General features: G+C 39.7%; 3 protein-coding genes across 5 annotated transcripts in view; 2 read left to right on the top strand and 1 right to left on the bottom strand.

Moving 5' to 3' along the window:
- Window positions 1-15,307: 15,307 nt before the first annotated feature.
- Window positions 15,308-49,514, top strand: SHMT1 (serine hydroxymethyltransferase 1). 2 transcript variants are annotated; one of them, XM_044661798.1, is made up of 11 exons: window positions 15,308-15,417; window positions 19,685-19,830; window positions 21,296-21,411; window positions 22,019-22,179; window positions 23,406-23,487; window positions 33,027-33,239; window positions 35,005-35,121; window positions 40,304-40,426; window positions 42,408-42,524; window positions 46,272-46,382; window positions 48,342-49,514. In XM_044661798.1, the coding sequence occupies exons 1-11, from the start codon at window positions 15,322-15,324 to the stop codon at window positions 48,512-48,514; spliced, it is 1,455 nt and encodes a 484-aa protein (XP_044517733.1). In that variant the 5' UTR covers window positions 15,308-15,321; the 3' UTR covers window positions 48,515-49,514. The 2 variants fall into 2 exon arrangements, with proteins under 2 accessions (XP_044517733.1, XP_044517740.1); XM_044661805.1 differs by lacking the exon at window positions 35,005-35,121.
- Window positions 49,515-54,348: 4,834 nt separating this feature from the next.
- On the bottom strand, window positions 54,349-59,052 carry SMCR8 (SMCR8-C9orf72 complex subunit). Its single transcript, XM_044657582.1, has 2 exons — window positions 56,684-59,052; window positions 54,349-54,802 (listed from the first exon to the last, which is right to left on the bottom strand). Exons 1-2 carry the CDS (start codon window positions 59,050-59,052, stop codon window positions 54,349-54,351), a joined length of 2,823 nt encoding a protein of 940 aa, XP_044513517.1.
- A 1,438-nt stretch (window positions 59,053-60,490) lies between these two features.
- Window positions 60,491-71,518, top strand: part of TOP3A (DNA topoisomerase III alpha) — a 47,785-nt gene continuing 36,757 nt past the window's right edge. The window contains exons 1-7 of one of the 2 annotated variants that reach the window (XM_044661786.1): window positions 60,491-60,613; window positions 64,974-65,033; window positions 65,571-65,644; window positions 69,026-69,101; window positions 69,745-69,853; window positions 70,831-70,974; window positions 71,251-71,421. In XM_044661786.1, coding sequence (XP_044517721.1) covers window positions 60,509-60,613; window positions 64,974-65,033; window positions 65,571-65,644; window positions 69,026-69,101; window positions 69,745-69,853; window positions 70,831-70,974; window positions 71,251-71,421 — 739 coding nt within the window. In that variant the 5' untranslated portion in view covers window positions 60,491-60,508. Of the gene's footprint in view, window positions 60,614-64,973; window positions 65,034-65,570; window positions 65,645-69,025; window positions 69,102-69,744; window positions 69,854-70,830; window positions 70,975-71,250; window positions 71,422-71,518 lie in introns of those variants that run through there. The other variant, XM_044661778.1, reaches the window with a different exon arrangement.

Below are 71,518 nucleotides of genomic sequence, written 5' to 3'. Positions count from 1 at the left end.
AAGGTAGGAGTAAAAAGAGGCAGTAGTTTATTCACCTTCTGGTAAGATCGCAGTTCAATGATCAGCTAAGAAGTCTCAACTGACTAGACAGCAAACAGGCAAAATATGCAAGTTCCCAACACAAGGCTCCTCCCCTGTCAGAACCCCACCTCCACCCCCACCCCAGGCTTTGACCTACCAATTCCGGTGAGGTAAGGGGACCAACCCAGCTGTTCATTGCCCTTTTGTCCTTCATCAGTCTCCCTCCTAAGCTTTTTCCGGAGTCCCCAATCAACAAAAGGTAACCAACTAACCTTTGTCTCATTCTGAGAATAGCACCCTCAATTCTGGGGGAAACCTTGGATACACACACACACACACACACACACACACACACACACACACACACACACACACACACACAGAGTCCCATGTGTGTTTTAAAATTCTCTCAATGGAAATAAGCATCTTTGCTACAGAGCTGTATGCTTGTTTGGTTTTAAGGGTGACATGGGGAATATTGCTCAGCAGTCTCCCAATTAGTCTAATGAGACTAAATCAGGAATTGAAATATATTGCCAACCTTAAATACAGAACCACTAAAGTAGTTACAGAAGAGCATATCTTTAATCAGGACAAAGGAAACAATACTTTTATGGCCACCACAGAACAAAGCTCTGAGACTCTGGGAACACTTTATCTCCAGGAAAAACCAATAATGGGAATTCCCACTAAAGTATAGAACTGAGGGCCATATATATGTACATATATAAAAGGAGCTTTAGAGGATACTGGATAAGAAGAACAATTGGCTGACCACAATAAGCAGAAATAACTAGAGGCTAGAATAGCTATACAATAAGAGAAACTAAGACAAAAAGGGTACTTAAGATTTCATTATCTAGGGTGATCAATGGATACATAAGGATTTATTGTTCATTCTTTGGAAAAATCTACTAATCCTATCTAGGGTGATCCAGAAGTGCTTGAGGGTTTCATAAAACTAGGTTTTATGTCAATGTTTCCTGTAGTTGTTAATGCATGTCTGTATATGTATTCGATTATGTAGGTATACTTGTGTCCTGTTTATTGCTTATCTTTTTTTTATTATATTTCCTAACTTATACATTGTATCGTCCCCCTCCACTCCCTTCTAGAGAGCTACTCTTTAGAATAAAGTGTGAAAGGAATGACTCACCTACTCAAAAGAAACTTTAACTCAGTATTAATGTGGTAAAGGCTCTTTTATTTCATTTTCCTCAAGAATGGGTGCTTAGGGGCTAGTTTTACAGGTGCTAAAGCTGGCAAGTACAAAGAATGAGAGCACACAGGTTCTCTTATTTATTTATTTTTAAAAGCAGAAATAGCTTATTTGAGCACACTAAGTTATTGGAAAAACACAGTTGAAAGGATTCAGAGGAATGAAACATTGGATCTCATAGATTAAAATTCTATAGTGGAAGTCAATCAAAAAAAGCATGGACTTCTCAGCTGTGTGACCCTGGGCAAGTCACTTGACCCCCATTGCCTACCACTCTTCTGCCTTGGAGCCAATACACTGTATTGACTCCAAGACTGAAGGTAAGGGTTTAAAAAAAAAAAAAAGCATGGAAAATTCTCAAGAATGAAATTCTGAAAACTTTAAAACACTTGTTAAAATTGAAATTTAATTAATTTAGAAGATTTTTTCCATGGTTACATGATTCATGTTCTCTCCCTTCCCTCCAACCCAGCCCCCCATCCCAGCCCCCTGCTCCGGGTAGCCAACACGTGATCCCACTGGGTTTTACATGTATCATTGATCAAGACCTATTTCCATATTATTGACAATTGCACTAGAGTGATTAGAGTCTACATTCCCCCATCATATTCCCATCAACCCATGTGTTCAAGCAGTTTTCTTTTCTTCTGTTTCTACTCCCATAGTTCTTCCTCTGAATGTGGATAGCGTTCTTTCTCATAAGTTCCACAGAATTGTTCTGGATCATTGCATTGCTGCAAGTAGAGAAGTCCATTACATTCAACTGTACCAGAGTGTATCAGTCTCTGTGTATAATATGCTCCCTTTTATTAATGGGAAGCAGTCCCTCTCCTTGTTCACCATTGGTTGGTTCCTAAGAGTTATAATCTAGTCACAAGAACCAGCTGATCAGAATACAGTTTACAACTCTGATCATTCACATTAAAGGAACTTAAACTAGGAACATGAAATTTAAATCAATTTTCATTTCTTTTTACTCCATTATATGGGCTTATGAGAGGAGTCCACCATCTTGTCAGGACCTCATAAGTGTAAAAAGAAAAAGTTCTGCAGAACTAACCAACATTATAACTATATATAAAAATATTATATATTGTTTATATGTATAAACAAAAATATAATAATAAATATAAATAATTACATCGATACATATATCACAAATAAATGAATGAATGAATGAATGAATGAATGAATAAATAAATGAAAAGTATAAATAAAGTCCCAGTCTTATGTTTTCCCACCTTTTCAAACAACCTGGGATTGGGGAGGTGAATGCTGTTGTGGGGTGAAATGGTGAACTCTGGGTTCTGAAAGGATACCTTTTGCAAGAATGCAAGACTCCGAAACTTAGCTTAAAAGTAAAAAGAGATTTGTTAGTAATGTAGAATTTTGGCCAGCAAGACAACATGAGTGGAACAACCCTGGGAGGTTGCTCCCAGAATGCTTCAGTTCTGGGGATTTTATATTCTTTACAACAGTGAGGATGTGATGTTATGTCATAGTGTGGGGTGATTCTAGAGTGGTAACAGTCAGGTATTCATTCAGTGGGGTGTTTGGTCATCTGACCAGGGTCTGCCTGAAGACCCTCATAATTTAGGGAACAGATGGATGCCTGAGATACAGCCCAATGGTATCAAGGTGTAGCCTGGAGGTGCATCTCTATATCCATCTCAATCTGAAGGACAATCCAAAGATGATAATAATCTCAAGGTCTTATAGAAGTTATCAGATGTTCTTGGGTTAGGAGTCACAAGGACAGAAAGGAGCAAGGGAATTTCCTTGTTTACGGTTTGCCTGGGTTTAGGGGGTACAATGCCCATGTCAAATGCCATCTGATATAATATTATTATCCCCATTTGACAGGGAGGAAACTGAGATTCAAGATGTTTTGAAACTTGCCCATAATTGACCAAGTAGTTCAGGTCAAAACTGAGATATGAATCCTACGTCTCTTGATTCTACCTTTAACTTTCTACAATACCATGTTTCTTCCCTGCCAAATAGGGCAAGCAGGTGCTAAAAACATCCTAGATTTGGGGGGCAGTAGTTCATAAACTTGCCACTGGATGGAGTCTGAGAATTTGAAACTGACCCTGCATATGCATTTGCTTTAATGTTGATACAATAGTGTGCCAGGGAGGCAATGACACATCTTGGTTCTCCCAAATTATAGGCACAAGAGATGAGAAATGTCCAGAGATAAGTCATGGGATAGCTATTAAGCTTAAGCTGGCTGGGGGGCAGCTAGGTGTCTTGGTGGACTGATCGTCAGTCCTAGAAACAGGAGCTCCTGGGTTCAAATGTGATCTCAGATACTTCCTACTTGTGTGTCCCTGGGCAAATCATTTAAACACCATTGACTAGCACTGTTCTTCTGCCTTAGAACAAATACACAGTATTGATCTTAAGAGGGAAGGTAAAGATTTAAAAAAAGAAAATGAGCTGGCTATCTGGAAAAGAGATTTATCTCCAGGTGAATAGAGTACTGGACTTGGAGTCAGGACAACCTGAGTACAAATGTGGTCTCAGTTTTTAACTAGTTGTATGACCCTGGGCAAGTTACTTAACTAGTCTCAGTTTCTTTATCTGTAAAATGGAAAAAAATAATAGCATCTACTTCCCAGGGTTAGTGTGAAAAATGCAAAACAGTTTACAAAATATACTCATACACATATATTTATAACACTATTAGGTAAAGCAGTTTTATTTTCTATGCATGTATACATATATGTATATGTAATACAGATGTATATTATATGTATGGTACATCTATATAATCTCTCTCCCTTCCTCCTCTCTCTCTCTTCCTCTTCTCTTTCTCTCTTTGTCTCTCTCTCCAACTCTCTTTACCTTACCTTTCAAAGCTCACAAGGTAGAAGCCATCCCAGGTATTCATTCACTCAAGAGCCAGGAGTAAGAAACAATAGGGAAAGAAGAAATAGCAGTGTCATACACTCAAGGCCACAGGTCAGTCTGGGTTGGGGCTAGCAGCAGTTCTTGCCTCATTTGCCACTAAGAAAGAGAGCTATAGTGTGTCGTGTTTATGTCCCCATGCAAGAAGAGAACAAGAAACAGTCACAAGATACTTTCCAGGATGGGGTCCTTTATTACATGTATACACTTCCAGAAATAGAATTAAAACCCCATGCAGGGATTGAAAGCAGGCAGCATTTGGCCAGTACTTGCCCAGCACTTGCCCTGAGGGCTGGGCCCCCACTGTCAATTCAAGCTAAGAAGAATACCTTATTTGATTTGCCTAGCTCTTTATCTGTAGTCAAGATCTGACAAATGGGGTTGCATCCCAATCTGCTCTTTTTCCAATAAATTTATTTCATTAAGCATGCTGTGACACAATTTATTTATATTGATTATATCAGATTTATTGGCTAGCAAGCATCATACTGATAATGTGACATAGGTCTCCATGGCTCTCCAGAGATGACCCAAGCTGGGCCACTCTGCTCAACAAATAGATTTATTTTTTATTTTTTTTCTATTGCTTTTATTTTTTTAAAATAATTTTTATTTTTTAGAAAAGTTATCATGGTTACATGATTCATGTTCTTACTTTCCCCTTCATCCTCCCCCCACCTCCTACCCCCCATAGCCGATCGCATTTCCACTGGTTTTAACATGTGCTATTGATCAAGACCTATTTCCAAATTGTTGATAGTAGCATTGGTGTGGTGGTTTCCAGTCTACATCCCCAATCATGTCTGCCTCAACCCATGTGTCCAACCAAGCAGTTGCTTTTCTTTTGTGTTTCCACTCCTGTAGTTCATCCTCCGAATGTGGATAGTGTTCTTTTTCATAAATCCCTCAGAATTGTCCTGGGTCATTGCATTGCTGCTAGTACTGAAGTACATTACATTCTATTTTACCACAGTGTATTGGTCTCTGTGACAAATAGATTTTTTAAAAAATCTTTTTAAATTTGTATTTTTTAGAAAATTGTTTTCATGGTTACATGATTCATGTTATTCCTCCTTATTATCCCTTCCACCACCACCCCCCAACTTTAAGTGTTAAAATTAATGGTTTGGCTACGTATATGAAAATTATAAATCTTTTATTTATAAAAGAGGTAGAAAGAATGAAAAGTACAAAAGGGTAGGAAAGACATTAACCTATTTAACTAAATATCGTTCCAGTGCTTGGCTCAGCCAGGACTTGTTAACCTTCAATCAGAATTAAACTATCTCCAGAAGACAGGAAGGGAAAACCAATGAAAACCAAGACAATGACTAGAGCTGAAGGTGACTCCTGAGGCCTACTTTCTTCTTTGAGCAGACCTTCTTCTTGAAACCGACTTTCTTCTGGGAGTAACTCTCTTCTTGGAGTTCACTCTCTACTAGCCTCCTTCACTAGATTACTTCACCAGCCTGCCTCCTCAGGGATTTTTATGGCTTTTATGGTGGTTTCCTGTCCCTGCCCCTTTTCAGAGGAGCCAATCACAGTTTCCAAGTTGTCAGAGTTCTCACCTTTGGAACCACACCTTTCTGAGTGTGTGAATTCTTAAGCTTCTGGCTTATTCTCACTTAGCATCAAGTAAGGTGTGAACTTACTAAGTGGCTTTCAAGCTTCTCCCACCTAGTTCAAGCTTGTGTTGATTCAAAGTTATTGCCAACAAAAGTGTTAACTAAGCAGAGAGAACAAAGGATTCCCTTTTCACAAGTGTGAATTCAAAGAGAACCAAGAATTTTCTTTTACAACCACCCCCAGCCGATGTACATTTCCACTGATTTCTTCATGTGTCATCAATCAATCCATATTATTGATAATTGCACTAGGGTGGTTGTTTAGAGTCTACATCCCAAAACATGTCTGCATCAACCCATGCTTTGCAGTTGTTTTTCTTCTGTGTTTCCACTCCTGTAGTTCTTCCTCTGAATGTGGGTAGCATTCTTTTCTATAAATCCCTCAGAATTGTCCTGGATCATTGCAATGCTGCTAGTATAGGAAGCTGTGACACAATTTAAACTATTTCTCACACTCACAAATTACATTACTGGCTATCATTTTAGTTTTTGTATATTGAGTTGCAGGGTTTGGAATATTTTGTTTCTCACATTATTAGTTATAAAATTCTGAAAATCATTCAAATTGATTTAATAATTTAAAATATCATTTAAATGATTTTTTTCACTGCTATCTGTGGTGAAGCTAATTCTTCATAAGACCAAATTGTTTTGTTCAGGCATTATCAGTTGTGTCCAACTCTTCATGACCTACTTTGAGGTTTTCTTGGTAAAGATACTAGAGAAGTTGGCCATTTCCTATTCTAGCTCATTTGATAGGTGAGGAAACTGAGGCAAATAGGGTTCCAGAGACATAGCTAATAATTAATTGTCTGAAGTCAGATTTGAATTTGGGTCTTCCTGACTCCAGGCCTAGGGCTCTATCCACTGTGCCACCCACTTGCTCCTAAGGCCAAGTAGATGTCTAATAAATCAAAATAATTAAAAATTCTTTCATTGAATAATATGGAAATGTTTTGCATGATAATACATGTAGAACCCAGGTTGAATTGTTTGTCAGGTCTGGGAGGGGGAAGGGAAGAAGAGAGGGAGGCATGGATCATATAACTTTGGAAAACTTATGTGGAAATTTTTTATTAAAAATTTTTTTAAATAAAGAAATAAATTCTTTCATTACGTAAGTCTGATAAGAAATATAAGATCATGTATTGAATTATATTTTCTAATAACATATTTCTAGGAAGATCATTCAGTTTATTTTTATGAAATGGAATGTTTTAAAACTTAACTGACTTTGGGGCAGCTGGGTAGCTCAGTGGAGTGAGAGTCAGGCCTAGAGACAGGAGGTCCTAGGTTCAAACCCGGCCTCAGCCACTTCCCAGCTGTGTGACCCTGGGCAAGTCACTTGACCCCCATTGCCCACCCTTACCACTCTTCCACCTATGAGACAATACACCGAAGTACAAGGGTTTAAAAAAAAATGTTAAAAAAAAAACTTAACTGACTTAATAATCAACTTGAGATTAGTGATTTCTAGTAACAATCTTTAAAATTTCCAAAGCTTTTATGGTGCATTTAATTGATTTGTGTACTTTTTGAATATTAGCTGATCTTAAAAGCAAAGCTGTTGAAAGTAACAAATTTTTTTTTTCAAGATAGTCAATCATTAAAGCAAAGGCTTAGAAGAAATTAAAGTTAGCTAATCTCTTTGGCAAACCAGGAGAACAATGTGCATATAATGCAGAATGAGTGTCAAATAGTACTAACAGTTCATAAACTACACTACAAGCCCATCTCAATTCTCTTACTTGACTTTATTGAACTTATTAAAAGTGGTCAAGTAAGAGAATTGAGAATAAGTTCAATTATTGAACTTATTAAAAGTGGTCAAGCAAAAACTTTAGCTTTAGCAAAAACTTCCTGTTTAGTTTTTCATAGATTGCTGACAAGTAGGACAACTTTTATCCAGAAATATTTTAAAATTAGTTTCTTTTCAGATATTGCATTGTCAAATGATAATTGCAATCAACAATTTAAACAATGCCAAATCATTTTAGTTGAATTGTCTAGGAAAATTTGTAGCTATTACAAACCTTTCCCTTAGACAAAAATAAAGTTTGCTTTCAAACATTCATCATTAAAGACATAATTAGTTAAAGTAAGCGGTAATCTATTGAAAATACAATCTACTTTGGTTGGCACTAATTTTTTTAAATTGACAAATAACATTCTTGGTACAGGAGGAACTGATTGAATTTCACACCGGTGATGTTTTAACATCTGGCTTGCAAAATTCCCCCAAATTTAACCATTGGCTATACAGTTCAATTGCATTTGGCTTTTATTTTTATTTAAAACCCTTCTATTTTGGAACTAGTAGAACCAGAAGAAATAAGAACTTGATTCCGGCGGCAGCAGTGGAAATTGAAAGGAGAATGCTCATTTGAGAAATAATTTAAGAGCCGAACTTGGCCCGTTGGAGTATAAAAATAATGAGAGCTAATTTTTCAAAAATCTGGTTTGAAATAGGGGCTGCTTCAACATAGGACTAGCATGACAGCAACATCTGGTACTCTCTCACTTTGGCGTGGCCAGACGGAACGGCGCCAAATAAGAGCCCAATCATCTCCCTTACTTTGCAAAACTTTTCCCAAGTGCCCTCTTGTCTGCCGGGTAGGGTCCGCCCACCACAGCCATGTCGGCCAGAAGGGTCTAGGGGAGCCTAGAAGGGGCGGAGATTGGTGGAGGGAACCTAACCACGTGAAATAGACTTTCCTTTCTTTACAAACCTGGCGCTCCCGTGCCCTCTCCGGGGCTGATGTGGCTCCGCCCGCCCATCATTCCTGCCAATAGCATATTGAGGGGGCAGAGCTCGGTGGAGCTGAGCCAAATGAGGTAGAAACCTCCTAATGCCCTCTCCTTGGCTGACTGGCTCTGCCCACAGCTATCATTCCTACCAATAGCATCTGGAGTGGGCGGGGCTCGATGGTAGGACTGGTGGCGCCAAAAGGAAATCACCAGTACTGAAAACTAGCTGCTTCTGGCCTTCTCTGGTATTGGGTTCGCTCCGCCCACTACAGCCATTTCCACCTATCGCGTCTGGCAGAACAGAAAAGGGGGAGGAGCAAAGCTTGTTTCCTCGTGCCTTCTCGGCCTGCTTTCGCCTTGGGCTGAAGAAGAACGTGCTGGAGTCTTCTGCAAACACTGATTGGTGTCAAGGTAAAGCACTGGGGATAGGATTGGGGCTATTCCTGCTGGGCGCACCGCGGAGTTCTAGTCTCGCTAAAGGCTGGGGAGTTGCGTCACGTGTTCTCTGCTCGCTCTAATCTCTGGGAGGCCTTTGGGGGTCCCGGGGTCCTCGGTGAACTGGGGTGTTGCTTTGGAGACCAGCAGCTAACGGGCAAACTGTGGGAGAGGGCAGGGGTCTCAAAGGCATCTCCAACCCCCCCCCACCCGCTGAGATTCCCCCCGAGATTCCCCGCCGCTCGCAGTATCCAGCATAGCAAGAGGACCCCCCCCACACACACCTCCTTCTGTTCTGTGTGGCGGGAACTGCAGGGTCTGCACCCAATGCCTGACCTGCACGCCCCAATCATAGTTAAATTCGAATCCTAGGATTCTTCCCATCTCTCAAGTTTGGTACGAGGTGCTTCCCAACCAGAAATGATTAGGGCGGGAGTTCATCACCTGGGGTCTCTGAACTTGGATTTTTCGTTGTTGTTCGTATTGATATACCATATTTCACCAGAATCAGGTTTTGTTGTAATTGAGGGCATTTTATTTTGTGCATTTATGAGAATTAGATTCACCAAAAGAGTAAGCGAAGATTTTCTCCCCCCAACCTGACCTCCAAAAAAATGACCTCTAGGGATTTTTATTTTAGAAATTAGAGAAGTAGAAGAGGTAGAACCTGGTGCTTCTTTGCACATCTGGCATCTGGTGGGACAGGAAACACAGGTTCGGGCGCTCGGCTGCGAGTCTTCCTCACTGAGAATCAGATCGGTTTAGAGCGAGCTGATTTCCGCCTTTTCTCCCCTCAAGCCAAGGCCTAGTATATTAGGCTAAAAATGCCGTGTGCCTAGGAAGATAACGGGCTGCTAGGTAATATATTGGATAGAGATGCAAGCCAGGCCTGGGGTCTGGAGGACCTGGGTTTCAACCTTAAGACATTTCATTTCCTAATGTATGACCCTGGGCAAGTCACTTAACCACAGTTGCTTATTAGTCCTTACTGCTCTTTGACTCAATTCCTACTTTTTTAAAAGGGTGTTGATGAATAATAATTTTGGGTTCTTGAAAGGTGTCATGATTTCTTTGTGTCCTTTGCTTATCGGAAAGTTGGAGGACGATTTGGGTGAAGGCCAATTATGTACTTTTTTTTTTTTTAAGCTGTGGGGGAGGTTTATGCCTGCAAATTCTGCAATTCTGATCTTTTTCCGCTCCCCTTCCTCTCCCCGGACATTCAAATTCTGAGACTTCTAGTGCTTAAATCGCCTTTCAGAGTGGAATAATTCCCTCGGGGAAGAAACTCCATCCCCTCCCCCCCTTCCTACTCCACTCTCTACTTGGCTCTGTTCTGCACATAGTAGATTACTATGTCACACCAGGATTTAGAGCTAGAAGTGATCTTAAAGATCATTTAGATTAATTCACTCTGGAGCTACTAAGGTTACACTGGAAGTGACAAACGTTAGTTTGAATCCACATCTTTTATTTAACTAAAAGATCTCCAAATTTGCTTTGTCTTCTCCCTATTTTTATGCAAATGGTTTTGGTCCCCTGCCTCCCCCTTCCTCTTTCTACCTATGCAAATTGAATTTGATATTTTACTGAGAGGCTGATCTTTGGGTTTTAATTTTTGTAAGGCAGCTTTTTTCCCCTGGAGCTCTACAGAAGTAATTGATTCAAAGTATTTGCCCTGAATACTTGTATAAGACATTAACTAGAGGCCCAATTCTTTTTTTCCTTTATTTTATTTTATTTTAAAAAAATTTTTCCCTCTTCCCTTTCCCGCTCCTGTGGCTGACAAGCAATTCCATTGGGTTATACATATATTATTTCTCAAATCCTATTTCTGTATTATTCATTTTTGTAAGTGAATAATCTTTTAAAACCAAAACCCCAAATCATATACCCATATAAACAAGTAATAAATCATATGTTTCCTTCTGGATTTCTATTGCCAGTTTTTTCTATCGATGTGGATAGCATTCGCTGTTTTAAATCTCTCAGAATTGTCCTGGATCATTGTATTGCTGTCAGTAGCAAAATCAGTTACCTTTGATCATCCTACAGTGTTTCACTTTATGTGTACAGTGTTCTCCTAGTCCTGTTCATTCAACTCCGTATCAGTTCATGGAGGTCTTTCCAGTTCTTATAGAAATGAAGCAGTTTATTATTCCTTATGGCACAATAGCATTCTATCACCATCATATACCACAATTTGTTCAGCCATTCTCCAATCGAGGGATAGACGTCCCCTCATTTTCCAGTTGTTGTTTTTTGCCACCACAAAAAGTGCAACTATAAATAATTTTGTACAAACAGGTCCTTTCCCTTTTTTATCTCTTTGGGGTACTACCTTCCTAATGGTATAGCTGGATCAAAGGGCATGCATTCTATTAAATCCCTTTGGGCATAATTCCCAATTGCCTTCCAGAACGGTTAGATCAGTTCACAATTCCACCAGCAAAGCATTAGTGTCCCAATTTTGTTGAGAGCCAATTTCTCTTTTTTTAATTTTAATTTTTTTTTTTTTTTTAGAATATTTTCCCTTGGTTACGTGATTCATGTTCTTTCCCTCCCCCCCCTCCTGGAGCTGACAAACAATTTTGAGGTCAAATTCTTAAACTTTTCAGGGGATGAAGTCTGGGGTTTCACAGTAGGTCAGTAGCAGAGGTCCAGAGTCTAGCTCCTAACTCTTGGATGATATCTAGTAGATACCTCTAGTCCTTGTGCTTTCCTTGAATGAGTAGGGTGTGAATTAATCAGTAGTTAAAAGGATGTGAGTAGTTAATTCTTGGAAGGAATTTAAGAGGACAGCCAGGTGGCACTGTCAATAGAGTGCTGTACCAAGAGTTAGGAAGACTCATTTTCCTTAGTTCAAGTATGACCTTAAGACATTTAGTAGCTGTGTGACTGGGCAAGTCACTTAACCCTGTTTGCCCCAATTTCCTCATCTGGAAGATGATCTGGAGAAGGAAATGGCAAACCACTCCCAGTCTTTGTCAAGAAAATCCCAAAGAGATTCATGGAGAATCAGACACAATTAAATAACTACAAAGGATCTTGAAAATTTCTGGGTTTGATTAGATGGGGAAAAAGATGTCATTGCTAAATTAAGTTGATGAACAACTGCTTTAAAGTTTTAAGAGTTTGCCTAGAATAAATTTTTTGCTTCAAGTCATATAGCCAGTCAGTGTTAGAGGCACGACAACCTCAAAACAAAACACAACACAGAACTACCAAAGTAATTATAATGATAATGGCCTTTCACAGGGGTAGAAAGATTAATCTGGGAAAACACAGAATCTTAGTCTTGGGACTTTCATTTAACTAAAGAGTGCAATGTACTTATGTAGATTTTTGGACAGAGAAAATGGTATATGCCCTGCCATTATGGGAAGAAAGCATTAGCCAGTCTAAAATGGCTTTATCTTGGACATGAATCAGTTTGTGATTTCATAAAATAAGGTTGGTGGAAAGAATTTAAACACAAATTTTCCTGACTCAAGTCATAGGTCCTCTTCAGTAGCCACTATTACCCCTCATTAACTCTCTTAGATCCTTCTTGATTCTTTTGAGAATATTCTTCTCATTCAGTGACACTGATAAAAAAAAATATTTTTGTAAATAAAAGCAAAGGATATATTATAGAGAGAAACAACTCTGAGGAAGTGAGTTAAGAAACAGGCTATTTATTGGAAAAGACTGATCTGGCACTTGGTGGAGGGCATTTCCCAACTGGACTTTAGTTAATTTAGTGGTTGGGAAACTCTACTTTTGCACTTTAGTTGTTTTTTGACCTTGAATAGTTAATGTTCAAACAAAAGTTTTTATTACCTAGATTATCAGCTTGTTTTTCAGCCTTATAAAAGACTGAGTTTTGGTGAGTGAAATCTTACATGAATTTGATTTGCAAACTGTATATGTGTTAGCAGATATGAAATTTCTTGGACTGCGCTGCCCATGCTTGAATGCCAAGTTCAGAGTTGCTGCAAATAAGTTGGACACAGGACCAACAGCAATATAATTCCAACTCTGCCTTCTCTTTCTGAACATGGACTACATTTAACTATTGATAAGATATTACTTATCAGTGGAAAGTATTATCTCTGTTACTGGAGAATTGTTAGACTGCATTTAAACTGATAGTAATGTCTGAAGTTTTGTATTTTTCTGGGATGGTTGGGTTTATAAATTTTAAATAAGAAGGCAGGCCTAGAGTCAGATTTCTACAGATTACTCTTCGTTTTGTTTTTTATTATGTTGGCAGAAAATAAGAAGTAGAGTTTGTGTTAAATAATAACCTTGATATTAAGTTATTCAGTCCTCTATAATTGTATCTTTGCCTAGCAAATAGTGACTGGATCAGAGATTTGGAATAAAGTAGCACCTAGGACAGTGATGGACAATCTTTTGAGCATGGTGTGTCAAAATTAGCCAAAACAAGCATAACATAAGGTGGTGTGTCACTTTGAGAAAAAAACCATAATTTTGCAATATTTATAGTTTGAATAACAAAAATGTATAATTGTGATATATAACTTTAATAAACCAAAATAGATAAATTAATATAGGTAGAATTGTCATCTATAGTGCACAGAGTGTCTAAGATGCACTACGGCAAATGTTTCATCCTTGGCATGTGGCCACATGTGTGACGCACGTGTCATAGGTTTGCTATCACTGACCTAGGAAGTAGGTGGTCTAAAGGGGCAGTTAGTTAGGCGGTGCTGTGGACAGATCACTGAGCTGGGAGGCAGACAGATATACTAGAGTTCAAATCTGGCTCCAGACACTAAATTAGTTGTGTGCTTTGGCAAATCAGTTAATCTCTGTTTACGTCATCTGTAAAATGGTCATACATTAATAGCACCTGGATTGGTTCAAGGATCAAATGGGATAATAATTATAAAGTACTTAGCATGATGCCTGGTATACATTAACATTATATAATGTATTAGTTATTATTATTAAAGGTCACACAACAAAGAAATGACAGTTTTGGAATGCCCAAAGTTTGTTTATGCTTGCTTAAGTTCAGGAAATAAAGTGACCTTTGAGTATTTATGTGAGACTTCTGTCTTAGAAGAAAGTTATTACAAAAATTATTTGGTGGAAAAAGTAGTTGCCAAGGGCAGTTCTTAAAAACAAACTGTAAAGTTTCCAGTGTATTAGAAGGCAGATTAATTCCTGGAATCATTATACCTGCAGGAAAGATATTCATGCTAGTAAATCCTATGTAAAAGTAGACTGAAGATTTCCAAGTCAAAGGTTGAATTACATCTTGCCTAAAAATTCTGATAGAGACCAAGAGAGCATGATTGACCTGAATTCAAACTATATCTGAATGACTGAGCAAATTATTGTGTTTATATAGATGTAATATTTGCCTGTACTATTATTTAAAACTTTTTTTCTCTCTTATACATTTTTTAAAAACCCTTAACCTTTCTTCTTGGAATCAATACTAAGTATGGCAATACTAAGGCAGAAGAGTAACAGGGGTTAATCATTGGGGGCTATTTGACTTTTCCAGGATCACACAGCTAGAAAGAGCCTGTTGCTTTTTTGCAGAATCTCAAAGTTGCAAGATATTTCATTCCTACAACATCCCAACAATTGGCCACCTAACCTTCCCTTGAAGACCTCTAGTGAAGGACTGCAAGAGGAAACTAGTGCCTTCTAGTCTTGGCCTTTGGGATATCTAATTGATAGGAAGTTTTTCTTTTATATTGAACCAAAACATACCAACCTTTCTTCATCTCCCACTCATTTCTACTTTCTAGGGCCAAGAACTAATCTGCTGTCTTGTACCACACAATAGCTGTTCCAGGTCCTTGAAGGCAGTTCTCTTGTCCTCTTTTAATCTTTTTTGTAGGGTAAACATCCCCATTCTTTAAGCTGATGCTTATCTAACACATTAATCTTAAAAATAAAATAGGAACATCCTGGGGAAAGGAAAAGTTAGTCTGGCAGTATCCTAAGTAGTATGGAAGTTTAGAGCAGGGAATGATCTTTGGCTAGAAGGGTGAGAAACAGTTTCCAGGGGAGGCAGTATAGGATTGGGTTAGGTGGTTGTTCAGTAGTTTCAGTTGTGTCCTCTTCTTGACCGTAGTGGAAAACTATTATTATCTTTATTATTATTCACCTGTAGCTTGTTTAACAATTTGCATTTGTGTTTCAGGTCAGTTGCAGGGAGATAGTAAGCATGTGTCAAGTATTTTTGAGATGGAGTAGAAATTATGCATCCTGTACTTTTGTAATAAAGAAATATTACATAATATGTAATGAAAGATTTTTACTGTCTTTCATTTTTTAAAATTGTTTTAACCCCCTCTCCCATTTCAGTTTTGTTTCAGGAATCCTTAGACCAGAAATATGGCATCAACAGTCAATGGAGAGAACCACAATGTTAACCTTTGGGAATCTCAAAAAAATATGCTGACACAGTCATTGAAGGACAATGATATAGAGGTGAGAGACTATTTAGGGAATCATGAATTGTTATACCAGAGAAAGTTGTTATATGGTGTTATAAATAAAAATTAAGTTGGGGACTTACTAATAAATTTATAAGCATTTATTGTTAAAGAGAAGGAAAAATAAGATTAAAGGGGTCAATAGCTTTTCTAACTTTAGATGAAGACCCAGTCCCCTATTATAGCTGACTTAAGAGATAAGGTAGGAACTCAAAAAAACTCCAGCCCATAGGGGGTACAGAAGCTAGGAGATCCCCATTCCTGCACTGGTTTTTCAAACTTAAGCTTCTTCTCCCTTTCCTTGGCCGATGACTTACAAACTCTGGCTACTCTCTCCTCCATGATGACTTTACACCTCAGACATTGGACTCTTGACTTAAGTGTCCCACTGTTGTGGGGGGCTTGAGGTGAACCCCTGGGGTTCGAGAAAGGTACCTTTTGCAAGAATGCAAGACTGAAACTTAGCTTAAAAATAAAAAGAGAAATTTATTTATTTAGAAGGTAATGTTGAATTTGGCCAGGAGGACAGCATAGGTGGAAGATTGCCTCCTAGGCAGAATGGCATAGGTGGAAAGCTGTTCCCTGATGATATCAATTCTGGGGGGTTTATACTCTTTACAACAGTAAAGACATGACTCTAGAGTGGTATGCACTGAGGCATGGGCAGGGGGGAGGTTTGCCTGAAGACATAGGGAGTGACCCTCATAGTTTAGAGGACAGATGAATGTCTGAGATACAACTTGATGATATCAGGGAGGTATATCTCTCTTTCCATCTTGAATCTAAAGGACAATCCAAGGAGGATATTTCTCTCAGGGTCTTATAGGAGTTATCAAATGTTTGGAGTTAGTAGTCACAAGGATAGAAGGGAGCAAAGGAATTTCCCTGCTTAGAGTTTGCCTGAAACACTTCTATAATTTGGGGGAATACAATGCCCATGCCACCACCATGGGTGCTGTGGAATTGGTGGTATTTTACTTATGTTTATCCTCACCATCTTCTATCAACAGGATTTTTTTCTTGGGAAAAATTTATTTGTAATACTTATTCTTTGTGAACATTTGATTTTTGGTGAAATTCAGAAATAATTTATGTAAAGCTCTTGCAGACCTTCTAAGTACTATGTAAATGCTAGCTATTATTATTTCTAATATTCTTTTATTGTTAAAATAATAACAAAATTAAGACCTTTGCTTTAAAGACAGATTTACTTTCAAGGTCTTTGCTTGCTACCATTGGCATATTCAAGCCCAGGCAGGGTTCCTTTGACTGGGGAGTTACAGTTGACATGAAGTGACAGGAATTACGGAAAAAAGAAGAAAAAATGAGGAGCCAGGATAGAAGTGGTACTGCTCCTGGTACTGCAGCTTAAAGGGTTTTATTGAGCAAAAACTATCATACATTGACACCAGGTGGATATCAGTGGCAGGCAGGGGAAACGATACATCTTTACTTCAAAGATACACGGCCTGATTTTAACACAGGTTAGCCAGATTCTTGATCAGGAAGAGCTCATATTTTTATGCCTATGTGATTTATGCCTATATGATAAAGAAGTAGGGAAGGAGGTGAGAAAGAAGGTATCTTGGAGACTGTGATCCTGGGAAATCCTTGCTCAATAGTGTAGAAATTGCTAAAGTGTTAGAAATGCTAAATCTAAGGATGCTTGTAATGCCAACTAGAAAGACTTGAATCAAGCACCTTTAGAAGGGGCTGGGTTCCAATTGTGAATCGAGTGCCTGCCAATTCTTTTTTTTTTTTTTTTTTTTTTTACATTTTTTTTTAAACCTTTAACTTCTGTGTATTGGCTCCTAGGTGGAAGAGTGGTAAGGGTGGGCAATGGGGGTCAAGTGACTTGCCCAGGGTCACACAGCTGGGAAGTGTCTGAGGCAGGATTTGAACCTAGGACCTCCCGCCTCTAGTCTTGACTCTCAATCCACTGAGCTACCCAGCTGCCCCTCTTATTATTTTTTAAAGGTAGAAAAGGTCAGGACTCTTTAACTCATGAGTATTTTTGAATTTGCCACAAGAAAAATGCCTTTGCAATAATATCTTATTTTTACTGAATCCTAGCTTTTGCCATAAGCCACATTTAACTCATAGTTCTTCAGTCCTTGTATTCCTTTCATATGAGTTAACTTTATAAATGACAACCTTATAATTCCTAGACCAGAGGTATGTAAATAGAGCAGGCCATTGAAGAAAAAGATAATAATACTAAAACTGTACTTTGAGATTTGGGTTCAATTTAATATAAATCTATATCCAAGATATCTAGAAAGTTGAGTAGCACCATAGCAGGAGGGCTAGGAACAATGACTACATAATAATTGCTGACATTTATATGGTAATTTACATATCTTATTTTATCCTCACAATTGTAAGATGTAAGGATGGGGGATGGGACAAAAAGAGCCAGAAGAAGGCAGGTGGTCACAGTTACTGACAGTTGGGACCAGAGAGGATTCTGGGAAGGGTCTGAAGGAAGGAGGACTTCGGCAGAGGACTGAGAGAGGAAGGAGGAGAACATCTCAGCTCAAATCCAGTCTTTGAGGACTTCCTGAGGATCTTTCTTTGGACATTGAAACCCTGATTCCCTGGTCAAAGGCATCCCTTCGAATCTCACCCGTCAAGACTTCAATAAACAAGTTAGCTAAGTTTTGGGACTCCATTTGGGAGCAGTCTCTTAGGCTCTTTCTCCCATTATCCAGCCTTGCTGAGAGACCCTTTCCAGTTTGACTTGCAATTATAGAAAGGGATAGAAATAGGAAATAGAAATAGAATCTGAAGGAGAAGAGACAAGGGGGGAGACATTTAGGAGTGGGAACCCCAAAGGTTCCCACCCAAGTGACAGACCCCTTAGAAATAGAGAAGAGGGCACCCCAAAATCCCTCTGCCCTTCACCCCTTTCCCCAATCCCTATATTGATATTAATAAAAGGAATTCATTAGTCAGATAGCGGTCCAGAGTGCCTCAGAGACCAAGGGGGAGGGGAATCACAGCTTGGTCTGGCTACCTCCATCTTGGAGCCAGACTACCACTGTGAAGTTGACTAACCTCAGGGCAGGGGCTTGCCTGAACCCCACCCTCATTCAGAATCGGATTGGGGTCCCTCATAACTCATCTTATAGGGAAGGCTTGCCCCCAACTCCTGTGGGGTGGCACAACCATCCAGGTCACCCAATTTAGGGGTGATACTCCCTCGAAGTCTCAGTGGATATTTGGCTGTGAGGTAGAGCTAGAAGAGTCTCTCTTCATAGACTTACTCTCCTCCTCTCATAACATTCATTACAGGCTCTGTTAATTCTTATAAAGATGAGATGCTATTATTATCTTCATTTTACAGGTGAGGAAAGTGAGGCTAAAAGAAAACTTTCCCAAGAAGGTGATCTAACCAAAGGCCCCCCAAATAGAAAATGTCAGAGACAATACTGTTTATTGGTTCCAAGAGAGAAGAGCAGAAAGGGCTATGCAGTTGGGGTTAAGTGACTTGCCTAGGGTCACACAGCCAGGAAGTGTCTTGAGACCAGATTTGAACTTAAGACCCCCATCTCTAAGCCTGGCTCTCAATCCACTGAGTCACCTAGGTGCCTTCAGTCTCACTGATTTTTTCTGAGTCCAACACTTGATCCCCTGGCCACCTACCTGCCTCTCTAAATTACAGAATCATAAAATGTTCAGACATAGAAGACACTTTAGGGATTAAAAGAGTCAAAGCTACTCATTTTACAGAGGAGGACCCAGATTGAGGAAAGAATTTGCCCAATATTGTTATGTCAGCTCTGAGATTAGAAATCAAGTCAACCTACCTCCTACTTTTTACTTTTTCCCCTCTATAACTGATTCTATTCCTGTAACATGCTTATGTACTTTAAAGGGTAATGATCATGCTGAAGGACTGTAATTTAGAATTAGCCTTATAATGATAATTATCATGGTCTATTAAATATAAATGTGTGTCATTTATCTCAAATATATATTAATATAATGGAAATCCTCATAATCTTATTTTTCTCCCTCAGGCCATCTTCTAAACCATTGGTTCTTTTTTGGGTAATGGCAACAAGTGAAAATGATATCTTAGCTTTTAGAATTGTAGAGGACTCTTCTTTAATGGGCCAAGCCACTGGTGCCCAAAAATGGAACCTACGAAAAGTTGGACCTATTTCTGCCACTCTTAACTTCTTTTAAGATGCTGTTGCTTTGGCAGAAGCGGACTTGCCAATTGGAAGTTTTGACTTTTTTCCTTTTAATTTCATCAGGTATATACAATCATTAAGAAGGAAAGCAATCGGCAAAAGACTGGGTTGGAGCTGATTGCTTCAGAGAATTTTGCAAGTCGAGCAGTTCTGGAAGCATTGGGTTCTTGCTTGAATAATAAGTACTCAGAAGGATACCCAGGCCAGAGGTATGTGAACAGAGAGTGGGTTGTTGAAGGAAAGAAATTAACATTAAAACTATACTTAGAGATTTAGGCTTAACATTAATCCATATCCAAGCCCTTTCTTGCTTAGAGAGATGTCCAACCTGGCATAGTCTCCTTTGCCCATTAACATGATTTTGTCCCAAGATTTTGGGTATAGGAATCTTGAACAGGGGAAAGATACCTGAAAATACAGTCTGGATTAACATGACAGAAAATCCAAGCAACCTAGATGCTATATCATTCTCCTAGAGTTAAATAAATATACCTCTTCTCTTCCATTGTTATCTTAATCCTTTCTCATTCTAAAAACTCTGGCTTTCTGTCCTAAGATAGAAGGGCCAGAGCTATGCAAATAGGATTAAGTGACTTGCCCAGGGTCATATAGCTAGTGTCAGAGGCAAAATTTGAACTTAGGTCCTCTTGACTCTAGACCTAGCATTTTATCCACTATACCACCTAGCTGCCCCCTTACTCTTTTCTTAATGCAAAAATGTGGCAAAAATGTGAACTCAGATCAGAGATCATTTTTAATACATTGCCCTCTCCCCCCCCCCAAAAAGAAAAAAAGCCACTTTTTTTTAGAAAGGACTTTAGAAGAATATGTGATTTCTTCATATTCTACTTGGAACAGATTTTAAAATTTCACTTCATTCTTACTCTAATTTTCCTGACCGCTTGAGTGTTGAAAGTCAATTCTACTTTGTTGTAGCCTCTGTGCAGAATGGGTTTTTGTTACGGCATAAATCACAGGAAAGTCATGACTTCTCCCTGAGTAATTAATTGACAATGAGAGTTAGAGGAAACCCAGTTGGAGAAGAACCCAGCCTGTAGAGTCCCTAGGCTGCTTTCCAGCTCTTAACATTGAATGGTTTCCTTGTCCTTCCCCAATTTAGTTCTTCTCTCTGGAAATTGTTACCCACAGTTATTAATAAAACATTAGCATCACAGGGACAGTCATCTCATTTTATAGGTGAGAAAATGGGTCCAGTCATTTCAGACTTACCCTAGGTCACATTGCTAGACAGTAACAGATTTGGGGCTTGAACTCTGGTCTTCTAACTCCCAAGTCCCTCCTTCATCACACTGCCACCATTTTTTACCATGGTTACATGATTCTTGTTGTCTCCCTCCACCCTCCTGGAGTTGATAAGCAATTCTACTGGATTATACATATATTATCACTCAAATCCCATTTCCATATTATTCATTTTTTAATAGAGTCATTTGCACTGCCACCATTCTGCTTTTCAGTCCTTTGTGGGGGAAATAAAGGTATTCAAATAGGCATAGAATTAAGAATTCTTCCCCTTGAGCATTTCTTTTCATTCCTTCCTCCTCATGTCCTCATTGCTTGAACTCCCTAAATAGCTGTACTATTTCTACCTGGATTAGACATTCTACCAAGTCTTGGGATGTTTGTATACCTATCTTCCCAATTATCCTTTAGGTATTATGGCGGTACTGAGTTTGTGGATGAATTGGAGATTCTGTGTCAGAAGAGGGCTCTGCAGGCTTATGGCCTGGACCCACAAAGCTGGGGGGTCAACGTTCAGCCATACTCGGGTAACTACCATGCATGTTTAGTTCTGTCCAGCTCAGACCTAAATGGACTCATGCCTTTCAAGCCCTAGGAAAGGAGTTTGAAATGCCAACCTGGGCCTGGCTCTGGGTGCAATGATGAACTAGACACAGCTCTTCTCCCCCCCCACCCCCCCATTCAGAGCATGTCCTTTACCTGATCCATTTACCCATGCCCCCTATGTCCCCTGCTTCCCCAGGGTTTCCTAAGCTTGCCCTCCCATGCCACTGTCCCAACTCTACTTTGTCTCTCAAAACTTCCTTTAGTTCTCTCCAAGGGAAATAGCTCCTAGTTTGCCCCTGAGAGAGAGATCTGATCACTCATTCAAATTTAAGTATTAATGTGTTACCTCTCACAGATATATAAATGTGTTTGTAAAGGAGATGCTTTGGGGTGAGGGAAAGGGTGGTTTCTTTGGTCTTTCTAAAACACCATAGAGACAACCTAAAGAGAAGTAAAGGCTGCCCTTGCCCCCAGCCTCCTTTGGTGTATGAAAGTTGGTGTCCATTCCCTGAAGAGCTACTGCCAGGGTTGAGGGTTCAGTTGAACTTGGGCCCTCTGATGGCAAAAGACCTCTGTTCTCTGTTCCAGGATCTCCTGCGAATTTTGCAGTGTACACAGCCCTAGTGGAACCACATGGGAGGATTATGGGTCTAGACCTGCCTGATGGGGGTCACCTCACCCATGGATTCATGACAGATAAGAAGAAAATCTCTGCTACCTCCATCTTTTTTGAGTCCATGCCCTATAAGGTAAGGGAGGAAGGCTTTATTTTCTAGTAAAAGTTTCTTCTGAAATCTTTAATATATGATAAAAGGTAGTGGGTCCTCATGTGAGTTCTTACAAACAGTCCTTGTTTCTCAGCTCCTTATTCTGCTTCACATTTCTGTAGATAATACATAATAAAGACCTATATGTTGAATCCTCATTCATCAGTTTCCAACAGCTTAACACCATTGCACAAAAAAGTCAATATTTCACAAATAAATCTCTAAGGCTGCTTCTGATGTAGTGATTTTACATTGGTGATATAGCTTGTTGGCCCTGAAGAAATCAGCTGAAGATAATGAGAACTTTTCATTATGGTTTTAGCTTCCGCTGAGCAAACATGTTCTTTATGACTTAAAAATCAGTGTTGCCACCACTGAAGTCCATGTTATGATCTAAATTTGATCTGATGTAACTCTTGGCTAATTTGTATCCAGGAATGTAGCTCTAGAGTCAAGGTATTTTTGTTTTGACTAGAATTTTTATGGAATTAAAAAAACAAATGAACAACTGTTTTCTTCTTGGCTAATCCACTGTGAAGAAGGTAACTTATTTTGGTAAATTAATTCATCTTTCATATATCTCTGACTCCCCTAGTTGTTTTCTCATTCCCTAAATCTAAGTTTATTATTAATTTGCCTTTTGGGACAGAAGAAAGCATGATTACATTTATGACTTCTGGCACATGTTTAAGTAAAGGAATATCCCTTGATTTGTGTAGAGGAATGAATTTTAACATCCAAAATCCAATCAACCTTATTATTCACCCCTCATTAGTTCCTGTTGGAAGGTAGAGCCATAAATTACTCCATAAGTCCTCAAACCTGTCCTCTTTTTCCCTCTCTGAGTATCCCTTGATTTATGTAGAGGGAAGAATCTCAATGCTTAGGGAGGTGAACTGAACTGATAAATCCTCAAACCTATCTTGTTTCCCCTCCTTGTTGCACTCATTTTGAACTTATACTACAACTCAACAACCCAGTACCTTCCCTACTTAGGGTTTTTTGGGTAAGTGTTTTCTATTAGATTGTAAATTCCTTGAGAACCAGGACTGACTTTCATATTTATATCTTCAGCACAGTGCCTTAATAAGTGCACAGGCATTTTATCAATGTTTATTGACTGTTTTCAATTGTGGAATGAGTCTTGGGGGAGTAAAGAACATTTTGTTTGACTTGACTCATTTTATTTTATTACTGTCCTTCTTCAGGTAAACCCAAATACTGGCTATATTGACTATGACAAACTCGAAGAAAATGCCCGACTCTTTCACCCGAAACTGATCATTGCAGGTAATTAGCTTAAGAAAACAGCCTCACTTTTTGATGAAGCCTTATGACATGATCTTCTGTCATATTTAATCACTTTCCAAACCCATGCTGAGGCCCGTCCTTGGTTTCACCAAGTTCCTTAAATCTGAGCCTAACTTTGCATTCATTTTAGTTTGGAGCTATTAGACTTGTTGCAGATTCTTTATAAATCTAGAGAAATTTAGAGCACAAAGGCCCAGTAAGTTAAACCCTAAAGAGAGATTTGTGACTGAGATATGAAGCATTTCATTACTTCCTATCAGGAGGAACTTTGTGGATAAAAATTGAATTTTTTCTGTTCTGAAGGTATCTTTATTAATTTAAGTCTGAGGACTTGGAACCAAGGACCAGTATTTTCACTGCTTTTCACAGTGTTCTTTAATCTTAGTGCCTTCTCTTTATTAGCTTGCTTATACATAGTAGTTTGTATGTTGGCTCTACAATTTGACTATGAGCTGCTTGGGAGCCAAGGCTGTCTTTTGCCTTTTCTTTGTATTCCTACAACTTGGCTTGGCATCCTTTCAGTCTTGTGTGGTTCTTCATAAACTCATTTGGGGTTTTCCTGGCAAAGATACTAGAATGGTTTGCCATTTCCTTCTCTAACTCATTTGACAGAAGAGGAAACTGAGTTTAGTGACTTGCCCAGGGTCATACAACTAGTATGGCTCTGAGGCCAGATTTGAAGATGAAATAACATGGTTAGATTTATGTTAGAGGAATATCAGTTTTGCAACTGTGTGGAGAGTGGATCAGAGAAAAGACAGACTAGAAGCAGGGAGGTTTTCTCATTGTACAAGCTTACTTGAAAGGTGAAGAGGATCAGAACTAGGGTAAAGACTGCATAAAATGAGAAATCAGGGCAGATGTGTGAGTTAATGTGGAAGTTAATAAGACTTGGCAACTGACTATAGATGGGAGGTGAGAGAGAAGGAAGAATAACCAATCCTTGGTGCCTGGAAATATTATGGTAACTTTAACAAAAATAGGGAAATTTAGAAGAGGGATGGGTCTGGGAGCAACCATGAGGTTGAGTCTGAGATACCTATAAGACATTCACATAGAGATATCCAGTGGGACTGTTGGTCATATGGGACTAGACTTCAAAGAGAGATAGATTGATTTGAGGGGCATCTGCAGAGAATTGTAATTGAACCTCAAGGAACTGATGGGATAGCCAAGAATTTAGAGAAGTAAAAAAGGGCCCAAGACACAGACCCTTATGACAACCTAACAAAGAATACTTAGGACAGGGTCTCAGAAGCCAATTAACGATTGAGGATCCAGGAAAAAAGGGTAGTTGACAGCATTGAAATAAGACTTTTGGATTATCAGGGTCAACCTGAAAAAAAAAACTACCAAAATAATTGAAGTAGGGAAGATTAATCCGGAGAGACTCACAGAACCTCAGGCCTAGGATATACAATGAACTGCAGAATGCAGTGTGCTTATTTAGATTTTGAGAGGGGCCAAAGCTTAGGCTCTGCCACCTGCTTGGGAATGATGCACTAGTCTCACTCAGCCTGGCAGGGTACCTACCTGGGTTTGGCGTAGATACTGAAGGGGGAAAACTTAAGAATGCTTAAGATTTGATACTATCTGCTAATCCTATCTAGGAGGTGAACAATGAGATCTTTGAGGGTTTTATTGTTCAGTCTGGTACAAGAATCAGTCAGGGTGTTTTTTTTTTGTTTTTTTTTTTTTGTCTTATGCCAGAAAGAGATTTACTAATTATTTCTTTTGCCAGCAATTCACAGGTACATAATGAAGGTGTTTTAGCTTTAACACGAGACATCTTACTTCAAGGCTACATATAGGTGGTAAAGATAAATTTTATTTTCTTAATGATCTTTTCAGATAATGTATTTTTCAGATGTTTTAAAGTTATACAACTAACCCATCAAGGATATGTCAGAACATGTGGCACACTGGCCATGCAATTTTAAACAGTTTATGCTTTTGATGCTGATTGAACAACATAAATCAATAATGCTTTTACTTCATTTCTTTGATATTCTTTTCTTTGGATCCCAATTGAGATTTGGCAGAGTGTTTTGCAGCTACTTGTATAAAATATGTGCCAAGATGGACACCTATAAAAGTTAATCCAGCTACAAAGAGCCAGTTCTTTCTAATCCAGCTGGTTTGTTTCATCTCTTTTTCTTGTGTAAAAGCAAAATTTAAGTTTCAAAGACAATCCTTTTGGTAGGATACTTCCTTCTAAGCATTGCATGATTGCTATTTGACTTGTTTTGGGTTCTTCTGGGGAATCACATGTGCCGCAATTCCAGGTTCTGGAATACTGTCCTCATTAGCATTAGTAGTTTGGAAAATCGGATTACTCTTAATGCTCTTCCACCCTATGTGAATCAGTCCGATAGAAGGTATCATAACAAGAAGAACTTTGTTGTCTCTCCAAAAGGTCTTAAAACTCATAGTAACTTTGGCAACAATGTACCTGCCCACCCGCTGCTTGCCTCCGGAGGATTCTACATTGCCACTAGGCCGGAAGAGCAGTCAGGGGTTTTTTAAAGACATATTACTGCTCGAGGTTTCATAAAACAAGGTTGTCTTCTATAAAGAGATTGATGGTAACCTTGGTCAGAAGCCAGATTGTGAGGGTAGTGAATTGTAGGGGAGTAAATGGCACATGCAGGTATAAACAAAATCTTTCTAGAAATTTGACTCTGAAAGGGAGAAAAGTTAGAGAAAATAGCCAAGAAAGATCAAAGGAATGGGAGACATTAGGGGGCATTTCTGTACTGACCAGGTAGAATCTGATAATGGGCATCCTTGTTTTACTCCTGATCTTACTGGGAAGGCTTCTAATTTATCCCCATTGCATATGATGTTTGTTGATGGTTTTAGGTATATACTGTTTATTATTTTTAGGAAAGATCCTTCTATTCCTATACTTTTCAGGGTTTTCAATAGGAATGGATGCTGTATTTTGTCAAAGGCTTTTTCAGCATCTATTGAGATAATCATGTGATTTTTGTTTGTTAGACTGTTGATATGGTCAATTATGTGGATGGTTTTCCTAATGTTGAACCAACCTTGCATTCCTGGTATAAATCCCACCTGATCGTGGTGAATGATTTTCTTAATTACTTGCTGGAGTCTCTTTGCTAGTATTCTATTTAAGATTTTTGCATCTATGTTCATTAGGGAGATTGGTCTGTAGTTTTCTTTCTCTGTTTTTGATCTCCCTGGCTTTGGAATCAGTACCATATTTGTGTCATAAAATGAATTTGGTAGGACTCCTTCTTTGCTTATCATATCAAATAATTTGTATAGTATTGGGATTAGTTGCTCTTTGAATGTCTGATAGAATTCACTTGTGAATCCATCAGGCCCTGGCGATTTTTTCTTAGGGAGTTCTTTGATGGCTTGTTCAATTTCTTTTTCTGATATGGGATTATTTAGGTATTCTATTTCTTCTGCTGTTAATCTAGGCAGTTTATATTTTTGTAAATATTCGTCCATATCACCTAAATTGTTATATTTATTGCCATATAATTGGGCAAAATAGTTTTTAATGATTGCCTTAATTTCCTTTTCATTAGAGGTGAGGTTTCCCTTTTCATCTTTGATACTGTCGATTTGGTCTTCTTCTTTCCTTTTTTTTTATTAGATTGACCAGTACTTTGTCTATTTTATCTGTTTTTTCAAAGTACCAGCTTCTAGTCTTATTTATTAATTCAATAGTTCTTTTACTTTCGATTTTATTAATTTCTCCCTTGATTTTTAGTATTTCTAATTTAGTTTCCATCTGGGGATTTTTAATTTGCTCGCTTTCTAATTTTTTGAGTTGCATGCCCAATTCATTAATCTCTGCCCTCCTTAATTTGTTAATATATGCACTCAAGGATATAAATTTCCCCCTGAGTACTGCCTTGGCCGCATCCCACAGATTTTGGTAGGATGTCTCATCATTGTCATTTTCTTCAATGAAATTATTGATTGTTTCTATGATTCCTTCTTTGACAAATTGGTTTTGGAGAATCATATTATTTAATTTCCAATTAGTTTTTGATTTTCCGGTCCAGGTGCCCTTACTAATTATTATTTTTATTGCATTATGATCTGAGAAGGTTACATTTATTATTTCTGCTCGTTTGCATTTGTTTGCAATGGTTCTATGCCCTATAACATGGTCAATCTTTGTGAATGTGCCATGTGCAGCTGAAAAGAAGGTGTATTCCTTTTTGTCCCTATTTATTTTTCTCCACATATCAATTAAATCTAATTTTTCTAGGGCTTCATTCACCTCTCTTACCTCTTTCTTATTTATTTTTTGGTTTGATTTATCTAGATCTGAAAGAGGAATATTTAGATCTCCCACTAGTATGGTTTTACTATCTATTTCCTTCTTGAGCTCTGCCAGTTTCTCCTTTATGAATTTGGATGCTATGCCACTTGGTGCATATATATTGAGCAGTGTTATTTCCTCATTGTTTATACTGCCTTTAATCAGGATGTAATGACCTTCCCTGTCTTTTTTAATCATATCTATTTTTACTTTGGCTTTGTCAGAGATCATAATAGCCACTCCTGCCTTCTTTTTCTCATTTGATGCCCAAAAGGTTTTGCTCAAGCCCTGAACCTTTAACTTGTGTATGTCCACCCGTCTCATGTGTTTCTTGTAGACAACATATGGTAGGATTTTGGTATCTAATCCACTCTGCTATTTGCTTCCGTTTTATGGACGAGTTCATCCCATTCACATTCAGAGTTATAATCATCAGTTGTGCATTTGCTGACATTTTTGTTTCCTCCCCTATTCCTACCCCTTTTCGTTAAACTATATCCTTTAAAACCAGTGGTTTGCTATTAAGACCCTATTCCTTATCCCCTCCCTTGACTGACTTCCCTTCCTACCCTCTCCCTTATTCCCCGCCCCCCTTTTTGTTTTTAACGGCCTTATGAATTCCCTCCCCCTTCTTCTCCCCTCCCTTTTTTTGACCTCCCCACTCCCCTGTTTCCCTTGATTTATCCCCTCTGACTTTCTCAGAAGGGTTAGATAAGAGTTTTATGTCCCAATGGATAGCATAGCTACTCTTCCCTCTCCGGGTTGATTACACTGAGAGTAAGGTTTGATTATTACCTCTTAATACTCTCTTCCTCTCCTACTTATAATAGTATTTGTCCCCTCTCCTTCCCATACCCTCTTTGTGTGTAATAGAATATCCTATTTTTCTTATTCACTCAAGTTTCTCTTGGTGTCCCCTGCTATTCACCCCCTCTTTCCCATCCCCCATGTCATCTTAGATTATTTAGTGTTCCACCCTCACCCTGTGAATTATTCTTCTGATTACTATAATAGTGGATACTATAATAGTGAATAGAGTTCACTACAGAGAATTATACATAACATTTCTCTACATAGGAATACATATGATTAGATGTTACTGAGGCCCTTAGAAAGGCAAATTTAAAAATTATAAGTTTTCTTTCTTTCTCCTCTGTTATTTACCTTTTCATGTTTCTCTCGATTTTTGTGGTTGGATATCAAACTTTCCATTTAGCCCTGGTCTTTTCTGTGCAAATACTAGGAATTCTTCAATTTTGTTGAATGCCCATACTTTCCCCTGGAAATATAGTCAATTTTGATGGGTAGTTGATCCGTGGTTGCAGGCCCAGCTCTCTTGCCTTTCTGAATATTGTATTCCAAGCCTTATGGTCTTTTAGCGTGGAGGCTGCCAGATCCTGTGTGATCCTGATTGGTGTTCCTTGGTATTTGAATTGTCTCTTTCTGGCTTCTTGTAAGATTTTTTCTTTTGCTTGAAAGCTTTTGAATTTGGCAATAATATTTCTAACTGTTTTCTTCTCTGGATCGAATGTAGTGGGTATTCTATGAATCCTTTTGTCTATATTGCCCTCTTGTTGTAGGACTTCAGGGCAATTTTGCTGAATAATTTCTTTTAGTATGGAGTCCAGGTTTCTATTAATTTCTGGTTTTTCTGGAAGACCAATTATTCTCAAATTGTCTCTTCTAGACCGGTTTTCTTGGTCTGTCACTCTCTCATTGAGATATTTCATATTTCCTTCTATTTTTTCAGTCTTTTGACTTTGTTTTATTTGTTCTTGTTGTCTTGAGAGATCATTAGCTTCTAATTGCTCAATTCTAGCCTTTAGGGACTGGTTTTCCGCTCTAAACTTTTCGTTTTCAGCTATGATCTTTTCAATCTGGTCATTTCTGGTGTTCAATTTGCTTATCAGTTCATTTGATTTCTGAGCCTCACTTTCCAATTGCAAGATTCTACCTTTTAAACTGTTATTTTCTTGTTAGATCTCTTCCGTCTTCCTCAGAATCTCAGTTTTGAACTCTTCCATAGCTTGTGACCCGTTTTCCTTATTTGAGGAGGGTCCGGATTCTTGTTTGTTCTCCTCCTCTGTTTGCTCGGTTGTCTGAATTTTCTGTGTAAACGTTGTCGAGTGTTAAAGACTTCTTTTTCTTGTTTAGCTTTCTCTTCTGAACTTCCTGAGTCTCGGTAGCCATCATTAGCCCAGCAGCTTCTCAGCTTTATCCTCGCCGCGGTCTTTTGGCTTCTGAGGTCTGAGTTCTGGTTTTTTCCAAGGTCAGGCCCCCTGGTGGACCCCCTTGCTTGATCCTCTGCTGGAGGATCCTTTACAAGTCTCAGGGCGCTGCTTCCACAGTCGTATCCCCGTCTGCACTGGTTCCCCACTCAGGGTTTCAGAGCTTTGGCTCGTGGCTGTGTCTGCCTCCACCCACGCCTCCGCCGCGCCTGCGCTCTCCCGCGCTCAAATTTCGGGTTCGTTCTTTGGCTTATTGGGGTCCCAAATCTTGCTGCTCTCAGGAACAGGCCCTGTAGCTGCCAATGACTCGATGGGTGCCCCAAACTTGCTCTATTTCTTTTTAACTGGCTTTGGCGCTATAGGTGGTGTGTGTGGAGGGGGTGAGGGTGGGGTGGTTGCTCAGCCTGCAATTTAGTGAGAGCTATTTCACCCCTTTATTGCATGGAAATGCCCCGATTCCACGTACCTTCCACGCTGCACCCTGTTTTGGGATTCCTCCGTTCGTCTGGACTTGTTTTTATGTCCCCTTGAGGAGTTTTGTGTGTTTAGGTCAGGAGAGGTTAAGAGCTGCTTCTTACTCTGTCACCATCTTAACCCAGTGGGGGCATTTCTGATAGTAAAGAGAGAAACCGAAGCTAGAGGAGGGATAATAGATGGGAATCTAAGAAGTCACAGGTGAGCCAAATGAGAATGAAGAGTGGGGTCTAGGAGGAATGAGGGAGAGGTGAAAGGATTAGAGGTTGTGATCCAAGGAAGGAATGTTCTAGATCATAGAATTTCATGCAGATCTTTGATGAGAACAAAAGTGGCTTAAGTTGGAGTGAAGGTGTAGATTATGGTCATTTTGGTTGCTAGACCAGAAAGCCACAGTATTTGAGATAATATAGAAGTACATGTTGAAGGGGTAAAACTGAGTGGCTTTGTGGATTGAGAGCCAAATGGACATCTTTTCTAACCCTAGGACAGGTAAACTGCATTGGATTGTTGCTCCCACCTTCATGGGGTACTGGAATGACCTCTTTTCTCTTTCAAACATAGAGAAAGGAGATTGATGGGGCAGAGTGATTAAAATATCTGTGGTGGGCAGATCTTGAGAATAACAAGAACATTTGGCTTCTGGTCTCTGATGGTTCCAAGTCCTTAGTGGCCCTGTTTTGGGGACATTTGGATACTGAGAAGAGGGTAGATTTTCTTTTTCATGTCCTGCAGCTACAAGATATGCTTGTGTGGGTTGAGCACTGTAAGAGGGAAAATTTAGGTATTTATAGATATATATTAAAATATGTGGCTGCCAGGAATCAACAATTCAGGTTGATTCCGTAATTAAATCAGACCCAAGTCAAGGCATGGGGTTGAGGAGTTTATTTACAATCTGGTAAAAAGTAGGAATAAAGAGAAAGGGAGAGGCTAGTCCAGACCAAAGGCCTGGACAGAGAGAGAAAAAGGTTATAAAGCTTAATAAATGAAGCTGTAAGCCACAAGGCCCAACAACCAGATAGGCAGAGTTTAGAATTGGCCCAGCTAGGCCAAGGAAGTCAGCCTAACTTACCCACGTGACAATATAGAGTGTAAGCGTTCTGTGGTCTCGGAGATGCTTCTGCTCCCAGTTCGAGAGGGCAACTGCCCCCACAGGAAGTTCACTAACTTACTTAAAGAGATAGTGTCTTTCATCACTTCCTGTGGTCCACCTCTAATTCAAATGGACAAATGGCAGTTTCTACATTGATTTGGACTGCCCAAAGGATAGTCCCTTATTCTTGATTTGTTACTTATTGTCACGTGTGGGTAACTCGTCTCCCCTCCCCGCTAAGGGAGGTGAAAGTGACATCATTAGCACGCCTAGGTTGAGTGGATTTTTGGCTATTAATGGGCTCGAGCTAATTCTATTTACACAGCACCTGAAAGGGAAGCTGGGGACTGAGGGGAATATGGGTGGAAGGGTTAAAGATTAGGGTACAAAGAACATAAAGAGAGAAAATGGGCAAGAGACACAGCATTCTTCAGTCAGCTTCATGTCCAGCCTGTTGGGTGCTCCTCTGATGGTGTGAGAAAGTCTGGAGTCAGACAGGTGGACTGGATTTTATCAAGGTTTCAAGGAAACCTTGTGGGATTGTTAATCAAACTGGTGTCATGGCAGAAATATTAGCATCACATTGGTAATCAACAACAAGATAAAAGAGATGGATGCTAAGACAAAGTACCCAGACCAGAAGTTCAAAATGCTGAGTGAAGTGCCTTTGCCATTACAAAGAAGCTGTAGAAATTGTTTGCCAGCCTTCCAGACAGGAGCTGTTTGAATTCCACAAAATTTGAGCCCCGATTCAATTCAAGGATCCAGAAATCAATCATGTGAAATAGTAGAAATATATCCATAAGTCTGGTACATGAGCACTTCGCTCATTAGAGTCTGCTTTTGAATACATCTTTAATACTTTCATGATTCATTCATAGCTGAAACCCTTCAGACAATCTTTGGCTTCGTTACCTCATGTCTAATCTCAGTGTTTTGAGGTGTGAAGACCAATAAAGGGGAGTGCTTTTAGTCTTTTATAAGTATGCATTTTAAATTTTTAAATAAAAGAATTATTTTACCAGTTAAATGTAATAAATTTACATACAAGTTTTTCTAAGTTATATAATTGAATTTAATCACTCTCCTTCTTCCCTTCTCCCTCCTGATGGCTGTCATGCAATTTGATCTGGGTTATATATTGTATTATTATGCAAAATATAAGAAATATGTATTTTTAGAAGTGATTGCCATAACATTTGTACAACCCAGTGGAATTGCTTGTTGTCTCTGGGAGGGGGGAATGAAGAGGAGAGGGAAAGAAAATGAATCGTGTAAACATTGAGAAATTTCTCTAAAACAAATAAATAAATAATTTTGGAAATGGCTTTGTATTTAAGCATTCAAGATAAGTCAGTTTTCTGATGTTTCTCAAACTTGATGCTCCCCCACCCCCTTTTTTTTCCCATCCCAGGAGTCAGCTGCTATTCTAGGAACCTGGACTATGCCCGAATGCGGAAGATTGCAGACAGTAATGGAGCGTACCTCATGGCTGACATGGCCCACATCAGTGGACTAGTGGCTGCTGGAGTAGTCCCTTCTCCCTTTGAACACTGTGATGTGGTGACCACCACCACACACAAAACCCTTCGGGGCTGTCGGTCTGCCATGATTTTCTATAGGAAAGGTGTGGATCCTGAGAATGAGCATTTCTCCCAGCTTATTTGGAGCAGCCCCTCTTAGGAAGGACCTGTGATTCTGTTACCTTTGTAGGAGTAGAAAGTTAGGAGACTGTGGGCAAGAAGAAAGACAGGAGGAAAGCCCAGTGCTTCTTGTGGTCAAGCCACAGTGACCCCATTTATAGCCCCACCCAAGAAAGCCAAAACTCCTTGGTCTGGCATTTATTTCCCTCTGATTTGGCTTCAGAGAGCCTTTAGCCTCATCTCTAACTACTCTCTCATCTACCCTGTGGTCCAGCCATGGAACTCTTACTCATTCCCTGAATTAACCTTGTTCATTCATACCATCATCATGTCTTTGCATATCCTTTTCTCCTTTCATCTCTTTTTAACCCCTTACTTTATTTACATCTTTAAATTAATACTATGTATTAGTGATAAGGGCTAGGCAGTGGGAGTTAAATGGGTCATACAGCTAAGAAGTGTCTGAGGCCAGATTTACACTCAGATCTCCTGGCTCTCTGCCCACTGAGCCACCTAACTGCCCCCCCCCCCCCCAATCTCCACCCCTTTCATCTTTTAAAACCTTATTTGTCCTTGAAAGGTCCAATCGAAACCTTCTTAAAAGATTAAACCCTTCAAACTAGAAATGATCTCTAGGCTCCCAGTGATACTTTATCTCTTCTTTTATCCCATTCTATGGTTTATTGTAGTTATTTATGCATGGACTTTATATTTATTACTAGACTGTATACTTTGTAGCGGATCTTATCAATTATAGAAGCTATATATAATATATTTTTATTTACGCATTATATTTTAAAATGTTCAAAATAGATTTATATTTTAAATTCAAATATATTTATATATTTAAATTTAAGCTTTATTTTTATTTAAATATTAAAACATTTTTTATTTAAAATATACTTAATATTTATTTATTTAAAGCTTTTTTTTTTTTTTTTTTTTTTTTTTTTAATTTTTTCCCCTCCATGTTACCTGATTCTTCTTGTCTCCCTTCCCTCCCCCTTCCCGGAGTTGACAAACAATTCCACTGGGTTATACATATATTATCAATCAAAACCTATTTCCATAATATATGTTATTTAATTTTAAAATATAATGGCTAATGCTTAAGGCAAAATGACTGCCTATAGAATAGCTGTGTCAGGTCCAAAGAGAAGGTCAAGTGTTATCTTGACTCAACCACATTTCTCAGCCTTAGAAATCTGATCATTCCTGTTAAAAAATTATGCCTCCATGCCTAGTGCTCTCTAGTTCAGTGATGGCCAGATGCAGCCCCCTGAAATGTTCTCTCCACTGCCTAACATTATTCCTAATCTGACAAATACAATGAGTAGGATACAATACAATGAAACTCCAAGAGTTGTCTTAGAAATAGACTGAAAGGGGCAGCTGGGTAGCTCAGTGGAGTGAGAGTCAGGCCTAGAGACAGGAGGTCCTAGGTTCAAACCTGGCCTCAGCCACTTCCAGCTGTGTGACCCTGGGCAAGTCACTTGACCCCCATTGCCCACCCTTACCACTCTTCCACCTATGAGACAATATACCGAAAAGTACAAGGGTTAAGAAAAGAAAAGAAAAGAAATAGACCAACAGATGAGCATTTCCTATCCTTTGGCCTCCTCTTTAAAAAGTTTGCCCATCTCTGGTCTAGTTCATTACCTTGAGAAAGCTTCAGCATAGTTATCAGTTTGAACTCAATGAAGAAAAAATGGGGAAGGCAGAGTGATTTTCATCTTTGTTTTTTCCTAGGAGTGCGCAGCGTGGACCCTAAGACAGGCAAAGAGACGATGTACAATCTGGAGTCACTCATTAATACAGCTGTTTTCCCAGGGCTACAGGGAGGGCCTCACAACCATGCCATTGCAGGTAAAACTTAAATATCGGAGCCCCCTTGTGGTGATGACACATTCCACAATCATGGAGCACACTGTTTTTTTTTTAAACATTACATTCTGTCTTAGAATCCATACTAAGTATCAATTGCAGGGCAGAAGAGCATTAGGCCCTAGGCAATGGGGGTTAAGTGACTTGCCCAGGGTCACACAGCTAGGAAATATCTGAGGCCATATTTGAATCTAGGACTTCCTATCTCTGGATCTGCTATCTACTGAGCCACCCAGCTGCCCCAAGAGCACAGTCTTTTTAGTTTTCCTCATCCCTTCTAATCTCTTTATAAAAAAACCCTCAAAAGTGTCGGTATTTCTAGATGATCAAAATGGAGAACATCCTCTTGGAGAGATCTCTTTATTCATGTCTACCTTTTTCCTAGCCTTGCTTTGAATTTTTGAGGGCTGGTAATGAAACTGACTTTGAGGGAACAAAATTTTTTTTCATTTGTTTTGCCTCCATGGGGGCTAAAAAGGAAAGGTATGGTCAGATGGGGTGAAAGGACCCAAAGGTTGATGATAACATTAGGAAAGAAAGGACTCCTTAAGCAACAAGTGAAAGTGTTATGGATGATCAGGTGTGCTTCTGCTTCATTATTTTCAGGGAATATTTTTTAGGGGCAGATAAGGAGATTATATCAATAAAAAACTTTTCAAGAAAAGAAGGGATTGGTAGCTGTAATTTGGGGTAGGAACCTGGCCACTTGAGCCACTTCAGGAAAAGGAAAAAACTTGCATATTGAGCCATCTCTGGGACAAGTTCTTAACTTTAATTGAGTAGTTTGAAAAGTTTTTATGCAATATTCTACTTTTTTCTAGGCTTTTGTCTACTTTTTAGTGTATCTACCTTCCAAATGCTTTCCTATGTAACCTTGTTAGAGAAGGAAGCATTTAATAAAATTAATTCCTATTAAAATGCTAGAAACAGTTTTTGGAAATGGTAATAAGTACCAAAAATTTGAGCAGCAGCCATAGGCGAGTTAGGCAGCTAGGTGGCATAGATAGTTAGGCAGGATAGAGTGCTGGACCTGGAGTCAGAAAGACTCATCTAATAACCTAAGTTCAAATTTAGCCTCAGACATTTACTAGTTGTGTGACCCTGGGCAAGTCACTTAACTTTATTTGCCTCAGTTTCTTCATATATAAAATGGGCTGGAAAAGGAAATGGCAAACCATTATGATATCTTTACCAAGAAAACCCCCCAAATGGGTGGGACATCTCTGAAATGGTAGTGAAAGTGCCAATGTTAGGTGAATTGGCAGGGGACATTTTCTTAGGGATCAGCAACAAATCTACATATAAGTTTTCCAAGGTTACATGATTCATGTTCCCTCTCTCCCCTCTTCCCTCCTCTCTCCTGTAGTTGACAAATGATTCCACTGGGTTTGACATGTATTATCCTTCAAAACCTAGTTCATTTTTGTGATAGAGTAATCCTTTAAAACCAAAACCTCAAATCCTATGCCCTTATAAACAAGTGATAAATCATGTGTTTCCTTCTGCGTTTCTACTCCTACAGTTCTTTTTCTAGATGCAGGTAGTATTCTTTCTCATAAGTCCCTCAGAATTGTCCTGGATCAAACAATCTCAAAGAGCTTAAATTGCCAGGAGACAAGTATACATTTAAGTCTATGAGGAATAAATGTGAAGAGAATTAATACAAGGGAGAGAACTAGCCATTGAAAAGGATTAGGAAAAAGGTTCCTGTAAAAGATGGTACTTGAGTGACATCTCAAAGGAAGGGAAGAAGACAATTCTGAGGAACTTATGAGAAAGGACACTACCTACATCCAGAGAAAAAACTGGGAGCAGAAACGCAGAAGAAAAACAACTGCTTGATCACATGGGTTGATGGGGATGTAGACTCTAAATGATCACTCTAGTGTAAATATCAATAATATGGAAATAGGTCTTGATCAATGATACATGTAAAAGCTAGTGGAATTGCAAGTTGACTATGGGAGAGTGGAGGGAAAGAACATGAATCATGTAACCATGGGGAAATTTTTTTTTAATTAATCAATTAAAAAAATAAAAGGAAGGGAAAGAGTCTGAGGAGGGAGGAAGTTCTAGGGATGAAGCATGGTCAGTACAAAAATAGGAAGACGGAGTAGTTCCATATGGGAAGCATCCACAATTTAGAGTGCATTAAAGAGTAGGAGGAGGGGTAATGAGCCTGGATAGAAAGGTTTGGCCTTTAAAAGATAAGTTGATGCATTTACCCAGGATCTAGTGGATCAGGGTAAGTGAGTGAGTCAGGAGCCCCTGAAGTTGATTGTACAGAGGAGTGATTTGGTAAAATCTGTACTTACAGGAAAAAACTTTAGTTGGTCTGAAGAACATACAACAAGATTGAGAGGGTTTTTCTTGGGAAATCAATTAGGAGTCTTGTAATCTAGGGAAGAGGTGACGAGGACTTGAGCTGAGCTGCTGGCTTTGAATGTAGAGAAGAGGTCGGATGTCAGAGATGGGGATGTAGAAACAGCAAGATTGGGTAACTTGGTTGGGTTGTGTGATATGAAGAAGAATACATAAACATTGGGAGAATGGTGAAATAAAGGAATTTAGAAGAAGAATAGGTTTTGGGGAAAAGAGAATGAGGGAGTGGCTGGACTGAGAGCCAGGCCTAAAGTTGGGAGGTCCTGGGTTCAAATGTGGCCTCACACTTCCTAGCTGTGTGACCCTGGGCAAGTCACTTAACCCCCATTGTCTAGCTCTTACTGCTCTTTTGCTTTGGAACCAATACGCAGTATTGATTCTAAGATGGGAGATAAGGGTTTAATAAGAGAGAGAGAGAGAGAGAGAGAGAGAGAGAGAGAGAGAGAGAGAGAGAGAGAGAATGAGTTCAGTTTTGTATATATTGAGGTTAGGATGTCTCCTGGACTTAGAGGAAGAATGTCCATTAGTTGATTGGTAATGTGGCATAGGAGCTCAAGGGGGAAACTGAGGCTATTTAAATAGATCATTTAAACCCATAAACTGATGAGGTCACCAAAGAAGAGAATTTGGACAGCTGAGGGAAGAGGCCCCAAGACAGAACTATAGGTTCATTTACCAATGGATGGATGATCCAGCAAAAGAGTGAGGAGGAAAACCAGGAGACAGCGGAGTCATGAAAAATCAGAGGAAAAGACAAAGTTCAGCCCTACTGCTAACCATTTTACAACCTTGAAGAGAATTACATTGTATAGAAAGGAACATAAGTCTGGGAAACCGGGACACCTGAGCTTTAACCTAACCTAAAATTGTCTGTGAGAATTTAGAGGAATGGGGTTACCTCAAAAAGGACACAAATTTCAAAGATAGTCTCAGGGATTCTAACTGGAGTGGGGTCTTGAACTTTTTGAATATCTGCATTTCAATGTAATTGATTTCTGTTTTATGCTGATGTATTTAAAAACAATATACTAAGAAATGGATACAGAAGGCTTTTTTTTTATCCCACAGTGCTTGGCCCTTAAAAATGTTTGTTGATTGATGTGGAGCCCCTCTCCCAACCCACCCCATACACACACACTTTCATAGAGAAGATAGAAATGTGTTGAGTAGTTCTACTGCTAAAGGAATCCATGACCCTAAAAAGACTAAAAACCCCTTAGAGTTTGGTGTGGACTCTTGGTCCATCTTAATTTTTTTAAAGTATTTTTACAAGGTTATATGATTCATGTTCTTTCTCTCCCCTCCCCATTCTTGGAGCTGACAAACAGTTCCACTGGGTTATACTTGTATTATCTTTGTGTTTTTTTAAATAACCTTTACTGTTGTTCTTAGATTTGATACTAGGCACAGTATCTCCCATCTTAATTTTTTTTTAAACCCTTACCACCTTCCGTTTTGGAGTCAATATTGTGTATTGGTTCTAAGGCAGAAGAGTAGTAAAAGCTAGGCAATGGGGTTTAAGTGACTTGCCCAGAGTCACACAGCTAGGAAGTGTTTGAGGCCAGATTTGAACCCAGAAACTGGCTCTCAAATCTACTGAGCCACCCAGCTGCCTCCTTATCTTAAATTTTTTAAAGTTTTATGTCTAAGAGCAGCTCACAGATGAGAGCCATGCCCAGGGTCAAGTGGATCTGGGTTTAAATGTGGCCTCAGATACTTTCTAGCTGTGTGACCCTGGGCAAATCACTTTACTCCCATTACCTAACCCTAACCGTTCTTCTGCCTTAGAACAGATACTTAGTATTTGTTCTAAGACAAAAGCTAAGAGCTTAAAAAATAAAACGTATTCCTAGAAATAAGGTAGACAATGAGGTGGGGATTTGAGTTTTTTAATTCAAAAGATAATGTCAGGAATGCTCTAACTGAAAATGGATTTAGGCTGGTGATGAATGAATGCTAAGGATGACCAAAAAGACCTTTAGTCAGATTGGGAGCAAGAAGGAGAGATCCAAGGTGGACTTGGGAGTGGTTGGAATGGAAGTGGGCTGGAGAGCACACCTTCTCAACCATCAGTATGTTTCTATCTTCTCTACAAAGGAGAAGGGGGCACCAAGTGGACCAACAAGCATTTTTAAGGGCTTGAGATAAAAAGGACAGTTTTTGCCCTAAGGAGCTTATGTTCTAATGGGAAATAAGACCTGTAAGTCAGAACCTAGAAGATAAATACAGATTAGATGGAAGGGAATCCTCAAAGAGGGAGTAGCAGCAGCAGGAGGTGATGAAAGGAATTGGAAGTAAAACCCAACACTTAACTGGAGAAAACTTGGAGGGAACTCGTGTTTGAAGTATTACCATGAAGGATTATACTTAGTCTGGGGGTAGCACTAGGAGAGTAGCAAAGAGGAAGCTTTGGGCTGGTTTTGAAAAAAGAGAAATTGAGTATTTGAGCTATCCCAAAATGAAACCTTCTGGATCTAGATTATCCATCCACATGAAAGCTTCAATCTCCCTGGGATTTTGTGATCTAACCTCAGGACCCTCCAGGGTTGAGTGGAATGAAAGCTGTTGTTTTGCCTAGTAATTGTGGGATTGAATATAAATATGGATTTGAAGAGAATAAACCTAATATAATTTTCAGTGGCTAAAAGAAAGGTGTAGTCACCTGGATCTGGCTCATTTGACTTTGTTCATGGGGCTGGAGGGGAGAGGGAGGAGGTTTTTTTTTTTTAAATTAGTAAACCTTATTTACCCAATTATTGACATAGAATCTCTTCCTGACTAGGAGTTGCTGTAGCCCTGAAGCAAGCCTTGACACCTGAATTTAAGGCTTATCAGCAACAGGTGGTTGCCAACTGCAGAGCCCTTTCTGCAGCCCTGATGGAGCTGGGTTACCACATTGTAACAGGTAAGTGCTTGCCCTTGGTCCATTGGAGAGTATGTCCATCAGCATGGAACTAGTGAGTCAGGAAGACCCAAGTTCATCTTTATTTACCAGCTTGTTTGACCCTGTTTGCCTCAATTTCCTTATCTGTAAAATGGGGGTTATTAATAGCACCCAGCTTCCAGGGTTTTGGGGAGGATTAAATGAGATCATTTTTAGTTTGTTTAACCCTTACTTTCCATCTTAGAATCAATATTATGTATTAGTTCTAAGGTGGAGCGATAAAGGGCTAGGTAATGGAGTTTAAATGACTTCCAGTGCCACACAGGTAGGAAGCGTCTGAGGTCAAATTTGAACCTAGGACCTCCTTTCTTTAGACCTGGCTCTCAATCCACTGAGCCACCCAGTTGCCCTTGAGATAATTGTTAAGGACTTAGCACAGTAATAAGTGCTTTGTAAAGGTTAGCTATTATTATTTATTAGGGTTCTTCATTTATCCTCATGGCAGAATTGGAGCTGTCCTTAGAGCAATGGTTTCCAAATTTTATGTAAAAGTGTCTGTTTTTTTAATATAACACCTTTTTTGTTTTTTAAACCCTTACCTTCTGTCTTAAAATCATACTAAGCATTGGTTCAAAGGCAGAAGAGTAGTAAGGGCTAGGCAATGGGGATTAAATTTGCCCAGGGTCACAGCCAGGAAGTGTCTTGAGGCCAGATTTGGATCTCCCATCTCCAACGAGCAACCTAGTTGCCCTGAAACACCTAATTCTTAAAACATCCAATAAAAACAATGTATAAATAACGTAAAGGCTGTTGGCTGCTTTTAGTATAATAGGACAGATTTAGAAGTGGAGGACTCTGAGGATGTGTAATCCAACCCTGTTGTTGAGGAAATTGAGACTCAGAAATTTTAATTGACTTTCCCAAGGCCACACAGAAAGGGGTAGAGCTATTGCAGGGGACCTAGGTGGTTCAGACCTGGAGATAAGGTGGTTCAGATCTAGCCCCAGCCACTAAATGACCCTAGGCAAGTCACTTAAACCCCCATTGCCTAGCCCTTTCAGCTTTTCTGCCTTGGGATCAATTCTAGGATAGTTGATAAGGGTTTTAAAAAAAAACCAACAACTTGTAAATGGTTTACATGAGTGGTAGTTATAAAATCTTGAACTCACCAGGTATTGTTAATGAATTGAATGTAAGCTCTTCCATGGAAGCAGAATCAACAGGAATTGGCACCTGACTGGATGCCAGCTCTCTGAATTGGAAATAATAAAAATGGGGAAATTTACAGAAAGAGTGCTTTTTGGAGGGAAGAAAGAGAAAGCACTAGCTCTAGCAGGGTCAAGAATGGATTCTTCTACAAGATGAGACTAGCTGAGACTTGAAGGATGGCAGGGAAGCCAGGCAGAAATGATAGAAAGCCAAGTGAAATTACCCAGTGTCTAGAGAGAGTGTCCTGGGTGAATAGGGGTTCATAGAAAGTAAAAGAGGTCAAGTAGCAGCATATATGGAGGAGAATAAGTTAAGAAGGGGATTTAAATGTCAGTAGGACTTTATGATCCTTGAAGTGATTTATGTGAGAGAGAAAAGGGAGAAAGGGGGGAAAGAGGAGAAAGAGAAGGGAGAGAAGAGAGACAAGAGGAGAGGGAAAGATGGAACAAGAGACAGAAAAGAGGGGAGGGAGGAGAGACAGAGAAGAGGAGAGAGATTTATTAATTTTTCTAAGAGCAGCCCCACCATTGGAAGAACACTTACTTTGGAGTCGGATTGAAATCTTGTCTCTGTCATTACCTGTGAGACCTTGGACAATTTAACCTCCCTGGTCCTCAGTTTCCTCGTTCATAAAATGAAGGGTTTGAACTACATGGTTTTCAACATCCCTTCTCATTCTAAATCTGATTGGCATGATTCTTACTGGTTTGCTTTGACATAAAGGGATCTGGGTCATTTGAGAGCTGAAGTGGGGCATCATTATGAATGTTTATATCACAATTTTTCCCCCCAGGTGGTTCTGACAACCACTTAATTCTTGTGGACCTACGAGGCAAAGGCACAGATGGAGGAAGAGCTGAGAGGGTGCTAGAAGCTTGCTCTATTGCTTGTAACAAGAATACCTGCCCAGGTAAGAGCCTCCTATAATCTTAATTGGGAGTGGGGGATTCTTTCCCATGTTCCAACGTGTGTGTGTGTGTATTTAAGCTTTAAAGATCTTGTTAGAATTGGATGGACCTAAGAGGTCATTTAGCCCACCTGTCTTATCTCCCTTTCATTTTACAAATGAGGAAAGGGACCCAGAGAGGCAAAATGTATTTTCCCCAATTACTAAGTAATAGTCACGTTTGAACTCACATGTTTTGTTTGTTTTAATTAAAAACCCTCACCTCCCATCTTAGAAAGATACTAAGTATTGGTTCTTAGGCAGAAGAATAATAAGAGCTCTGTAATTGGGGTTAAGTGAGACTTGTCTGGGGTCACACATCTAGGAAATGTCTAAAACTATAGTTGAATCCAGGACTTCCAGACTCTCTGTCCTCTGATCACCTAGCTGTTCCTGACCCCATGTTTGAACCCATTGATTCCAAATCCATTTTAGCATTGCTTGTCTTATGTAATCTGCCATATTAGAAGAAACAAGGAATGTTCCATAAAATGGGATCACTATTACCACTAAGTATGATGATTGTGGCTTTTAGTTCTTTGTAGGGAAGGATTTTTTCCATAAAAACAAATTTCACAGTACTATTCAATGATGAAATGAGATTCTTCAGGAAATCACAATCTCCTTGTCATCAGGTTGTTTTTCAGCAGATAGGATTCTGTGATGTATTTCTATGCTTATGATGAGGATGTTCAGATTCTTTCTAGAATGGGAGATAATCCACTGAATGAATGAAGCCAGCCAAATCAAGGAAGTTTTCAAAAGCTAAGGCAACCTTTAAGAGATGGAGAGCCAGGCCCCACCCCACTCCCCAGACTAAGTGCCATGCCCATACCCCACCTCCCAGTGCTGGCTTCACACTGCTCCCCACCCCCACCCCCGCCTTACTCTATCCTGGGGAGGAAGGAAGCACTTCCATTTTACTGCTGGGCAGGAGGGCTAGTCAGGCTTGGGGAGAGGAAGACTCGAGGGGTGCAAGCACTCTGATCCCCTCAAACTTCTCTCCTCTCCCATGTGGAAATTGAGAGTGTGATAATAAGATTAAATCTACCCTGCCCATCTTTAGATTTAATCACCGAAGGTGAAAACATCTTCACTTCACTAACAAATTGGGAGGTCTGTGTGTTAGAATGAGTGACAAATCAGAATTTACTGTCCTAAGAAAAGCGTCTGTTGTGACTAAGAGGAAAGCACAGGAAGTGCCCCTTTAAAAAGAGAGTGTTAAGTGAGCCAGGGGCTCTTCTTGTTCATTGCTGGGACCTGGGACCCTGAGACCTTGGTGAGACTGCTCTTAAATCTCTTAGAATTAACACGTGGTGAGTGAAGAAGGCTGACAACCTTTAACCTCCCAGGAGGTTGGGAGAAGCCCTTGTAGCTAAAACCCTTTGTTAATTGACTTTTAGGCTCTGACTGGGCCTCTGGAGCCCTGTCAGAATAAACCTCAGACTTGAATACAGTCTCTTACCATACTCTCTTCTAATTTCTCTACTTCCACTCTTTCCTATATTTTGTAAATAAATCACTAAAATCATTTTGGGGATTTATAATTATTCAATTCCCTGATGACCAAACCTTTTAATATATTCAACCAAAAATCCCCTTTTTCCCCTTACAAGAGGACTTTGAAAATTTCAAAGTACACCCACTTTAGTCAGTATTCAAGGAAGTAGAAGCCATTTCAAATGCAATGCTTTATTGAGAAAAAAAGAGAAAGAAAAAGCCAAAAAAAGGCCAAAAAGTCCCAGCTTATAGGAAAACCCCTTATTTATAGGAAATATAACTTTCAGGTTGAATGACATCATCCTGTCACATTCACCCATCTTGCACAAGGTCCCTCCAAATGAACCTTTTTAGCAAATGGTAGGGTTGAAGTCAGGTTTTTAATCAGGTTGCTGGGCTGATTGGGAGATCTGGAGATGCCACCTCTGACAAGCCACTATTGTGTTTCCCAGAGGTTCTAGTCCACCCCTTGGAATGGACTTGGGCAGGCACCCCTTGGAATGCAAATTAAACAGGACAGTAAGAGGTGAGGAGAAAAAGAATGCAAATTAAAGCAGCCCATGGGTTGCTTGTGAAAGAAACTGTGGAAGGGGCTAGAGATCAGTGAAGAGGCTATTAGCCTAGCCTCTGGTTCATAAAACTTATTCCTATATCACTAGAGTACGGTTTTGAACATTTTTAAAGTACAAACTCCAAAGACAAATCCCCAAAATACTTTGTATAGTCAAGACACTGGTTGCTTCTGATAGTAAAGACATCCATTGTTTCAGTCTCACTCAGGCCAAAGGTAAGGAAGAGCCGATTATATTCTGAATGGGGTGGGGCAGTCTTGTCCTGCAATGGATCTGTCTTGGAAAGATCTGCTTACTGACTCCTACTAGGGAGAGGGAGAGGGGAGCAGCCCAGCTGCACCTCCCTCAGCCTTTTGTAAAGGGGCAGAAATTGGAAGATTATGATTGGACTGGATATTAAAGTTTGGTGGCCAGGGATCGATTATTCGATTCCAAATAAGAGGCCTGAGACAGGATGACTTTATGGAAGTTTATTTACACTTAGGAAGGTTGAAAAGAGGTTGAAAGAGAGAAACTCTGGCCTGGACCAGAGACCTAGACCAGGGAAGCTTCAGACGCCCTAGCAGAGGGGGCACAGAGGTCAATTAAACAAGGCTTCTAGCCACAAGGCCTTCTCTAAGAAGAGAGGCCTCCTTGAGGCTAGAGCCTCCAGAAACGCCAAGGGAAGAGAAAGAGTCAGCCTAACTTACCCACGTGACAATTCAAGGAGAAGCAGTCTGGGTCTCACCAGAGTTCCTTCAACACCAAGTTCAAAGCACCAAAAGCCCCACACAGAAAGTTACCAACATGTTTAAAAGATAACAGCTTTTGTCACTTCCTGCACCCACCTCCAGTTTCACGTGGACAAACAGCAGCCTCAACCCTCTTTTGGACTGCCCAGGGGGCTGTCACTTGTTTTTGATTTGTCACTTACTATCACATGTGGGTCACAGACCTCCCCCTCCCCACTTATTTCTAAGTTGGCTGGGGTGACATTATTCCTGGTGGCTAAAGTCTAAAGAATGAACGAGGGTGAGCTAATTCCATTTACACACTTTCTAGTAAGGAATTCTGACGAACTCTGCTGCAGGGACGGCCACAGGCGCACTGGGCCCTTGACATGCATGTCCACATCTATGCTGGCCATTTTTAGGTTCGCCATCACAGAGCTAAGGGATAAGACCAAATTATTGAATGGACGGGCTTTTGAAGTATTTGAGTTTTCTTCTGCTTAGAAAGTTCTGCTTAGAAAGTACCTCAGGAGAAGGTACATGGGGAATCCTTGATGATAGAATTAGGTTTTTCTAGATCAGTGGGTTGAGATGACTATTTTTAAGAACTACCTTCCACAAAGTACTAGCTTGTCCTTGGTAAGTGCCACATTGCAGGAAAATAACCTTTTTGTATGTCCTGCCCCGAATCAGCTTGTAAACCAAAGTTACCACATTATCATTTCCATTTTTCTTCATATATACCTGATTTCAGGACCACTGAGGGCATGGGTTGTTTCAAAGCCATTTATACAATTTTATTTAAAAAATATATTTAGATTATTTGGCTAGAATTTTTCTTGCGTGTCATCACCTGCAAGGGCGGTTTTTAAATACTTGTTGGCAGTTTGACAAGTGACAGAGTGTGATGTTCCCTTCTTATTTCACAGGAGACAAAAGTGCATTAAGACCCAGTGGACTGAGACTAGGAACCCCAGCTCTGACCTCCCGGGGACTACTAGAAAAAGATTTCTACCAAGTAGCCCTCTTTATTCATGAAGGTAAGAATGAGGTTTGGGGATGTTGCTGGGATGGTGGGATGCGGTCAGTCGGTCTCAGCAAATCCCTGTTGACATAACTTTGGCTAAGGCTGTTCGTTGAGGCCAGACTTCAGGGTTTGTCTGGCTTCCTGGTTCAAGGTGTAGGGGAAGGGCTGGGCTATAATAGTGTGACTCAAGGACACAGCACTTCTCTCAGTGTGACCCCCCAAGACCCTTTCTGGGGGTCTTTGAGGTCAAAACGATTTTCATAATATTAAAACATTTTATTTTCTAATATTAGAAATATTAACAGATATCATCCACACAAACAACAAAAGCTCTTTGGAGAATCCTCAATTTTTAAAAATATACAGAAATCCTGAGACTAAACAGTTTGAGAACCATTGCTCTAGAAGTAACACTCATGGTGTAAACATTTCCTTTGTTTGGAACTTTTCCATAGGATCTTTTAAGATCCTGTTGTCATTATTCAGTCACATCTGGTTCTTTGTGACCCTGTGGACACCCCAAGGCTTTACCATGGGTTTTCTTGACAAAGATGTTGGATTGTTTTGCCATTTACTTCTCTAGAGAATTTAGGGAAACAGATTAAGTGACTTACCCAAGGTCACCTAGTAAGTGTCTGATCCTGGATTTGAACTCAGTCTTCCTGATTCAAGGCCCAGCCCTCTTATCTGATGCCTCTTTAAGACCCTTAGAGATTCTTATGTGGATCTAGATCTAAGATTTTTCTTTTCCTAAAAGCTAAAAGCCAGGCTGGGCCATAATTTGAAAATATATTTGCTGATCTGTTTTACAAACTGAAGTTTCAGAACAATAGGTTGATTCCTTCTCAATGATCTGATGTGTCAATCTTTTGACTCATCAGTTGATATTGAGCTATTGAATAATAGTGTTGTTATAGCAGAAGTAGCTGAAATCACTTAATAGTTATCTTCTCCATTAGATATGTAAGTTTATTCACCTAACCCAGCCTGTCTTAAGGTCATTGGATCATAGGCTTAGAATAGAACTTAGCGGTCTACTGCAGCCCCCTCCCCCCATTTTACAGATGAAGAAACGTGAGTCCCAGGAGGTTAAGTGACTTACCCATGGGCAGTTAAGTGGCAGGGCTTCAGGGACCCTTTTTGGGCCCTCTTTCCATGGGAATCACTGTCCTTACTCTCCCTTTAGGTTCATAGGGTTCAAATCTATCAGAGGGATCTGGAAAATTAATTTTGATAGAAACTTCTCACTGAAGACTCATTGTGAATTTAGCAGGTCCCTCTGTTAAAGGTTTTTTTTTTCTTTTTTCTTTTAAACCCTTAACTTCTGTGTATTGACTTATATGTGGAAGAGTGGTAAGGGTAGGCAATGGGGGTCAAGTGACTTGCCCAGGGTCACACGGCTGGGAAGTGTCTGAGGCCGGATTTGAACCTAGGACCTCTGGTCTCCAGGCATGACTCTCAATCCACTGAGCTACCCAGCTGCCCCCTGTTAAATGCTTTTTAATTAAGAATTGTTCTTATTGAGAAGAGCAGGATTTGGCATCAGGATGTTGGTTCCAGTCCTTTCTCTGCTACTTTGTGGGTCCTCAAGACATCTTCCCCTTTTTTGCTTTTTTTCTTCATCCAGAAAAATGAAATATGGACTCATGATCTCTATGATCCCTTCCATCTTTAATTCTATGATTTGTATGTCTTTACTATAAGTCATCCTACGCTAAATGCTAAAATTTAAAGCAGAACCTTTGGTCATGTAGTGAAATTGTACATCAGCTTGGTTTATGGACATTGGGGACCATTTTGTTATTATTCCTGAATCCACCTTCAATTTGGAGGGTGGATTACAACCAACTGGCTTTGTGTTTCACTGTTTTATATCACATGAAACTGCATTGTAGTATCTACTTTCTAAGAATGTCTTCTGCTTCTTGTTAAGCAGAGTAGCTTCATGAGTGCAATACTTTTGTCTCTGCAGGAATAGAACTGGCTCTGCAGATTCAAAAAGACCTCGGTCCCCAGGGTACCATGAAAGAATTCAAGGAGAAACTTTCGGGGGATGTGAAGTATCAGGGTGTTATCAAGGCCCTCAAAGACAGGGTGGAGACCTTTGCAGCTATATTCCCTCTGCCTGGGATCCCTGGTTTTTAAAGAGATGCTGGGCTCTGTTAGCAATCCATGAGTTTCAAAGTCTGATTGGAAGTATTTAGCCTGAAGGCTACCCAAGTGCCAAAAGCCTCCTTTTAAGAAAAGGAAGGTAGAAAATTATCAATTGGAAGGGGGGAATTGGAAAATTAGACAAAATCTATTCATTTTGAGGGTGGGTGGGTTCTATTTAATGAGCTTTTCCTAACATCTGCATTGGAAAAAAATTGCCATTTGGATGTCACTGAGGACTCAGGTGTGTATATCCTTCCAAAGGATAGTGTATAAACCATAAATCTGTTTTATAGTTCATTATTAGTCATTTGGGGATACTTTAATAATTAGGGAACTAATTTTGAGTCTTTCTTATCTCATTTTTGTATAAGATCAGAGTATCCCATAGCCATTTGGCCTTCATTCAAATGGACAATGATGTAATTTTACTTAACCGTCTCTGTTGTGGTCATGACTTCTTTTGGTGGCTCAGAAAACATCCAGGTTAATAACTTGCAAAGGTTACTCAATCCTGGGGATCATGTTATTCAGTGCAATGCCAAAAGAAGTGATTGGTGTCCTTTTTAGTTGGAGAGAAAATGGTTGTCAAGCTTCAGCCTGACCAATTTGTGTCAGCTATATCATCAGGTAGAAGGAGCTCAAAGTACCTTATAAATGCTGTCTTTAATCCTTCACCACATTTTGGGGAGGTAGGAGGTGGGTGGGGAATGTGACCTTCATTTCCAGAAGAACAGATCACACATAGGAGTGATCACTCGATCTGGAACTTGGCAACTTACGGCAATGACAGCCTTCTATTCCAATGAGAGGTGTTGATCCACTTCCCAAAGAAATTATTTTTCAAACAGCTGAGTGCAAAACAGTAATGACCATTTTTAATAAGCACAATAAAATTAAACACAGAATGTGACAAGAATTATAGCTTTAAAAATACAACCAAATTTGTATTTAAAAAATATCTGAACTCAAATAAATTAATTTTTTTACAGTACATTTCTCATACTATTCATTTGGCATTAACTCATACTTGTGCAGCAACACCTCTAAAATGATATTACAGACATGCCAAATATACTACTTCCATTGGGCACTTGTTTAAACTACCGCTTACACAATGGTCTGTATACACTTACAAATACAAACAAGGGAACATGCAATAATAAAATAGTTTTTCTTTAAAATAAGTGAGAATTCATCATAGCCCATGTTCCTCACTGTTACTGAAAAGGCAGTATTTATCTCAACCCAGTCAGTATTCCAAACTCCTCAGTGTTTGAATTGCCAGAGGGTGAGATTATACCCTGTAGTTCTGCCTTCTAGTGACATATAGCACCTACACTCTGGAACACAGAAATCAGTCCAACTCTGCTATTTTGACTCATCCCATTTAGTTGGAAGTAGGTGCTTAAGAGTCATCCCACTGGGTGACTGATTCACCAGTTTTCCCATCCTTGCTTCCATATGGAAGCTGGCATCAGTAGTGAATTCTGTACTCTAGATAAATGGTCTAAAGTGCACACGCACACACAATGGCAACAACCTACTCTTCCTTCCCAAAGCGACAGGCACATTCTTTACAGGATATGGGGTTGACAATCAGCCCTGCTGCTTTGGAAGAGGTCATTTCTTTCACTTGAATAAAGGAACAAAATATTGATTGTAGGCCTGGGCCCAGCAGTTGTGGGTTCCCTGTTCTCAAGGGAGTGAGTCATCCTTTCTCAGCCTCATGAACCCTGTACTCAGCTTCCTTGAACTTTCCTGCCTTCCCTTCCCAGAAGCTTAACAGAACAGACTGAGTCAAGACCACAAATTTCTCAAAGGAGAGACAGTGGCAGTTTAAGGCTTTGGAAACTTCTATTACATTACAATTTAGGAGCAGAGAAAACCCTGTTTCCTTTTTTTACCTGTTTGATGAGTTCTTTCCTTTCCTATAACTCCTTTTAAAGGAGTTCTCTCTTTTCCTAAAGCCACAGTATCAGGGGAAAGCAAGCCATAAAATGAGCTCAACATAATGCATAAATCTAGGCATCTTTCCTGAACTGTTATGGAGGCAAACTTGAGAAAAACTACTTTTCCCTATTTCTTTTGATGACCTCCTTCCAAAGGCTGCTCTGATGAATTCTATTAGTCTGAGAAGCGGTGCCCAGTTGTAGCAATGACAGAACACCACAAAGGTAACACTAGGGACTATGACCTGACATGCAACACTGGGGTTTGTTGGGAGGGGGAGAACGGTACATGCTCTTGGTATTGACAAAAAACCAGACTATCTGAAAGCAAGCAATCACTTTTGCTTAGACACTTCATAGAATCTTGGCAGCCCTGTCAAGCAGATTAGAAACTGTTGGCCCCCTTGAGTCTGAAAATGGGTTCAGGTTTAGGTCTGAATTAGGTTTTATTATATTCCAAAGATTTATCCATATATGAATAGAAATTAAAAGCAAGCTTGAAAAATCACATGTTCCAGCTGGGCTGACTGAAAACTGTACTAAAGCTTTAAAATTGAGTGATATATGAAATTGCCCAACTTCTCATGGTAACATTTATATCAAATGAAAGTTCCAGGAGGGGAACACTTGGTTTGGGGAAGGGATGAAGCAAGAGATTATGAGATTAATATGGTTTAATACATGCCTTTTGTTTTATTTTCTAAACAGGGCTTTAAAAATATGTACCTATAAATACTTAACAAGCCTGATGATCAAGTTCCTACTAACTAGTTCTTGCTTCATTTGTTGTCCCAGAAAAGTTGGCATAAAACAAAAAAATGAAAATTTAGCTCTCAAACTTAGAAACAAAAGCTGTGTTTGTTACCTAAAAATGAATTGACCCCCCCAAAAATGGTTTAAAGAGTAGGGTTAATGTTACCTAGTTTTTGAGAATGTAGCATTTTATCTGAATATTTGTAACTCAGGTTTGTGGAAGAGATCATAAATGAATTTCAAAGATCTTGCATCCCTCCAATTAAATAATAAGCAAGATGTCTTAACAGACTCAGCAAACTTAAATGGAAAAAAAAATAGTCTTAACATTGAACTCACCAGAATGCATTTAAGATAAATTCCATTTTATGGGGATGTTAAACACCTAGGCCCAAAGCTGTAAATAACTTCTTGTAATTTTTCAAAACCTGTTTTTAAATGAGACATTCTTTTACTGAATTATATTTTTGGAATTCATACTCTCCTAAATAATTTTCTAATTGAAATATTGGTCAAATCAGATTCATGTAGGGAAAAGTGTCCTATTCATTGGTATGTTTTTTCCTGTCTTAGTGTCAACAATTTTGGTTATACCTTCTGAAATGTCACCGAGGTCAAGACTGGGAAAGTGCTTCTCTCTACTCCTACCTTGCAAAAACTATTGTATTTAGAAAACCACCAAATGAAGTAACTTAAGCTTATGGTATTTATTGTGCTGATGGTGTGATGCTGCTTTTAGCTATTTTCTAGGTGAAGCAGTTCTTTGTCACTCTCCTTTTGCATTAAGGGAAACCTGTTGTGGAAAGCAGCCCCAATAACACTTTTCTGTTCTTTCATCATTCCCATGAATTCAACAGGCTTTTTTTCTTTTAAAGAGAACTGTAGCTACCTCCTTTATAGATGCAAGAGCACTAAGATATATCAGCAATTGATAGATTTGAGAGGATAGGTTTTTCAAGTGGGTCTGTGTCATGAGCAAAAGATTTATGCCTCATGTTTCAAAGGCACTAGGAAGCTCTTCTATGCTTTCTGCTATGGAAATGCACTGTGAGAAAGAAAATGGGGGAGGGGGGCCCCTAAAGAAATCTAAGCTGCTTCATCATGGGAAAAGTCCCCCAAGTTTATCAGCTTGACATATAACATTACAAATACCTATTAATAACAAAATGGGAGGAAGGTGGCTTTCCTTCACCTTTAAACAACAGGCAGGGGAAGGAGAGGAAGAAAATACAAAAGCAAATCCCTTCTCATCATTATTCTTTGGGAGAGGGCAGAGCATATATAGGTCCTGGTTCTGAACCTTCATGGAAAGGGAAAAGCTAGTTGCCCCAAGGTCTGGCTTCAAAGCACCCTTGGGTTAGGACACTAGAAGCCCTACATCAAACTTGAAAAGCAGGAAAACGCACACATACCAACCAAGAATCCTCCACTGACACTGACTCAATGGGAACAACCACATTAAGTGAAGAATTCCAGGTTGCTTTACATCTATAATCACATTTTTTGAGGAATAAATTAAAAAACAATATTTCATGGTTAGAAGAAAAAATAGCATTCTTTGAAAACATTTAAAATTTCAAGGTTACAAGAAAATACTTGTCTCCATATTCTGGTGGCAGGTGTGAGGGGGTGAAGATAAAAGCCAAGAGATACTCAGTCTTAAGTCCTGAGATAAAGGTAGAGGAATGAATTTATATAACCTTCCCCCCTGACCTTTTTAAAATCTTAAATCCTCTGTGGAGGTGGAGGGCCCACTATGGGAACAAAAACAGGTTAAGAAGTGGACACTGTCCTCTTGAACCCATCACCATCATCAAAGGATGAGCTAGCCTAAGCCCATCATCCAAATCTTTCTTCAATCTGGCCTGCTAGTCACAAATAAGTGAAATGAACCAGAGCCCTTTCACCAGCTAGCAAATCATGTCCCCTGAAAGTAGAGAAGTGATGAATAAGAGGACTTTGGAGTTGAGAGTGGTGACTCATTTCCTCAGAGCTTTACCATGACAGCAAACTAAATCCTGATCAGAGAAGCTAGTAGAACAAAAACCACATTAATTGCCAAACCCTGGCTTGATGGTACTGGTCAAACTGGTAACTTTGGCCCCACTCCTTCCATGCCCTCTGCCTTGTTCTTGGTTGTCCTGACGACACCCTCTAAACCAAGGTCTTAAATCACTTCTGCTGACACTTTAGCATACCTAAGCTCAAAGTCTTTGGACCTCCCCCCCAACCTCCCCTTAAGAGTGAACAATGAAACAAGCAGACAAGGCACAGATGGATCTCTCTGGGCATGAGAAACAATTGAAGATTCTAGCATACATTCATCATCTCTCAAGTGGGGCTACTTGAGACTTTCGATCCACCTAGTCAGTGGTGGATTGTGAAAGTAGGTGCTTTCAAAATGGCAGCTGCTTTGCTTTCACTTCTCCCACCCCAGGGGTCAAGGAGCAATCAGTTTTTGGGGACCACAATTAAACACCTCTTAAATACAACAGGTTCCAGTGATGTCAGATAATTACAGGGCCACTGTCAATTACCTGAGGTCTTAATGAGAAGACATTAATGTGCAAATTATGTAACAAGTTTCTATTTGCCATAGTTAAAAGTTGATTTCCCTGCTCATTTTGCCCCTCAATATGTTGAATTTCCTGTTTGGCTGGGTTCCCTTTTGGTTTTCTATGATGTCTAGAATTGTGCACCCCTGATGTAGCTTACAGTGAGTTTTTTCAATATCAAGGGGCATTCTGACTTTGAAGGATCCAGTGTAGCCATTCCTTTGCACACTGTGGTCCCCATCACTGTAAAATGAAGAGCTATTCTGAATCCAGAGGCCCAACAGAACAAAGAACTTAATGGTAGCTAACTGCCCTCTTAAATAGCTTAAAAGAAAACTCAGCTATGAAAATCTCCCATATTTGGTTCTTGAGTGGTCAGGAACCTTTTAAACATCTGCAGTTCCCCAGCTGGAAAGGTTCTGATGCTACTAACATTTTTAACCATCTAATTTTCTTTTCCAATGAATAGTAGAAATATTAAGTCAAGTTCAGGCAAATGTTTGCTCATCCCCATTGCACTCTGACCCTAAGTCATGTTATGTTTCTGTTATAACAACTGGGAATAGGCCTAGATTTTGTACAAAAAGCTGGGAACATAGTCAAACCTGAGCATTGAATGATTAGGCCTAACAGGCTCTTGGATGTACTGCAGCTTGAGCAGCTCAGCCAAATATTGCACCACTTTGACATCCTCATTGACCAGGCCCAGTTGCAGCTTCAAGAAGTTCACCTGTCGGCCTACCACAGACTGCTCGGTCTCCTTCTCATTGATGGGCAAGTGTAGGTGATGACAGAAAGTATAGAGAAAGGCTTTAGAACACAGCTGGGTCAGGACACTCTGCACATGCATGTAATAGGTGCTCCCCCGTTTGATCTGGGTGCGGTGATCTGCCAGACGGGGTACCAATGTGCCTCGGTAGAGTGGGCAACGAAGTGTTTTGTTGTCCAAATCTAGTATGCTGGTATAACGGCTGTAGCGGTTCAGGGAATGGAGAGTGTTGACACCAGCTGGAGAAACCACTCTGAAATAGATAGGCAAAGGTTAATGAGGACAGTGAGCCCCAAGTATATAAGGAGACAGGTCAGGAAAATTAGATAATTGGGCAACCTTAGTGACCTTTTTCTTCTAGATTTGAAAGTTTATCTAGAATCTTTTACCTTTACAGAGGGCTTCTAGAAACACTTGGCTTACAGAGCAGAGAAACAGGAGCTAGTTATATGATAAATGTAAGTGAATAGTTAATTTTTTTTTTTTAGTTTTTACTAAAAAAAAAAAAAAAACAACAACAAAAACCATTTTTACTGACCTGCTGTTAAATACTTTAGATCACTCAAACTAAGGAAGCAAGTATTGGTTGATCTTCTCAATGTTTTCCACCTTTTAGACCTCTGTATTTCTTTATACTACCTATCACTCATATACATCCAACTTCCTTAGTTACTTACCCATAGAAATCTTCAATATTTTATTGGTTACAAAGTTAGAATCATGGCATTCAAGGATTAAAATATTTTAAATTCAATGAACACTTATCAAGTGTCAACCATATGCAAGGTCCTGAACATTACTAATATCATCTTCACCTCTTCATCACTTACAGTATTATCCCTCTCATTCCATATTCTACTCCACCCCCAGCGATGTATCTTTTCTGTGCCTCCACAAGTCTTAAGTTTCCCTCATGAGTCATCTGCCAAGATAAAACAACCTCTTGCCCTTAAAACATCAGTGAAAAAAAGCAGGAACAAACATCCCCATTTTGTAGATGGATGAATTGAAGCTCAAGAGTTGGAATAACTTATCCCAAGTCCCACAGCTAGTCAAGAAGAACTAGACTTTTTAAAAACCCAGGTCTTTACTTCCTCAATTTCTACAATAAAACATACTAATGTTGGTTGAGTTATTTCTAGAAGTGTTTCTTGTTTTTATCCGATAAACATTAAAAAAAGAAATAACCCTTACCTTCTGTCTTAGTATTAACTTAAGGAGAGAAGAGCAACAAAGGCTAGGCAATTGGGGTTAAGTGACTTGCCCAGAGTCATAGCTAGGAAATGTCTGAGGCCAGATTTGAATTTGGGTCCTCCCAACACCAGGCCTAGAGTTCTATCCACTGTGCTACCTAACTGCCTCCAACCTATAAGCATCTTGTCATATTGACAATCAGAGCCCTTATCTTTCTTTTCTAAGAGTTTTGGAAATTCTTCCAAGCTGCCTTTGACATCTCCCCTCCCTTATAAGTACCCTCCCATCTTTAGATCTTTTTTCTAGATATTTCAAACCTTTCTTCAAGTTGTTTTTCCTAAAAAGTCTTTTTAAATAGCAATAGTAAGGCAAAATATGCGAAGAAAATCTGTTTACCTCTGCACCTGACTCTTGGTACTTTACATTCTATCTCTGCCTTATATCATAATCCTAATATTAAAGGCTCTTATACAAATCAATAAACAGCAGTCAGACTTCACTTATTTGAAGGGGATACAGAAAAGAGTTCTGATATGTGAAAAGTCTAAATCAAACTCATCCTGTAAACTTGACAAGTAATCCCAAATAGAAGCCCAACTGTAAAGAACAATATTTATATTGGCAGCACTGTGGCATATAATGAGTATGCTAAAGTACTTACAAGTAATCTCAAGTAGGTTAAACATGTCCTCTGCATTAGCTATGGTGTGAAAGGCTAGGTCGCCTGGTAAAAGGAATTGTAGGCACTAGCCAAGCAAGTAAGAAAGGTATTTTGAATGGTTGGGGGTGGTGGGGAAGGGACCTTGCTAGAGCCCTTAAAATCATACCTAGATGGCTATGATCCAATTTGTCTACTGTCTTGAGACCTGCTTAGGAGAATATAAAGACTATGTGCCCATTACCACCTTATTAAAAAAAAGTTCTATCTCTAATCATTTACCTCTGTAAGCCAATAAGTTTCCACTTCTGAAAGTCCATTATGTGCAAAGGGGAAGAGACCCAGTGTTTCACAGGCTTGGCAGATTTGCCATAGTTGGGAACAAAGATAGAAAGAGCTGTCACAAGCTTCTTCACTACTGCTTCATCTTCCCCTAGCACAATAAGAGTCCTCCCACTAAGCAGAGAATAGATTGCAGGGTGTGCAAAGGGGTACTGCCTAATGAACTTTAAGGCATTTTGCCCAGCCTTTTTTTTATGCCTCTCTGAAGAGAGGCCAATGTGATGGGCAGGAGAAGGAGTTCTATCGGAACTGGTGGATGCTGCACTGCTTATGTAGCTGGTAGAATCTCCATATTCATTAAGGCTGATCTTACTGAGATCCCTGCTGCTTCTCAGGCAGTTTGGGTCTTGGTCATAAGGAGAAAGGCCTTCTGTTGCGTTTTCCTGGGAGGAAGAGTTGATGTCATCCACTGAGAAGTCCACATGAAATCCCTGTTGCTTCTCCCTATAGCGTTGTGGGGGAATACTGACCACTCCATCTTCATCGCAGTGTTTTTGTGTTTGGTCAGAATTTGGTATGAGGAAGCCTGAACTCTCTTTTCCAATACAACAAGTAGAATCTGTTTGTAATAAGGTATTTTCTGAACTGCCCTCTATCTCACCAAGATCCTGTTGATTGACACTTGCACTAAAGTGAATAGCTCCATCATCATCTGCATAAGGCTCTTCCACATAAGGTTCTTCATTAATGGCACTTGGGTAACTTGCCTTAAAGTCATCAGGGATCAAGGCCTCTGAGGGACAAGTGCTAAGAACCTCAATGCTGTCCTCACTAATAGTCCTCCGACTGACTGCTTTGCTCCGGACCACCTGAGGACTCAATGGGACAGTCAAGCTTGCCTGACTGTCTGACTTAGATAAAACAGAAGTAGACTTTTCAGTTCCCAAAACTTCAATACTTTCACCACTACTGACGCTTCCTTTCATATCCATGTCAAGGTAATCCAAGTTCTCCTGATGATCATAAACACTAGATTCTGTCACCTCAGACTCTCTGAATTCATCTCCAAGTTCCTGCTCCATTTTGATAAGTACAGACTCCACACTGGACTTAAAAGATCCTACGTTAATTAACACTTTAGGAATTGGACAATCTTCCAAAGATCTGGTGTGCAGCTTGTCCTGACTATACTCCAAGGGCATATTATCCTGTTTCTCTACTACTTTATCATCTAAAACGAACAAGTCTTCAAAGAGGAAGTTAGTTATACGTTGTTGTTTCAAAAGGGCTCTGTCAATCTGGCTGGTCAAAAGGTAGCACAGATCTCCTCTAAACATGCGCTCAATATGATTTAACTGAGCCAGGGTCTGGGTGAAAAACTCAGTGTCACAAAGTTCTTCCAAGGTTTTCAGCTTCTTGTCGAAACATTTAGCAGACTTTGCCTTGATGAGCTTAGGGGTATATGAGGGTCTTCGTCTATAAAGATTTGTTTCAGCAGGCTCTTCAGGCTTAGAGGTAGTGGATGCCTGGTCAGCCGATTGATCCTGGGAACAATCTGGCTCACATGGATAGCAATCAGATGCCTTCAGTTTTCGGTGAGGATAAGATCTGATTTGTTTTAATAGGTCTTGGTGTTCAATAATGGATTTTTCCACACTGGCCAGTTCATTGGCCTTCTCAATGGCCTGAGAGGAATAAAACCACTTGTCATTGGCCTTTTTCTGGATCTCTGTTTCAGTGTGCAGCACTGTCCGGGTATAATCTAGATCTTTCAATTTCTTTTCAAGTTCATTTGCAAAAGCTTTTCTATTGCCTTTCTTCAAGCACTCTGAAGCCTTAGAGAATTCAGCTGAGAGCTCTTGGAATTGTTGCATGATTTTATGTTCATCAGTAGAAATATAGGCCATGCAAAATGGCCTCACAAAGCCCCTGGCCTCCAGATCATAAAGGGTGAGATGGTGCACATAAGCAAAAGCTCCTTCTTTTGAATCTCCCAGTACAACCTTGGAGTCTTCCACAAAGTTCAGTTTGGGATAGGCACAGCCAGATGGATGCCCCACAAAGGAGGCCTGGTAATCCACAGACATGATCCGGAGGGAGAAGTAATTGAGATCAAAAGTGCCAAAAACTTTGGTATCATCAGGAATGGTCAGCAAAGGCTGGGGTCCCACCTGCTCAGAGAACTCTGAGATGAGAATGAAATCCCGAGTAAATTTGGCCCCTGACAACTTAGACCACGGGTTAGCCCCCTGGTTTGCAAAGGGGAACAGGGGAACGGAGTATTCCTCTGGCAGGGGTGGCTCATTGTAGGGTTCCTCCTCGTATTCTTCCTCTTTGGTAAAGGCCACCACATCAGGGGCGCTGATCATATTTCCAGTTATGGTAAAAGGGCATGAGGGAGGAGAAGTGAAAGCAGAGAAATCAATCAAAAATACAGGGAGAACTAATGAGCAGAGGTCTCCGAGGGCAGGGGGAAGGATTCACGAAAGCTCTTCCAGCACCGCAGGCTCCCTGGGTGGCAGCCCTGGGGTTCTCGTCTCCCGCCCCTCACAACATCCGGTTCCTGCAGAGGCTTCAATGTCCTCATCCAATCGGGTCCCTCGTGCCTCGGGTCTCCCGAGGCCGGTTCCGGACCAGGCAGTTGGCTCCAGCCCCTGGAGAGGTTGGAAGGGCGAAAGGTGAAGCCTCGTCCTTCTTCCCTCAAGCCCGCAGCTAACCCACCCCTAACCGGGCAAAGCAAAACCGGGGAAATCAGAGGCGAGGTAGCCTGCGTTCCCACCTATGCTGTTGCTGCCTCGAGAGGGGTCTCTTGCCCAAAGCTGCGGACCACCGCGGAGTCCAGTCAGGTGTTGCCGCCGTCCCAGAGGCTGAAGTTCGCAGGAATAAAACTGTCCCGGACTCTCGGACGCCACAGTCGCCAGCCAGCTATTGCAGCGCCGCCATCTTGGGATCACATGACCCACAGAGCGTCACCCTTGTAAACCGGAAGTTCTCTCGTCTAGTGTTTCACAGAAGGACATCATGGAAGGAAAGAGGAAAGAAAACGAAAGCGATAAAACGGAAGGTGGGCTGGGCGGGAGAAGGGCTGGGAACCATTTGGGAAGTGGTGTTCTGGGCGGGAAATCCTAGGAAGAGAAAAGAACCTATCCGTGGAAAGCTACTACGTTATTGCGCCTGAACCTTCTGGGAGTTGTAGTCCCCGATCAAAATGTGAACTACAGGAAGCTGAATGGCCGATGGAAAGTAACATAACAACAGGGCAGGGCATCTTGGGAATTGTGGTCCTGGACAAGGAGAGCGATTGGAAGCTCAATGGCCGGCGGAAAGCCACATACCGGTGGATCGTGGGAGTTGTAGTCACCGATACTGGGAGCAACAGGCCACTGAATGGGTCTGTAGACGTGGAAGGCACCTACGCCACGCGACAAAGCACCCTGGGAGTGGTAGTCCTCGTGCGAGGAGCCACGGGAAGTTGAGCGTTGTGGAGTAGAATTTTGCCAGGCGGGAAAAAGCTCCTTCCCGGCACAGCGTCTGAGGATTCTTGGCTTCAGCGTCTGTGCTGTCAGGATGAGCGGTTGGTACTTGTCCGGGCGAGTTTAACTCTTCTTCCTCGGAGCTCAGGGGTCGACGTGGTGGTGTCCAGGGAAGGGGCAAGATAGTGTCTCCCAGGACCAGCTCTGGGGCCCGGACAGGGGCAAGGACCATGAGCTGGGTCCGGGGTCGCGGACCCGCCACCTCGGCATGATTTTTCCGACTTTCCGCTTATGCCTCCGCGCCGCTCGGGGCCTGCCAGGACTGTGGGGCCGCCCCCTGTCCCAGGACGCCATGGAGATGGCTTTTCGAGGCAGCCGCCGAGTCCTCTGTGTGGCCGAAAAGAACGACGCAGCCAAAGGCATAGCGGATCTTCTCTCTGGCAGCAGGATGCGGAGGGTGAGTGAAGGAAGACAGCCCCCACTGGCTCCTGGGAAGCATCGCATACAGCAACCCTGGAAAGGGAGGTGCTTATCCCCATTTCACAGGAGGAGGAATTGAAGCAAATCGACCCAAGTGATTTGCCCAGAGTCACCCAGCTTACTGTGTGCTAGAGGTTGAATAGTTAGTTAACTCATTTGATCCTTACCACAACCCTGGGAAGTAGGTGCTGTTATAATCCATTTTACAGTTGTAGAAACTGAACCAGATAGAGAATTAAGTGACTTGCTTATAGTCACAAAGCTGGTGTCTGAGGCTAGATTTTAACTCAGGTTTTTTGTTTTGGTTTTAACTCTGAGAGCAGGTAGATATTGCAGTGGACAGAGTACTGGGCCTAGAGTCAGGAAGACTCATCTTCCTGAGTTCAAATTTGGCCTCATATACTTAGCAGTTTTCTGACTATGGGCAGGTCACTTAACCCTGTTTGGCTCAATTTCCTCAAATGTAAATGAGCTGGAGAAGGAAGTGGAGAACTACACCAGTATCTTTGCCAAGAAATCTGAAATGTGTTCATGAACAGCCAGATATGACTGAACAATAATAACTTCTCAAGTCTAGGGTTTGAATTTAGGTTTCCAGAGCTCTGGCCACTGTACCACCCAGCTGCTGGGAGGTGAATTGGCTCAGAACTGGCCATCCCCGAGTTGCTTAAACACAGTGTCCCAAGCCAGATTTCTCCAAACTATTTTGACAACTCACTCTTCTATCATTTTGCTGTTTCTTCCTCCAAACTGTGTGACCCTGGGCAAGTCACAGCCTCTCGGTGCTTTAGGCAACTCTCTAAGGCTGTATAAATTGCAGAGAACATGCAGGTCTGCTTTGGTTGAGGGAACTTACTCCCCTTGGAACTCCTAATAGCAATGATTGAATTGTGGGGTGGGGGGGGGGTGGAATGAATGAAAGCAAAGAGATGGCTTCCAGGTTGCAAACTTGGTTAATGGAAAGAATGGTGGAGTAGAGAAGATAGGAGGAGAGAAGAGGTTAGTGGAAAAGAGGATTGTTTTGTTTTGAACTTTGAGATGCTTATAAGACTTTAGCTAGAGGGGCCCAGTAGGCAGATGGAGAGTCAGGAATACACCTCTGAAGAGAGGGAATAATTGGAGAAGTGAGTCATCTGCAAAGAGAAGGTAGTTAGCTCTGAGAGAAATCATGTAGAGATAGAGAAGAAGGTCCCCAGGATAAAGCCCTGGGGTATACAAGGAGGTGGACTGTGGATGCTGATCCTTTAATGGGTAGGGGGCAGCTGGGTGGCTCATCAGATTGAGAGCCAGGCCTACAGACAGGAGGTCCCAGGTTCAAATGTGGCCTCAGACACTTCCTAGCTGTGTGACCCTGGGCAAGTGACTTAACTAACCCCCATTGCCTAGCCCTTACCACTCTTCTGCCTTAGAACCAATACACATTATTGCTTCTAAGACAGAAGGTAAGGGTTTAAAAAAAGAAAGAATGAAAGAAAGAAAAAAAGATCATTGGTGATTCTGAAGAGAAGTTGGGGTCAGACTCATGGAAAGCCCAATAGGCCACATATTGACTTATAAAATGAGTATTACCTCTTTTATATTGTAAGGCAGCCAGATAGCCCAATGGATAGAGTTCTGGGCCTGGAGTCAGGAAGACCCTAGTTGGATTGTTTGCCTTAATCCACCAAAGAAGGAAATAGCAAATCCAGTATCTTTGCCAAGAAGCCCATGGCCAGAATTGGCATGCTATGTATGGTTCTGGGGTCACAAAGAATTGGACAGGACTGAAAAACAACAGATGTTGTATTGTGTTTTTATTTATTTTTCTAAATATTTTTCAATTACATTTTAATCTGGTTCAGACTACTTGCTTCTAACCTTAGAATTTGACAGCTCAGAACAGTTTCTTTTGAGTTGAAAATCTAATTGCAAGGATTTGCAAAGTGCTGGGAAATGAGAGAGTCAATGTAGCCAGTAAAGGCAACTTCTTTGAAGACATAAGTTCTTAACCTTTTTAGTATCATGGACCCTGTTGACAGTGTGATGAAGTCTAAGAACTCCTAAAAGAACATTTAACATTTTTAAATTAAATTTAATTTTTAAAAAATCAATTACAGGTAATAACAAATTTCTCCTGGCAAGCAATTAGAACTGGGTTAAATATGTATTATCACACAAAACATTTCCATATTGTCCAATTATATTGAAATAAAATTATAAAAATATTTTTAAAAATTCACAGATGACACTCCTCTCCCCCCAAGGAGAAGTTGGCTATGAAAAGAGAGCAATAGGATTGTGGTTTGAGGAGGATGACAGCATCAAAGTGAGTTTTTTAAGGATATGAAAGAGGATTTTTTAAAGCACCAGGGAGAGAACAAGTAGATAAAGAGAAATTGAAAATTAAGGAGAAAAGGCATATTCAAAAGAGCAATTTCCTGGTTTAAAAAAAGGAGGGAGTAGGATTAAGGGTATAAGTAGAAGTTGCTGTTAACCAAAGGAAAGTCCATCTCTTTTTACTCCAAACTAAAAGAGATAGATTACAGAGGATTTGAAGAGTGAGATTGGAAAGATCAGCAACTCACATTGGATGGCTTCAGTTTTTTGTTTTTCTTCTGTGAAATATAAATCAAGGTCTTCTGCTCAGAAGAAGGGAGGACTATTGATTAGAGAAGATTTGAATTAGGGGCTGTGGATATTTTGATTGAGATGAAAAGTAGTGAGGGTTCAGAGTTTGAATAACAGATTAGTAGTTGTATGTATGGCTTTATCTAGCAGCATTGATAAGCCAGCAAGCAAAAGCAGAGAAGGTGGAAATAATTCAGGTTTGGGATTTTAAGAGGAATAAGCAGTTATGGAACAAGGAATTCAGCGGTCAGGGACAAGGTAAAAAGTTGTTTTACAACTGAATTGGTTAAATAAAGGGTAGAGATTCTGAAAGGAGAAAAGTGAAGCTTGCGCAGAGATTGTGGTGAGAATGGAATAAAAACAGTCCTGGGACTGGAAGATTGATAACTTCCAGACTCTAAATAGTGATGTGTCTAAATGGAGTAAATCTTAGAGAGGTCACTGAATGATATATGTTGGAGAGGAGCTTGGGAGTGGCTGTGAGATAGTCAGTGCCTACTTGAATCTGCCCCTTATATCTGGGGGTAGGAGAGAAGGTACAAGTCCATCTCGGAGAGAGTCACCTGAAAGTGTCTTCAGGAGGGAACTAGGATTTGTGACTGCTAAATATTATTCCTGCACTTTGTTGTAGGCACTTAATAAACGTCTGCTTAATTAAACTAAAGATTACGTCAGTAGGCTTTTGTTGTGATGAAACTTGTTCTTATATTCACAGAACCTGTGATTTTTGTATTTTTACAATACAATACAGTTTTACAAATGATGTATTTTTGTAGCAGGTTCCACAGTTACTTTTTTTGATCAATTAATTGATTGACCAATGTTCCCCACCTTGCAACTTCCAAGAATTGTCTACTGATTTATTAAATTTTACCCAAGTTTTTGTTACATCTGGCAAAAAAGAAATTCTTCATGATACGCTAGTTTCGTAAATTTGGAGACTGTACATAATTATTGAGTATTTCTGATTTAATTTCCATTTTTTTATCCAGAGTTAAGAAAGAAGCATCAGATTTTAAGTTTTAGGACCTATATTTAAATCTTGGCTGTTTCTGCTTTCTACTTCTGTGAATATAAGCAAGTCACTCCCTTTTCTAGACTTTAATCTTCTCATCTATAAAAATGAGGGCGTTTATATTTGTTACTGTCTGACATCTCTTCCACTTGTACAATATAAATCTATGATCTTTGGATCCCATTCTTGTTCAGGACATCCATTTATAGTCATAGAATGCTGAGCTGAAAGGGATGTTAGCGATTATCTATGCCAATTTCAAAATTTTATTAATGGTTTAGAGAGGTAATATCACTTGTGAGTTCCTAGAGTAAAATATTGGCAGAGCTGTATTTGACCCCATGTCTCCTGACTCCTAAGAGAATGTTCTTTCCATCAAAGTGTTGGAGCTTCAAGATATCTGTTATTACTTTGAAGCCTCTTGGCACCTTAGAAGAAAGAAAGAAAGAAATGATGTTTTGGAGAGGAGTTGAGGGATGATAATGGACCTTACATTTGTATGGGAGAGGAGTAGGGTAGGTGAGAGAAAGAAAGAAAAAAACTAAGTGCCTTGTTTTGAAAATCTGACAGAATTAACAGTGTTTTAAAATTTCGGACTGCTTTTCATTTGCAAGTGGTTTGAGTTTAGGCTTTTTATGTTGAAAAGCCATTGAGTCCTTAATTTTGCTTTTTTTGTTTGTTTGTTTTGTTTTCACTTTTCTTTCTTCTTAAATAGAGAGAAGGACTGTCCAAATTCAATAAGATCTATGAGTTTGACTATCAACTCTTTGGCCAGGTAGGTGCCAAAAATACTATCACAAACAAAAAATTTTAATTAAATTAATTAGATCATAAATTCAAGGTTGAACTCATGATCTAACTAATTTAATATACATATAGTTTGTTTTAAGAAATATGTATGTCACCTGTAACAAAATAATAACATTGTTTGCTTTTGTGCATTTTTTTTCAGATTTTGATATTTACATATTTGCGGTTGATATATCCTGATCTAGCTTCCTTAATTTTGTGTTACTTTGTTTCTCTTTCCATACGTTTTTGTAATCTTCATGACATTTCCCATAATGCAGTCATGTTATGTTCATTTAACGCAGTTTGTTCCTTCGTCAGTCATTGCATCCATGTTGTTTTCTAAGCTTCTTATGATAAAGTTGCAATGAACATTTTGTTTGCATCTTATTTTTTTGCTTTCTCAGTGATGTGTGGAAGGAAGAGAATTCAGAACTAAAAATAAAATAAAATGGAATTGAAAATTAAAAAAAGAAATATACCATAATCATTTTTTCTTCTCCCTTCCTTTTCTCCCCCATAGAATGTAACCATGGTAATGACTTCTGTTTCTGGACATTTGCTTGCTCATGATTTCCAGATGCCATTTCGAAAATGGTCAGTATCATCCCTGGGGGAAAAAGGGAGGTGGGTGTTCTCATTTTGCAGAGTTGTGAAATACAACAAAAATTCTAAAGGGACCAAGTGAGTATAAACCTTTATCAAATATTTTCAGATACTTTGGGTTATCTTTATTGTTTTGAGTTTTGAACACTCAATAAGTTCCAGAGACTGTCTATAACTACAATGGAAGTTACATTTATTACAGATGTTACATAGAAAGATTGAAGAATTTTGTTACTTTACTTTCCAGACTAGAGATCTGCATTCCTCACCATGTATTCCTGACTACTAATATACTGGTGTACTTAGGGTTGCCATTCCATAGTACATCTGTGGTTCCCTGTTCCTCTCTATTTTCCATTCTCCCCTGAATAGAGTCTCATCATGCAGCTTTACCTGCCCATAGGTGTATTATCCTATCCTGGGATGGCAAAAACAATATTGATATTTCCTCCCTTAATCAGATGTTCCAAAATATTGATGCTTGTCTCAAATGATATTCTCTCTGCATAGGATTTGTTCATTCTAAAGCAAGAGAATAACAAAAATACTTTACCAACTATTTTAGTCTAAAGTCATTAGGGATGGTAATTTTTTTTTTTTTTAAATAAAAATCCTTACCTTCCGTCTTGGAGTCAATACTGTGTGTTGGCTCCAAGGCAGAAGAGTGGTAAGGGCTAGGTAATGGAGGTTAAGTGACTTGCTCAGGGTCACACAACTAGGGAGTGGCTGAAGTCAGATTTGAACCTAGGACCTCCTGTCTCTAGGCCTGGCTCTCAATCCACTGAGCCACTCAGCTGCCCCCCTAGGGATGGTCATATTTTTTTAAACATTTATTAATATTTATATTTTAGAAAAGTTAACATGGTTACATGATTTATGCTCTTACTTTCCCCTTCACCCCCCAACCTCCCCCCTCCCCTGGCTGATATGCATTTCCACTGGTTTTAACATGTGCTATTGATCAAGACCTATTTCCAAATTATTGATAGTTGCATTGGTGTGGTACTTTCGATCCCCAATCATGTCCTCATTAACCCATGTATTCAAGCAGTTGATTTTCTTCTGTGTTTCCTCTCCTGTTGTTCTTCCTCTGAATGTGGGCAGCGTTCTTTACCATAGATCCCTCAGAATTGTCCTGGATCATTGCATTGCTGCTAGTACAGAAGTCCATTACATTCGATTTTACCATAGTATATCAGTCTCTGTGTACAGTGTTCTTCTGGCTCTGCTCCTTTCACTCTGCATCAATTCCTGGAGGTCTTTCCAATTCACATGGAATTCCTCCAGTTTATTATTCCTTTTAGCACAATAGTATTCCATCACCAGCACATACCACAATTTGTTCAGCCATTCCCCAATTGAAGGGCATGTCCTAGGGATGGTCATTTTAATAGTATATAATTCACAATTCATTTCATCCTCTTAAGCTGAGCTAAGGTTTTTTTTTTTTTAACTTCTGATTTCTATTTGGATAAGTAAAGGAATATTTCTTTGAAAAAGTGTAAAGTCTAAGTCTTTTAGATATATATTTTTTAAATCCAGAGAACTAGTTTATCAAAAAGAAGCAATTTTTAAATTTTTTTATTTAAGTTATTAATTTATAACATTTCTCCATGGTTATAGGATTCATGTTCTATCCCTCCTCTTCTCCCACCCCCTCCTATAGCCCATACACAATTCCACTGGGTTTTACATGTGTCATTGATCAAGACCAATTTCTATATTATTGATATTTGCATTAGGGTGTTCATTTTGAGTCAGTATTTCTGATTATATCCCCATCCACCCATGTGATCAGGCTGTTGTTTTTCTTCTGTGTTTCTATTTCCACAGTTCTTCCCTTTGGATGTGGATAGAGTTCTTTCTCGTAATTCCCTCAGAGTTGTACTGGATCATTGCATTGGTGCTAGTAGAGAAGTCCATTACATTCAATTTTACCTCAGTGTATCCATCTGTATGTACAATATTCTCCTGGTTCTGCTCCTTTCACTCTGCATCAATTCCTGGAGGTCTTTCCAGTCCACATGGAATTCCTCCAGTTTATTATTCCTTTGAAAACAATAGTATTCCATCACCAGCATATGTCACAATTTGTTTAGCCATTCCCCAATTGAAGGACATACCCTCCTTTTCCAGTTCTTTGCCACCACAAAAAGCACAGCTATAAATATTTTTCTATAAGTCTGTTTATTTATGATATCTTTGGGGTACAAACCCAACAATGGTATGGCTGGATCAAAGGGCAAGCATTCTTTTATAGCCCTTTGAGCATACTTCCAAATTGCCAGCCAGAATGGTTGGATCAGTTCACAACTCCACCAGCAATGCATTAATGTCCCAATTTTGCCACATCCCCTCCAACATTCATTACTCTCCCCTTCTTTCATTTTAGCCAATCTTCTAGGTGAGAGGTGATACCTCAGAGTTGTTTTGATTTGCATTTCTCTAATTATTAGAGATTTAGAGCACTTTTTCATGTCCTTATTGATAGTTTTGATTTCCTTATCTGAAAATTGCCTATTCATGTCCCTTGCCCAAAATGAAGCAATTTTTTATATTGACTTAAAATTAAAGTTGGCTTTTATAGAGGGGAGCCATTAGTAAAAAATTCTGAAATTGAGCTGGGTTCTGCCCTGGTACTGACTTCCCTGTGACTACACCTTTAGTGAGTGTTTCCAATCATTTAGATAATCCATGCTCTGAATTATTCTCTCACTTTTCTGCCTGTTACTTTAGACTTTCCAGCCCCTACTTGACTGTGAGTGTTGATAGAAGCTCATGTAAATTCATCTTCACTGTAGTGTTAATGTTAAGTAGCTAACTTTTTATTTAGTGACTTTCTTTTCCCAGGAAATTGAGTTCTTGAATTAATTGAAAACTATGCTGGGTATGGGGGCAGCTGGGTAGCTCAGTGGATTGAGAGTCAGGCCTGGAGACGGGAGGTCCTAGGTTCAAATCTGACCTCAGACACTTCCCAGCTGTGTGACCCTGGGCAAGTCATTTGACCCCCATTGCCTACCCTTACCACTCTTCTGCCTTGGAGCCAATACACAGCATTGACTCCAAGACGGAAGGTAAGGGTTTAAAAAAAAAGGGGGGGGGGGCAGCTGGGTAGCTCAGTGGAGTGAGAGTCAGGCCTAGAGACAGGAGGTCCTAGGTTCAAACCCGGCCTCAGCCACTTCCCAGCTGTGTGACCCTGGGCAAGTCACTTGACCCCCATTGCCCACCCTTACCAATCTTCCACCTATGAGACCATACACCGAAGTACAAGGGTTTAAAAAAAAAAAGAAAGAAAGAAAGAAAACTATGCTGCTTTATGTGTTTTATTCTAAATCATACTAATATGTTTTCCTATTCTTGTTTGTTCTCCAGGCAAAGCTGCAACCCTCTTGTACTTTTTGAAGCTCAAATTGAAAAATACTGCCCAGAGAACTTTGTAGATATCAAGGTAGGAAACTTAATAAAATACATTTTATTAAATGCATTTTAATAAATAAATTTTCCATTTAAAAATTTTTATTAATGTCTTTTGTTGTCAGGCTCCCATCCCCAAATTGAACCCTCCCTCATAACAAAATGTGTATTGCTCTTCATTTAAGACACTCCATTTATGAAAATTTGAGCATTTTCACTGCCTGGTTCCCTTGCCTGGAATGCCCTCCCTCCTTGCCTCTACCTTCTGGCTTTCCAGGCTTCCTTCAAGTCTCAAATTCAAATCCTACTTTTTGCAAGAAGCCTTTCTTCCCAGCCCTCCTTAATGTTTGTGCCTTTCCTCAGGGATTATCTCTAATTTATCTTTTGCATTGTGTTTGTCTGGAGTATCTCACTATGAGAATGTGAGATCGTTAAAGGCAGTGACTGGCCTTTTGCCTTTCTTTGTATCCCTAGAATTTAGGATCTGGTGTAGTATGTGTTTAATAAAAGCTTCTTGACTTGATTTGACTTGGTATATTTAGTTATATTATTGTGATCATAGTCCATTTCTGTATGGTTAATCAGAGAGTGTAAAGTATGGCTGTTTCATTTATAGGCTTAATTATTTGTTTTGTGAGTTGTGCTATCAACACTTATTTTCCAAATTCATATTTCAGAGAACTTTGGAGAAAGAGGTCCAACAGTGCCAATCTCTGGTAATCTGGACTGATTGTGATCGAGAGGGAGAGAACATTGGGTTTGAAATCATCCATGTATGCAAAGCTGGTAAACAATGCCTCTGCATAACATTAAAAAATTTAACATATAACTCTCAAACTCTCCCAGTCACCAACTAATTGCCTGACCTTTGCTGAATGCCTCTGGCTAATATTGTACTCCTAATCTTATGTTGTTTTCTATTTCTTCTGTATGTTATTCTTGTTTTCTGGAAGAAAGTTTTATTATCTCTTATTATAGTAGATTGTAAACTCCATTAGAGCAAGGACCCTCTGTGCAAGTCATATCTTAATTTAAAAAAATTCCTAAAGGCTATTTTATTGGCAAATTACTATCTTTTCTATAAAGATCTACAAGGACAAGGGAGATTGTATTTCAGTACAAGAGCATCTTGTTTAATAGCTGACCCCCCAAACAGTGTATTTCTCCTTTCAGATCCCCTTTGTTTCTAACATAACCACTTTAATTTTTTTTAAAGCTTACTTTGATATGCTTTGTGTTACTACAACAGACACTATCCTGTTAAACCTTGCACACAAAGTATGTTCCCTGAAATCAATTGAAAAACTGAGTATGATTAGCTGATATTACTCATTGCTTTCCACCTCTGTAGTTTACTGATTGTTTATAGAAACTTTAATTGTATGTTACAGATATTATCTATTACATTTGAACATTTTTTCCTATTAATGCAAAGTTTGGTTGTCTTTTTGTGATGACTTCGTTGTAACACATCCAATTTTAGAGGAAACAAGAAGCTCAGTTTTTTTCTCCATAAAATACATAAGACTCAGAATTAAACTGAAAGACAATAATTCTTGATGTGTTATTTCATAAAAGTTTACTAAGTGGAATAATATGACTAATAAAACATAAAATTGATAGTTGGTTCAATTGGATACACTTTAAACTCTTAAATTAGATATACCTTTAATTCACCCTTCTAAGAAAACCTTACTTCTGATAAAAGGGGTTGAATCAGGCTGTGGGATTTGAATGTGCAATCTATTCTCTTTTTTTGACAGTGAAACCAAATCTTCGAGTGTTTAGAGCCCGCTTCTCTGAAATCACTGCACATGCAGTCAAGACAGCCTGTCAGCACTTGACTGAACCTGATCAGAGAGTGAGTGATGCTGTGGATGTCAGACAGGAATTAGACCTGAGGATAGGTAAGGTGTCAGAGGGGAGAAAAAAGCAAACACTCATAAACCTTTCTTAACAGAGATTCTTTTATTTTTTTAATTTGAGATCCATGGTGACAGGTCAGTAATGTCCCATTCCTTTTTTATTATCAGGATTTGGGTCTTAGTCCAATGTGGGGACTTTGAAACATGCCTTTGGTTGGGAAATCAAAACTAGGCTCAGTAAGAAAATGAAATGTGCTACTGACTTTGATCTTAACATTCATTATTTTCTCTCCTTTGTTCTACTCCTTCTCTTTCCAGGTGCTGCCTTCACAAGGTTCCAGACCTTAAGACTTCAGAAAATCTTTCCAGAAGTGTTGGCAGAGCAGCTCATTAGTTATGGTAGCTGTCAGTTCCCAACCTTGGGATTTGTAGTAGAAAGATTCAAAGCCATCCAAGCTTTTGTGCCAGAGACCTTCCACAAAATTAAAGGTAAAGGAGGAATTTCAGTGTAGGGTTGGAATGTGTATGATTGAGGTTAGAGAAGAATTTCAATAAGTCTCATAAATATTATATGCTCACCATTTAA

The sequence above is a fragment of the Gracilinanus agilis genome, chromosome 1, assembly GCF_016433145.1.
Source record: "Gracilinanus agilis isolate LMUSP501 chromosome 1, AgileGrace, whole genome shotgun sequence".
In the NCBI taxonomy this organism is placed as follows: domain Eukaryota; kingdom Metazoa; phylum Chordata; class Mammalia; order Didelphimorphia; family Didelphidae; genus Gracilinanus; species Gracilinanus agilis.
This window is presented reverse-complemented; position numbering and strand designations above follow the sequence as displayed.

What these genes read in the sequence shown, in the direction of transcription:
- SHMT1 (XM_044661798.1), top strand. Translation starts at nt 15,322, where the DNA reads ATGGCATCAACAGTCAATGGAGAGAACCACAATGTTAACCTTTGGGAA. An exon ending in CCCGAAACTGATCATTGCAG is followed by an intron (nt 23,488 to 33,026) that starts GTAATTAGCTTA and finishes TTCCCATCCCAG; the next exon opens with GAGTCAGCTGCTATTCTAGG. An exon ending in AGCCCTCTTTATTCATGAAG is followed by an intron (nt 46,383 to 48,341) that starts GTAAGAATGAGG and finishes TTGTCTCTGCAG; the next exon opens with GAATAGAACTGGCTCTGCAG.
- SMCR8 (XM_044657582.1), bottom strand. Translation starts at nt 59,052, where the DNA reads ATGATCAGCGCCCCTGATGTGGTGGCCTTTACCAAAGAGGAAGAATAC. An exon ending in AAACTTATTGGCTTACAGAG is followed by an intron (nt 54,803 to 56,683) that starts GTAAATGATTAG and finishes TATCTATTTCAG; the next exon opens with AGTGGTTTCTCCAGCTGGTG.